The 72,089-nt window shown below is 40.1% G+C and overlaps 1 protein-coding gene across 1 annotated transcript; it reads right to left on the reverse strand.

The window, feature by feature from the left end:
* Positions 1-16,628: 16,628 nt before the first annotated feature.
* On the reverse strand, positions 16,629-47,501 carry GYPC (glycophorin C (Gerbich blood group)). Its single transcript, XM_082312478.1, has 3 exons — positions 47,404-47,501; positions 19,910-19,960; positions 16,629-17,354 (listed from the first exon to the last, which is right to left on the reverse strand). Exons 1-3 carry the CDS (start codon positions 47,435-47,437, stop codon positions 17,158-17,160), a joined length of 282 nt encoding a protein of 93 aa, XP_082168604.1. The 5' UTR covers positions 47,438-47,501; the 3' UTR covers positions 16,629-17,157.
* Positions 47,502-72,089: the final 24,588 nt, after the last annotated feature.

Here is a 72,089-nt window from a genome sequence, read left to right on the forward strand (position 1 = left end):
TTATGCCTTTCTCTGCAAGATTAAAGCACCATTTTGTATATGCTATTTACTCCCCAGGAAGGTTACTTATGCAGTAATCATGGCTGTCTCAAGTCTTTGAGATACGATCAGATTTGCTCCCTGTAAATATTTCTCTCCATCCCTTAAGCTATGTTTGTGTCTCCTCCCTGCACACCCTGTAGTTTTTCAACATCTTTTTTAAAATGTCAACACCAGAACTGGACATGTCATTCCAGTATGCGGGAAACATGCCAGCATCAGGTGAGCAGTGCCAGATGGGGAACTAAAATCATCACAGTGCTTGCCTGCTGGTGCACCTGAGGAATGAGTTTTTTCTCCAATTATATCACCCCTGCAAAGTATGTTGGGTTGTTTCTTTGTTAAGAACTATAAATATGACTCACTGGTTACTAGGGTTCAGTTCCTCACTTCTTATCTTTAGATCAGTAATATTGCATTTCACTTAGCTAATATGCACTTTGTTTGGATGGACAAAATTTTCAAAGCAAAATCTGTAACTGCCCTTATTGACCTTTATTCATCATGTCACCCTCTCTGATGAGGAGCAATTCTATATTTACCTCCAGCTCCCCATAGGAAGGTGGACCAGGAACTCTACAGCTCAGGCTTGGTAATTCCCTGGTTCTAATGCAGAGCTGTTTCATGTTTCCGGAGAAGACAAGAGAAGTCCTATTTAACCTTGATAAAGAATAGCACTATGATTGTGAAAAGAAACCAGAGAGTCACATGTAGGTGAAACATTCTGGTAATGTTCCCATGCTGTCAGCTAGTGTGAAATATGCCACCTCCATGACTAGAATTTATCCTGTCTCCAGTCTGCAGCTGCTTTGTTAGCAGAGATTCCTGCCACCAATTTATCTGGACTCCATAAGCAAGTCCATCCAAGATAAGACAAACTTTGGGCTTGAGTCTGTTCGGTATCCATCAGGACTTTGCCTTGCATATTATCCTAGTTCAGTCCAATGAGTTCTGACACAACAGTTCATTATCTGAGGAAGAGAACAACTTTTCACAAAGCGGAAGCCAAACATCTATTTTTTTAATATCAAGGGTACACATGAAGACAGTCCTGAAAACCCTCTAGTGGTCTATAATAACATGAAGATTAAAATGCTGTCTGTTGCACAGCAGCCACGAATTGCAGACTGTTATCTTCTTGAATAAAGCTGCTGCCACAAAGGCAGTGTCTTGCTGGCTGTATTATGCAGAGAATAGGCGTCAAGCTTTAAAAGAGTCATTTAACAGAAGTTGAGAACAATAAGAAAAATATCTAAAGAACACAACTTTCTAGGTAATTTACTCTCACATTATTTGAAAGTACTGCTGTAGTTTCCCTCATACAGGACAGGTCATGTTACTGTAGCTGTCTTACGTAGCCACTCAGAAGGGCTTCCTAGTGGCATGAGGACCGCTGAGGAAGTAAATGGAAATAACTGTTGGTCATCTGTTCTGATGCAAAGACTATCAATCAGGGCTGTGTTAAGAAACCATCAGGGACAGGTTCAGAACAAAGAAAAGGAAGTACTGCTTTATTAAATGCGCTGTTGAACTGCATAGCTTCTTGCTTCAGCGTGTCTGAAACAAAAAAAATTATGTGAATTCAAAACATTACACTGTAAGTTAATGGAAGAAAAATCCTTAGAATCTGAGAACACAACGACCTTTCTTTGATATAGGAAATTGCTAAATCATAAATGTTCAGAGTATTTTCTAACATAAGCTTCCTCTGTTCTTGTATTGTTCCCTTATGTATCTGCAATCGGCAAAGAGTTGGAAATGAGGTACTAGGTTACATGGGCCTTTTTTCTGACCCAGTAAAGCTCTTTTATGTTATGCTTACCTTCTTACAGAGCTACACACATTCCCTATGATACCAGAGTCAGCCTCTAACTGCTTCTGCAGTTTACTGGCATATCAGTATGAGGAAGATGAGAGAGATTTGTTGCCCTGAATCAACTAGAGACAAAATAAACTGAAAGAAAAGCTCACTACACAGGGAACCAGACTTAGTATTCACTGGCGGGAGGCAGCTGCTCTAGTAGCAAATAAGGGCTGGACGCAGTCAAGAGGTCGATAGCAGGGTGGCAACAGGAGAGCAGGGTAGAGAGGTGCTGCCCAGCAGTGTACTTACTTGTCCCTACAACAGACCAGAGCACACGATCTGTACCAGGTGTAGCTCCTGTCTCAATGGGAATGGCGCAATGCTGAGATCTGACTGAGAAACCCACACCACACTGCCTGAGATGTGCAGGGAGAGAGAAGGATGGTGGAAGAAATTGCACCCCCTCTAAGTATCCTGCTTTGCCAGAAAATCAGCCGTACATAGAATAGCCATATAGAATTATACAGAAATATGGACCTGCTCTTCTAGTTCAGAGTATCCTGTTCTCCAAGAAGAGCTATTTTTAGGTGCTCTTCACTAAACATCACTGCATTTTCACTCTGCTTTTTTTCCTCCTTCAAACTTTGCTCCATACTTCATCTTTGCCTACAAATGCATTCAGAAATCCAAACAAAAACCACTCTATTTTTCACCCCTCTAGCCAAATCAGAGGGTTGACTGAAAAACTTCCTTATAAAAGCTTTTCCCCAGCTGTGGCTATTTACTAAATAGGAGAGGATTAGCTTCTTAGGGGAAGCCAGCACAGAAAGTTAACTACACCTAGTTGCTGTGTTAGATTGCTAAACCCTAGGTGACTGGTAAGATTCATGATTCTTGGATAATAGCAGTATTTTGGGGAATGAAATCCAGGTGTGCAGAGATTGAGTTAGTGTCAAGAAGAAAGGTATGCTGGGAGTTCAGAGTCATTGATAAAAAGCTTCTGGTCATTGAAGCCTAAAATAGGTTTGGTAGAATATGGGTTTAGGCTGAAATGAGTTTGAGGTTCTTAATGATGAAGTGCTATTGTAAGTGCTATTATCAGTCTTAGTAGCAATGCATAAATAAAGTCTTTGTTATTGACCCTACTAGGGATCAAATATAGGCTTTCTGAGATACCTCAAATGCATAGGTCTACCTCTTGAAGGCATCTCTGTTCAATTTTCTGTTAGGTCTAAAGGATCTGACTGTGTATCTCTTATTTCTTACTATGGAGCAGTTACTGATAGGAAGGCTGCTTCAGAAGATAGGTTTCAACTCTGACTTAAAAACTCTAATCGAACCAGGGGTCTTTGGGCAGATTCTATTCTCAGTTATCTCTGTGGAAACTGAGTAGCTTTATCAAAACCAGCTGATAGTATAAGAGCAGAGCGGTAGGCAGCATATGCTCTATGTAACTTTGTCTTCTAAATAACCTTCCTTGTACTGCTACTAAATCACAATATTCCTTTTCAAAGAGTATCTGAAATCACTTTGCCGCAGAACTGAAGGAGCAGCAACAGTATTCTTCTGTTTTCTATTTTACTCAGTCCTGTACTTAATTAAAAAAGTGGGAAAAATAGCCTAAGTATTCAAAAATAAATTAAACTAATTTTGTGATCATTGAACCTTCACTCGCAGTTCACAGGCTGAAGGAGTAGGAGAAGAAAGTTGTTATTCCTCTTGTTTTATGCTTTAGATTTAAGGGTGATGTCTTTACTTTGCAAAGTGCTTGGGTTATGGACAATGGTTGAACAAATTCTATTTTTTTTTCCTAATCTTCTTGTCTGTGACTAACTCCAAATTTTACCCTCCTTACCTGCCTGTGATAATTTCTGGCTGCCATATGAACAGGGTTACCCATTCTAAGCATTATAGATCCATCACTCAATTCCCAGATGTCTGGGAATTCTGAGTCAGTGAACTATATTGTATGTGGCCTTTTAACATTAATAGGCAACTTACTTAAATTTTGTTGGGTTTTTAATATACATTTTTAAAAAATCAATTACTTTCCAGGGATTTTGATCCAAAGTAATTACATTTATCAAATCCATATTTTTTCGTCTGTTTCAAGTTCTTGCCATTACCTTAAGCTGTTGCTGTCGCAGAAAATGTAAGCAAAACTCTGTGCCTTCCTAAGAGAGAATCTCCAGCTTACACCCAATGCAAGATCTTGTTCAAGAGGTGAAAATCAATTAAAAGTTATTTTTTTAGTCCTCTGAGACATTATCTGCTTGCGATGTAGAACTTTCAAACTTTTTCCCTTGATCTGAATATTCCTGTGAGGTAACTAACTTTAGACAGGCCCATAATAGTAAAACATTGTCAGTAGGTCTTCCTTTTCAAATGAGCAGAAAAACTTGTTTAAAGCACCTTCCATCTTTGAAAGCATTTTCCCCTTCATAAACCTTGAAGTGCTACAGCAAAGCTGGAGCTGTCTGCATACAGAAGCCTGCCTGTCACTTATGGAAAACTCAAATTTCATATATCAAGGGCTTGTGTGAAAATTGCTTTGAGTGTTAATTGCCCAAATGATTCAGCTTTATAAGAGCCTCTCTTATGTGCTCAAGTATGTCTCATAGCATGCTGAGTGCCAAGCTCCAATAGAGAGCCAGCTGTGCTCTGCTCCCAGATGTTTGAAGAAGATAATTTTTGCCCATCATTTCAATCCTCCCCCCAAAAAATCCTGAGAAATTTATTTAATGAAGTCATTAATGCACAATAGCGTATTTCTTCTTTTTTTCTGTTAAAAGAATACTCTCCCTAGAATGTATGCAAGTTTGCCTTGGCTTATAATTACAGTAGCACATTGTCAGATTAACTGTGCTGAGGAGACAAAACAAAAGCCATCAGTTCAGCAAAATTAAGACTCTGCCAATGTAATTTAGAAAGGATCAGAATCCTCTGTTTTCAAAGATGCTGTTTGTTTGCTGTGCTTGAGGTCATTTTAATTCTCTGATTCACCTATTGCAACATGAATTGCTGTTGGAAACCTAACAAAAATATACTCAGTCTTAAGTCTTGGATTCAAGCCTTTTCGTAACTTTTCTTCATCCAGATCTCAATTTTCAACATATTCATGTATTAGATCCTTGACCAATTTACATTGCTCAGGTTTTTTTAAGTCAAAGTAGCTACCCTGAAGTCAAGGGATCTGTGTTAATTTATACCAGCTGCCTGTGGGCTGAGCTGAAACCCTGGATCCAAACAACAGAAAAACAGCCTTTTACAGAGAGATCCTGCCTGGACTTTGCCTATCAGTGTGGAGGTGCAGGGAATTTCAAGGAGAGGTTTTCTGTGCTGTATGGTGATAAAATATTTGTGAGATCCACAGCTTGATCTTCATAGTTAGTGACTACCATCAATTCCTACTCCTATCTGACTCAGCTGTCAGAAGAGATTTCTCTCAGATGATGTTGTAACTGAGTTTGAACAACCACAGATAGGCGCTGGGTTAATTCAGCCTGTCTTTGTGGCCAGGCTGCTCTTGAATCACAAGTATATAGCTGTATTTATACAGCACAGGTGCTAGGCGATATGAGTTCACTTTCCACGATTCCCAGAGTACCACGGTAAAGCTCATCTGTCTTCCCAGGTCCATGCATTTGTGTGTTCATCCACCAACACAGCATTTCTAGCCCACAGGTTGCTCTGGCTTTACAGCGTCTGATCCAGCTGCTGTTGTGAGTTACGGACTCTGCCCAGCATCTGTAGCCTCTTTCAGCTGTTGTTAAAGTTATTGCAAAGTCCATTTTCAGTGGTTAAATCAGAGGTGATAAGACCCTCTGGAAAGCATTTTGTCTGTAGCTGATGGCCCTCACAAGCTGGCGGCAGATGTTGATGTGGAGATTATTGAGATTGCACACAGATCTGAGAGACATGAGACAGCGGAGCTCCTTGTGGTAACGGGGATGAAGCAGCTGCTCTGAAACAGAGCCACAGCCACAAAAAGCTGTGCAAGTCTGGGGCAGCCAGAGTGACTCTAGATGATGCTTCTCTTTATGAAGCTGAGTCATTTGCTTGTATCTCTATCAAGTGATCCATCCAAAATTAGGACATACACACCTGGGGATACAAATCATTTGCTGATTTTGTCACACTGGTGTTAATGGGTACAGTGGTGCAAAGCTTAACTTTCTCTTATACGGGATTAGCAAAAGACCTTAAGAAGTATGATTTGTATTGTTATCTTGTCCTGTTAGCTGGAATACAAAATTCTGTATTCTTGCAAGGTTGTTTCAGCGAGGTGCTGTGCCGCCAGGGTATGTCGTTCTGAGTAAACATGTGAGATGTATTGCTGTTTCACTCGCCAACTGCAAGAGCCTAGAAAACACAGGCAGAAACATACAGGCAGAGACTGCATATCTCCCAAGGTATGGAGATCTTTTTATTTCTGTTTTTTTTACATTCAGGTGTTGCCTGTAGTTAGAAGTACTCTTTGGATTAGACTAGTTTAGCAGCCACAGCAGCCACTGACATGACAACTGAATGTGCATGTAAATGTTCTGCATCCCAGCAGCTGTGTATACCCTTCTGGAGCAGGCGGCTAACTCTGTCTTTGGAGGGATTATTTTGTTTTACTCCTATCAGGAATTTCACCAGCTAAGCTATATGGTGTTAAAAAACAAACAAACAAACAAACAAACAAACAAACCAAAAAACAAATAAAACCCCGCCACTTTATTAAAATTCCAGTGCAAATCTGAGCATGCTTAGAGGTCTTGCTGTAGAACTAATGGAGTCCCTCATTCCTGCTTCCCAGTTTATTGTAGACTCAGTTGCCTGTTTGGCTGGGAATGCCAACTTGGCCAAGTCACCCTGGATACCTCACCTCATAGACTTCTTGGGCTGGCTGATTGCTTATGTCTTTGATTTCTTTACAGACTTTCCCCATTCCAGTGTCCTTAACTGAAGGACATGGGAAATCACAACAATCCCAATTTGCTTGGAAGTCAGCAGATCTTATGGCCCCAAGTGTTTACTAGCTGATACCTTTAGAAAGTTGTTCACCTTGGCAAAGGGCCTTATCTCCTGAGCTCTGCAGTACTGACAATGCATGTTAACTGCTTTTAACTAATAGTGGATTTTTCATGTGGGAAATACTTTTAATAGGAGTGCTGGCTCCTTCATACTCCAGAAACCACTAGAAAAATAAGCCAATACTTAACTATTTCATTGTTAATTTGCTGCAAATGGATATTTCAAATACTCTTTCTGTTCTCTATAATTCTCAGGAAATGCATCATTTTTATTCTGACGGTCTTTGCTAAGCAAATAAACTGTAATGGGCAAATGCAACTGCTCTTTTGAGGAAGTAATTTTTCTGTTCTTTACCTCATAGAAGGCTTGTGGTGCCCCTATATTATCTATAAGATATTGTACAGCTGAAGAGAGCCTCCTAAAAAATTATTTTCTAGCTGCAATGGGACAAAATATTCATGCCAATTTGTTGTTGGGGCAAAGAGAACTAAAATTTGTGTTTTATTGAAAAGGGATACTCGCTGAGTATATATCATGATCTAGTGGACGAAGACGTGCAGGAAGTCAATTGTATTTTTTATAAGCTATCCTACTGCATGCTTATAGCAATACACCTCTTGTGTATTAAGTGTTCCTGACCAACTACGGATGTGAGAGAGGCAGCAGTCTCAGCTGGAAGCGTTTAGTTGCTTAGCTAAATCTGGAGAAGCTTCTGCTTTTAGCTCTAACAGTCAGTTTCAGTTCTTTTTATGACCAATGGCTTTTAAGGTACCAGCATGTATAACTGCAGCAGAAGTCTTCACCTTTGTGGAAGACAATAAAGCACCAAACTTCTTATTGTTAGGAATCATTGAGCTTTACCTGAGACACAGGAGACTTTTGGTTTACTTGCAGAATCCAAAGGGTTTTCTTGTTTTCTTCAGAATCGACTTTAGTTAGAAAACCAAAGTCAGCTTTGATGATGCCAACTAAAATGAAATGAACATCCCACAAACCTACCACTAGCAACAGAATGTACTGTAACTCACCTGCATCCTTATGCAGACTTGCACTGATAGATGATGCTGTAATTTTCTCAGCCTTTCTAGAAGAATATTGGCTGAGAGTTAAGAATGAAGAAATACAGTCTTAAACTTGCACCCACAGCAACAAGGTGGAGAAGACAATGTTGGAAAATGTTCAAAGATTGTTACCAAATAAAAAACAAGGATATGTTCTTGCAGATACTCTGGATAGTGACTGCAGAGATACATATGGTAAATATACAATTTTAAGGAACTGCATAGCATTTTCTCAGGGGTTTAATTTTCCATAATACTACTAATAAAACAAAACAGAGCCCTTGGAAGGTGTGAACTCCTGCCTGGACTCAGAGCTAGGCAATGAATGATTATATATATTTTCCCAGCTCCGCCTTAACCCGATGCATGTAGAGAGAGAGGGCAAGACCTGGGAAGACACTGCACAAGAAAAATGATTATTTGATAAAATGACACAAACACATTCCACAAATGTTACTGCAGAGGGAAGATGAAACAAAAATATTGCTTTGCCTTTGTGCAATGTTAACAAATTTTACTGTACAGCACAGAACTGTTGGAAAATAGTTTTAGTGAACAATGACCTCTTATTCATCTGTTTGATTAAAAGTGCTTTTTCATCATACTGATTATTTACTCTTTATTGCAGAAAGGAGACAATTATAAGGAGTTAAGAGGTGACTTTTTTTTCAAAACCAATTCAACTTTGGCCAAGAAATTGGTTTATAGAAAAGGTATTGTTTGGTCCATGTCAGAACAATATTCTGGTAATGTTTTCTTTCAAATCTTCTATGTCTCCCTGCTTTGTGTAGGAAGGCTGACCTTCTTTGGGAATGTGACCTTCATTCATGACTATGCCATTAGCTTCCTTATCGAAATGCCAAAAACTGTTACCGAAATTACAAAACTGTTTTGTCAAGTTTTAAGTTTTTTTGTATGGGGGAAAAAAAAAACCTACAACCAAACCAACAACAATCCCCTCCCTCCCCTGAAGACTGGATCTATGAAAAGTTCAGCCAGAACCTTATAAGAAACTTCCTGATTCTGCAGCGGGAGAGAACAAAAACTGGACTGGAGGGCTGGGGCAAAATGAAAAAATTGGGACAGGCTTTCAAAATCCATGTAACTTACACCTCCAAGTGGCACAGCGAGTAAGCCGACTTGGTAGGTCAGATAAGGTTTAAAGTAATCTGATCCTGAACTATTTCCTCTTCTCCTTGGGCCTGTAATGCATTTTTCATTGCAGCCAGTGAAGCTGCAGAGATGAGAGATCTGGTTAAACTTAAACACAGCTGCCAGATGTTTTTGGGAGGAAGAAGGGGAGGTATTGAATGTGAAGACTAAGAAAAATAATTCTTTGGGGGCTCGGCAGAAGTCTCTATGACTAATTCTTGTGGTTTAACTTTCAGCAAGTGTTCAGCACCTTGCTGTTCAGGGGAATCAGCTTGTTCCTGATTCTGTGCTTGTGCCTTTCATTTTTCATTCTGTTTTCTTACATCCTGGTGTCAGAAGCATCACTCATGTCATGCAAGAAGAAAGACGGAGAGAGTCCTGAGCTCTCTTCATGGAACAATGGTCTTTATCCCTTTACCAGAAAACTGAGAGATATAATAATCTCTCTGATTCTTCCACTTCTGTTCTGGTAGGCAAGTTGTGCTGCTGCTGAACAGAAGGGAAGGGAGATATTTCAGCTCTATAGAAGAATTTCTGAGCACAAGGCTGTATTTATGCATAACATTACAGGAATATTAGAAAAGGTATGGAGAGCCCTGAGGGTCACACATGCATTTGTGAAACAAAAATTTATGAATGGAGAGGAAAGCAAAAATTGACAGTAAAGAATGGCAGAAAGTGTAATTTAATTGAAATACAATATAAAATCTTATTTGAGTTAAATATGACTTACAGTGGGCTTTATTAAAACGATATTGATCACTCCATTAGGTGTTAAAATGAATAAAGATGATTGTTCCCAGTAACCAAGAATGTGGTGTTGAGTTGCATTTTAGCAGCATATCCATATGTCACACTGAGAAGGGCTTTCAAGTGAATCTGCTAGCAATCCCTCTGGGAGATTAAATACTTCCTTTCCAAGATACTGGGAATGGAATGACCACTTGGGTCTTCCTGGTCATTAGCCAAACATCAGAAATCAGGAAACCTCTCTATATGCAGTACCAGCAAGGCCGGCTGCAAAAGGTTTTTCTTTTTTTTTTTAAGCTGAAATAGAAATGTTAATCAAAATCTTTGCTGGGAAGCAGGTTCATTACCGCAAGGTCTGGACCCTTTTCTTTCTCAGTGTAGTCAAAATATCTTGTACTGAGGCTTTAGTTCCAGCACCAATGATACGAGAGGTGTGAAGTGAATCATACATATGTGTGAGATGTTGCTATGTGATGGCACATATTGCTGAAAACTCTTATTTTCAGGTACTTCCCTTTTTTTAGTATTTTTTTCCCTTTTTCCTCTTTGTTTCTGCTGTAAGCTGGTCATCCGTAAAGGATGAATTTGGTGCCAACAGACTTTCATTATTTCTTGGCAAAGAGCCTATGGCCAATCTCCATGGAACTATATGCCATGCAGTGCCACTGGTAAGTACACACCGTCACAGATTTGGGCTGCTGAAGCACCTCCAAGAACATTGAATCCCGTTGTCAAATGTGGTATGAAGTCAAGGTAAAATTTCCATAATGTGCTGGCTAATAATGGAGGATCCAGTGCCTAGTCTTCAGTAGTCTTACCTCTCTGCTTGTCATCCCAACAAGAACATTGCCAATGAACCATTTGGCTATTGCTGGCGCCCTAACAGCATCAACGTTCCATGTGACATGAAAGGCCCATTGGAAGAGCTGTTCTTACCACAACTTCTCCACTTACGAATATTAAAACTTAGATGATCCACTGTCTTTCTGGTACCCTCCAGGTTTTCACCATTTTGAGGCATCATTTTGACCCAATAACATATCATTTAAAGGCCTACTGTTGTTTTTTTTTTTTCCACTGACAGCAATGATCTTCAAAAAAATATGTGGCAGAGGTGAGATTACAATACCTATTACACTAGGCATAACTCTGATTATTCTTTAACTAGGGATATATTAAGATAAAAGAGAAATTGTTTGGAAAGCATGAAGAACAAAGCAGAAGTATTCAAATTTGGTAGCAGTGGGGTGGAAGGCAGGCCATCCATCAGTAAATACCCATTAGATATTTATAAGCCTGCCTAGAATTTTTAAGAATACTCTGCAGTAGATAACAGACCAGTGTACAGGTCCACACTGGCATCCACAGGGTAATGTTCCTTCAGAGAGAATTATTGTTTGATTTCTTATTTGAAGTTTGACTCCTTCTTAGATCTATCAAAAGCTTCTCTGGCTTTTTTAATGCAAACACCAGCAGTATATCTTTTAGGGTTTGCATGTTCTATTAAGAAAAATTCTAGCCTACTATTCCTTTTTGATCTATGTTCTTATGAAAACAACGTAATTGGCAATTCTCAAAGTTCATGGTATTTTAAAAGAGAACAAAAATATGAGAACAGTCTTTTAAATGCTGAAAATGACAACTTTAATTATAAAGTTATTTGGTTCTTCATAGTTTAGTTTTTTTTTTTTTTTCTCAATTCAAAATATAGTAGATTTATACCAGCAGTGTATTAATAGCTTTGGTAAATATGAACATTATAGTCAGCTTTAACATACAATCAGCAGTAAGCTTTGAATGCTCTGTGTTCTCTATTCTTGTCATAGCAATGCTGCAATTCTAATAGACTTTAATACAACATATCAGATACTTTCCATCATACATACAGTTTGAAACAACAGAAAAATGGTATGAAGACATGAGGTTATGCTGAAAGGTCAGTCCTTATAAAGATTTCTACTTTAATTTAGTGTGTTTCTTTCTGACATGGGTGGGAATACAATGTTTTGGAGAAAGGATAAATATAGTCAGTGAAATTCTTGTCCCACTGAACTCAGTGGGATTTTATCCCACCACACAGGGAACAGTTGTGTAGAATAAGGATTCCTTCTTTCCAGTCACTGACGATATTACTTTCTTGAACTAGAGAAGGACCTCTACTACTACAAATGTTTCATTACTTTGTAATATGGTTGAAATTTTTACTCACCATATATGTTTTTCTTTGATATCATTAGCTTCCTTTATTAACTACCTGAATTACCAGACATCAGATATGTGTTCATTGCTTGTTCAGGGCTTCTTTACTTTTCTGTCTTATATGAACTGCTGCTGTGAAGCTTCTGCATTTTCTAAACACACAAAGCTTTCCTATGTGAAGAACTGAGAGATTTTAGAAAATGCAATAAACAGCTCTTAATATATTTAACGTGAGTACTCTTTTGGTGTGTATTTACCAGCACTTTTTGATTGGACTGGCACATGCAAGGAATTCAAACACCTCATATAATTCAAAGAAATTTGTTGTCAGCAGTTAGCTTCAGCAAATGCACTTTGATTTCTCCAAATGGCGATATCTATTTTATTTGATGAAAAACTGCTCCCCATCTATATTGGCATCTAATTACTTTCTCCCCCTCTGTATCTTTTTACCGATTTACACCTTGTCTCAGCGTTTCCTGTGTTCTGTGAGGAATCCTCACAGGCTGTAGCTAGTGGTGCCATCCTACTTATCTTGCAGCTATAAATGTTTCAGCACCTTGTCTGCTTTCCTTGCTGAAAGGGAACAGTCTTTTTTATTTTCTTGTCCTGGTGTTCCCTCAATGATCCTTAGATTTGATTTAAGAGAAAAATCGATGTTGATGTTCTGAGGGATCCTATGGTACTATTTTTAATAGCCCCCCAAAGTGATTTGGTCCTGTTGTTTTAAAAATAAAAAAAAAAAAAAAATCTAGACTAGTGGCTGATTAAATACTCCTTGGGACTGCATTAATGTGCAATGGCACATTGGACCTCAGGAAAACCTGGAATGATAGAGGCCAAGCCCCCGAAAAAAATGTGTATGAAGTCCAGTAATGGGTGGCCAGATACACATTTGGAAGTGTCTGCTTTTGGACAGAATTACTCTGCTGAGCTGTAATGCTGCTACAGGGGCTGACACTGGCATGCAGCCATTTTTGTGCAGGGGAGGACCGTACAGGTGTCCTCCAAAAATTAGAAGAAATTGAGTTCCAGATGTTAAGGCAGAATGGTAGAATACTGAATCTGTGAAGCCTGTTTTCAAAGCTTGACAAGAAGAGATGGTTTAAAAGGAGATTTTTTTTTCCTTTTGTAAACAATGATTTTTTTTCAGGGAGGGAATTTGAAAGCTCCATGGACCCACTCCTAAAGCTTACCAGTGTAATCAGAAATATTATGTTTAACTCTTGTCATTTCCTCATATCCTTAAAACATGTCTTGTGTTCCTACAAGATCATATTTATCCTCTCTCTTCCAACTCCAGCAAATATTCGTAATTCTGAGGAACAGCTTTCCTGTTGATCATTGAAAATGACTTATGCTTCTAAACATGGGCCAGTGGCTTTCTGTGCAAAGTGGGATTCAACAAGCTTTCACAGGTCATTAAGTCATCAGGACAAAATTGAGTTGCTTGAGGAGTTGTCATTCTGCTCCCTTGTTTAGTGAACACTAGAGATTTATAGCACTAAATTTAACTAACTAGAGAGCTTGCAATATTATTTTTAGAGTTGTTTTCTGTGAAAAAGTGGCATATGTGATCCCTTTGTAAATCAATCTCAGGCCAGGTTGGTCAGGTTTGATCAAATTTGACACAGGATTGGAAGTTCAAAGCTAATACCCTTGTGAAAATTGGTTCTTGGCTGGCAGAGAGGGACAGAGTATATTCACTGATAAAAATAAATAAATAAATACGTAAGTAAACGGCCAGTTCTTTGCCATAGGGAAGGCAGTAGGGATCCAGATGGGAGCCTGGGGGAATGCAAGCAAGAATGACAGTCACAGTTGGGGAGATGGGGCACCGGAGAGCTGCGGGACAACAGGCCGCAGCAATGGAGGAACCTGGGATAAAAGTATGTGGGGGAAAAAGAAACTGCTTCCTTGATTCTCCTATTCAGGAAACAAATTGTAAAAATCATTTAATCATCAGTGATGAAAAGCTATGGCTGCCAACCGAGACATCTCAGCATTGTACATAATGTTTGTTTTAGCACAGCATGTTGCTTGCAGAAGGATGTTTTGCTAATTAGTCCTAAAAGTTATAGGACGTTTGTAATGCATTCTTTTTACAACTAAATGGAATGACTCAAGACAGTAGAGTTATTGTATGATTAAAAAATAGCAGGATCAGGCTGTTAAGAGTCTGTCAGTCATCAGATGTCATAAGCTTTCTTCATTACAAAGCAAAATTTGCCCTGAAAAAAACAAATAAACAGAAAATTTCCACAAACCATCTCTTCTCTCTGTTCAGCATGCTTGAGTCATTTCTAAATACACAAAGCCCTGGAACCCAAAAGGACACTGTAAAAAAAAAAGAACTAACTGAAACTGTAGCTCTTGCCAGAGTCACTGCTCTGCAAATATTCAAAAAGTGGCTCATTACCAATAGAGAAACTGTTGCTATACGCTTGGGCTGTCAGCCTAGATGAATAGGGAAAATAGGATAAAGAGATTTAATTAAGCTACTAAGAAGGGATATAGTCAAAGACCAGTAGTTGCATTTGGTTCAGATTTATAGGAAGCAATGACACAAAGTCTGGTGTTGACTGAACCGGTAAGAATTGGCTGAGGTCTGCTGAACTCATGTTGTAGCACCAGAAAATCTGGCCTCTAGTTCCAATGTGGACAGTTAGTCTGTCTCAGTCCACCTCATAATTAAAAAACTCACACACCCCCCAAAAGAGACACTAATTCAGGTTCTCCTGTGTATCAGATATGACACAGTTGTCTAATTATAATTAGCAGGCTCAAGTTGCAAAAACCAGAATTGCATGACTGGGCAGGGAGACAGGAATTTATTCCCCATGTCCCTCACAACTTCCTCTAAAGTCAATTTTCTTTAAGAGCCAAACTTATGTTACATGGTTCTGAGTATATGAAAAGGGACAAAAGGCTGGTAGTCCTTTATAGGTCCTGCTAGCACTGGAGGAAAGTTTTCTGATGTTCCCACGCCTTGTGTGGGAGATGCAGCAGAGCTCAAGTCACCCTGTTTACCCTCTCCTCGGGGGAAATATTTACATTTTTATTGAACTGGGGGGCCAGAGGTCTTCAGTTTTACAAACTCAGTCTTACAGCTAAGATTAGTGAATTTCTCCAACACTTGTCCTAGAAAAACAAAACCAGATTCCTTTTTCAAAAGTAGTAAAAACATTAAAATAGTAATGTTATCTTAGAAGGAAAGAGTCAGGTGCATAATACCAAAATATTTGAGCTCTGCTAGTGCTGGGTTTTGTGCATTTTATACTGCACTAGCCACAGAATACAATGTGGTTGTGCAATGATATGTTATAAAAAATATCTTAAGCATTTAGTAAATTTGCCACAATTCTGATATTCTTTGGTTAAAATGCAAACATGTGAGGATTTAAGATTCAAAATCAAAGCTATCGGGATTCTAAGAATAACTGAAAGTCCCTCTCCTTCAGGTGCTGAGAAAAGACTGAGATTGTGATTGAAAAGACAAAAATATCCCCTTTCTTCACTTGGGTCCTCAGAGTCTTGTCTTGTTCAGATCTGTCTTCTCTTGCAGCATTTTTGTGGCCAATGTCGATAATGAATACTGGAGTCCAGGAGCTTTCCAAGCTTTGGTGCCAAGAAGTGAGCACAAGTGATCAGCAACAATGATGTCTTGAAAGCACAGTTGTAGATGACTTTATATATATGTACACATACATATAGATCAAAATACAGGAAAAAACATATTGAGTTGAGCAGAGCTCATCAGTGTCTTATTTGTTATCGTGTATTTCTCTCCCTCTATTTTCAGTAGTCCACAGCACCATCACAGCTGGGGATGAGCAGGTGCAGAGAACAATTATTTCCGGAGCTAATTCTGAGCTTCAATTAGGAAGCCAGCTTACTGGGTAAAGAAACTCCTCACCATTGATTCTTAGGCGAGGAATAAGATCTTTTCATGTGACCCACCATGACTAATCTATTTATTTATTTATAATAAAGCATCAATGGTCGGTGTAATTCTCTTACCTAGCACAATATGAAGGCCATACAGAGGCCATACAGAGGGAGACATCAATAGAACCCAGTGGGATGCAGATGAGCAAGCTTCTTTATAGTGTCAGTCTTATGGTTGCATTTGTAAAAGATTTATCAGTATCTGCACCAGAACTTAATTCCTCTCCCTGCAAAAATCCAAAATCCTGCTGGTGGGCATTCAAGAGAATTTTCCAATGTAAAATAAATAAAAAAATACCCAGGCAAAAATATCTTACATGAAAAAATCTAGCTGAGCTCCATTGTTTCAAAAGGCCTGCTCAAACCAAGATGCTTTACCTTTTAATATCTATTTATGCATGCATGCAGGGAACCTACCAACTAATTGGAATCATATTTGTAAGTTTACTGACTACTACATTGTAAATTCCAACATTTTGCAGTTCTCAAGCTGCCATGCAGAGCAAGTTAGAAATAAATCCTTCATTCTTACATTTCCCATGTTTTCCAACAGTTTTATTTCTTTGAAGTGTCTTTGACTTTTATATATATAAAAATCAAAAAACTAAAAAAAATCCCAATCTAAATCCCCAAACAAACAAAACAAACTAACTCCCCTGTGCCAGCAAAATTGCACATTTAAGGAGAGGGGGATATATCTGGGCTACAAAGCTATTTTTGTTCCAGCTACATCAGCTTTATCTAGTTTAATGTTTGTTCTGTGACCATTTGAAATGCAATTTCAGGTAGTTCTGTATCATATCAGCATAGGATGCATCATTAACTCTAGGAGGATATTTTGCATTGGCATCTGCTATTTTCACCAAATGTCAAGGCTTGACATTTGCTATCTTTATCTGGTTTTGGTGTATCACTCATGCTGAGATTTTGTTTCTTCTTATCTGATATTGATTTCAACTGTGACCAGCTGTGTTGCTAATAAAATCAACAAGCAAGTACCTGGCATTTAGTTCTTCACCAGTAGAGGAACAGAAACAGCCCAGTGACAAAAAAAAGTAAAGAGATAGATACTTTTCAATTAGGATGCTTGCCTGTATCCTCATATTATCCATCTCTTAGCACTTCTGTTGATGTAGCATTTCTTATTGATTCCCTTGGGGAAGTCTCCATGGAAATCCTTGCCTCTCAGATGAAATATTCCTTTTTGCTCTCATCCACTGCTTCCTGGAGAGCGGGGTCATTTTTCAAAGCAGCATCTGCGCTTTCGGCAAACTCAGTTCCTTTTGCCTCGTTGGTGTGGTAGGTGCCCTTATGCCTGTACATGTACCGGACCATCACCACCAGCAGGCAAATGAGGACAAATACCACTGCAGCAATCACACCTAGAGGAAAGAGACCAGTTAAATGTATTGTCAGTAATAAAACACAAGCAGTATCTCACAGCCAGGCATCACAACTTCAATTACTTGATAGGGAAAAGCCCATATATCATAAGATGTTTGCATGTTGCAGTGGCTGGCATCAGAACAGAGTGTGACATGGTAAAAAACAAGACGGGATATAGATACTGCAGGAATGCAGGTCAAAGTCTCACTAGCTTTCTTTCAAATCAATGTCTTGATTTTGTTGAACTCATTGGAGCTAAAAGTTCATTACAAAATGAGGAGAAATAAGAGAAGATAAAGGAAAACCAACAGGTTTCTTTCATCCTTCTGGTAACATATACCCAGGGGAATTTGCAGGCAACCCGACCCTGCCTCCATGAGTGTACCTCAATTTACGGAGTACAGGGCACTGAATATTTCTTAGGAGACATTCAACAAATAGCAGGAGCCGTGTGACTGCAGTACTGCTCTGTATTTGCAAGCTGCCATTTCATGCTGTGTTCTAATTAAGAAAGTCTGATTGCAATGAATGTGGAAGTGACACCAGGGAGGAGGAAGGGATTCTGGGTAGATCTTTCCTGTCTCCTGGACTAAGGCTAATTACTAGCAAGGTGTTGACTGGACAAAAATTTCCATAGGTAACCCAAATGTGCATAGGACTAATGGAAGCACTCCTAGTGAAGGAAAGTAAATCCAGGTTCCAGGGGTGATTGTGCAGAGAACACTGTGTGTCCTTGCTTCCCAGAGTCCCTTAGTTTTTTTCCTTTTCTACCGTGAAAGGTACAATTCCATAAAAGAGAGGCACCCCTAAGTCCGTTGTTAAAAAAATTACAAGCTGTATCCCCTTCCCTCCAGATGAAATTGTTCACTTAAGAATCCTGAAAATAAATGAAGTATTTTGAAGTTTATTCAACTTGTGTGATTTTTACTTTTTTTAACACTTTTTGGATACAACTGGGATGTGCTTATAAACTCTTTAGCTGTGATTCTGCACAAGTACATGATACTGAGCTGATTCTATATTCACATGACTCCAGGAGTAAATCAAACATTAAAAAAATACACAATAAAAAGCACCAGAACCGGACATTCCTAGGAAAATCCCATATGTGGAGTGTGAAGCTGCTGTGAGGATGCAATAGGTAGGAATTAATCTGACTCATTGTAGGCATCTACAGTTCAAGAGGCTCCATCTGAGTTACTCCCCTTGGGCTTTCCCCAACATTGGACACTTTTAAGATTCAGCTGGACAGGGCGCTGGGCCATCTTGTCTCGACTGTGCTTTTGCCAAGAAAGGTTGGACCAGATGATCCTTGAGGTCCCTTCCAACCTGGTATTCTATGATTCTATGATTCCTCTGTCATCAGTGGATGGTGGGGTGTGTGTGTGATTTCTCTTCTAGAACGGAATTACTATGTTTGGTCAGATGAATTGCTCCCTGGAAATGTCTCTTCTGCAGAGAAAATGAGGAGTATGTAGACAGTATCTCTCTTCTGTTCCCTGTGTTCAAGATATGTGGCAGGGTATATCCAAAGCTTTGGATTTATCAGCATCAGTAGACTGAGTGGGGATACCCTATTGGCATGAAAACAGGGGAATGGACAGAACATTAGCGGGGTAAATAAAAATGATAACTCTGTCTTAAAAATATGCCTGCAATGTTATTGTGCAGATTTTATGGTGCCTGGTTCTGGAAAGTGAAGTTACTCCTTAGCAGAAATGAAATTGCTTATACAAAGAACTTTAGGTTTACAATAATATCATAGTTGCAGTGGGGGCTTCATCAGTTTTTAGGACCTCACTGGTATCCCTTGACACAAGAGACTTTAATAGGCTTTGGATGTAGCACAATATTAATAAGCCTAAGGGACTAAGTACAAATCAATTTACCTTCTATTTGTTCATAGAAAGCTGAAATTAAAGTTACAGGAGATGGGACCTGAGGGAAATATAGCAGAACCTCACCAATTTGCACTAATGATTGGTATAGCCCCTTGTGAATGACTGAAATTAGTGCGTTAGCATGGAAGTGAACAAACACAATAAAAATAAAAAGACAGGTTCTCTCCGTGAACATAGCTTTGCTCATTTATTCTGACAACTGTATTTAGTTTAAATGCATGAGAGAGCTTTAATGGAACACCAAGAAATGCACTGTGGTATATTCTGTAAAAACAAAGGGTCAGCTGGTATGAGCTAGCATGGCTCAAATCAAAGGTGCTACACCAGTTTTGTATTAAATGAAAATCTTGGCCCAGTGAATAATGAAGAAAATCAGAGGTTAGCTTTGCTGCTGGACTCTTAGGTATTTTGTCTTAAAATGAGGAAATGGATGGGGGTGGTGCTGCTCACTATACAGTTTATGCTCATTATCTCATCTCATTATCTTGCCAGTAGCCCCTCTGGGAGCAGATTTCCCACTGGCCTAATTAACTCTAATTGTGCCACTCCTGTTGTCTTGTCAGCAAAGTAGGGGTTTTGCAAAATGCAAGACATCAACCAACCTGCTGTTTTAATTCTAATGGTGCTGCTTAGTACGGTCTGTTACTTACCTCCAATAACAGCCACATCTGCTCCAGCTGTGGGGCTCTCGATGTCTCCATCTATAAATAGATTAGAACATACAAAACTTAATTAAAGAAAAAAGAATTGGATCATATGTAACAGCAGTGACTGTACTGGTGGTGCTGTATTATTTTAACCTTTGAAACTCAGAACTTAAACAAGATCTCTCGTTAGCAAAAGACATTTATGAAATATCTCATTAGAATTAGCTGTACTGTAACAGTTTTCTGTCACCATAACACTGGAAAATAAATAGCTAGCACATTATGCAAACTATCATGGCCCTCAGGGAAACACCTACTGTTTATTATGAGCACTTACCTGTAACACCCTCCAGCGAATGATTAAATTAAGAGCGTTCAGGTACTGTGATTACTCTCAGAAAGGCAGTTTTGGGGAAAAAATGTTGGTGCCTATTCATTTTCCCATTTATGGCTCTTCAGACTATGGTCTGGATCTTGATTTGATGCAAATTAATCTGGCTCTATTAATTTCAGTTAGTATTTATTTATCTGCAATATCCTGTTTTTAATCTTAGCATTTGTTTTCTTTTAAACCTGCATTTGAAATCAAGGCAAGCCTGTTATGTGTGTGGTATAAAACACAGTTGTCACTTAGAGTAAGTCTGAATTTGGTGCTGATAAATCAAATTATGTTCTTTACTGGATTATAATTTATAAAAAAATATAACTTTGCAATTTAAATGCAAAAGAGAAGTACCTGACTATGCCCTTTGAAAAAGTAAGAAATTGGTCTGAAAAGTTGTAAGCTGCTGAAAGAGCAGTTAGAATTTGAATTATGTTTTGATCTTAGTTATAGCACTTACTAATTATAGCACTTCTGCTCCTTATTTCATGCCATTGGTATCAGCCCTTAGTCCTGAATTACGTGGATGTCTGAGAAGGTGATGAACTCCTGGAGTTCTTCCATGCTAGGTTTATGACAGGACACTCCTTTCTTTGTTTATTATTGTACTATTTATACAATTCTAAATGATATTGGTTTCTGAATAAGGCAAATAGCTTTATGTGAGGTATTGTTTTATTTCCCTTTGGTAAATACAGTGGATAGAAAAGTTTTCTGGAAAAGGTAAAAATGCTAATTCCAAATCCTTCTATAAATTCTACAGTAGCACTATGGCTGATATCTGACTCTCCTTTTGCTAAATCTGTGATAGATGATGCAAGGATACGACACTATCAGCAGCTTTCTCCTTACTCATGTCCAGTGTCTTATATCAAATTGCAATAAACAGCGGAGAACTGAGATTTAAAGGATACCTCTCTCCCCAAACATGGGAGATGCTTTTTCTGGAAAGTAGGAGTCCTTTCCTCTCGCCCAGAGATCCTTCCCACATTTTCTTCCAGCTATACACTGATGGAAAGATTGAGCATGCCTTGTGTAATTTAAAAACTCTAATTATGTCTACGTCCATTCAAAACCCGTGTGCCTCAGAAGAGATTAATTGCTTCAAGGTCAAACTGTTCTGTATTTCTTTATACACCAAATATATGCTGCATGCCAAAAAAGCAGGCTCCTCTACAGCAATCAAATACTTGAAGGTGTGAATTTTAAAGTGCTTCCCTAGCCACACAGCTTGCTTCCAAACATTAATTCCAGATCAAATCATTATCCCTTTAATTATAAAAAGGTATGTGAGTAACTCTCTGCTCTTTCCTGTTGTTCCCAGGTGCCTCTCAGATTCAGATAACAAGCAGGTGCCTTATCTCTAGTACTTGCCACCAAAGTGCTTTTTGATAATGGATTACAGTATCATCACTTTGCAGAAAAGTTTTCATTTCCATACTGTACTTTTTAAGTTTTCAGAAGAATGCTGGACCCATCTTGAGCTACCATGTAGTTGGCACTGATCTGTTAAGCTGATGATGCTGTGCCGTTCAGCAACCTGCTAACACTGTGACGTGGCTTCACTCACCACAGTTCCCATTTTACTGCAAGGACGAGAGTTTAACTTCTCCTTTGTCTGTCGACTTTTTACCAGAGAAAGTGCTTGCTGTCCTCTCAGCTGGCCTTTTGCTGCATCATCCAGAGTGCCAGGATACCACAGCTACCACCAATGACCAGAAGTTTCCAGGGTCTGCTCCCTAGATCATTATCAGAGCAGGGATGATGGAGTGGAGAGAGGGACCCTCAATGCCTGTCTCACAGTTCCTGAAATTCCACTTTGTCCAAAAATAGCTATGTGATTCATGGCAATATCACAATATTGCTAGGCGGGGGGTGGGGGGGGGTGGGGGTGGGGAGACATCAGTGTCATTCAAAATTCAAGCACTATTGCCCTTCACGAAGCATGACTAAGGAAAATGCAAGGCATGTGCTCATGAAATGAAGCCGTCTTCCCAGAGCAGGGGTCTCAGCCACTATCCAGACAGGAATCCATGCTTGGCCAGGAACTTCAGCATGTCCTCTTTAACTTCAGCTCAGTCTATGTGAGAAATAACACTGTATTACTGGAGGACTGAATCTTCACTTTCCGAGGCAGAAAAGATATCCAAAGTACTGGAGGAATTTTTAGCTCAGCAATGGCTGTAGGCTTTGGCCTTCTTGTACCTTTTTTATTCTGCTCTTCTTCGTGTGCAGAGCACTCAGAGGTCTGTGTTTCAGTAACTGCTGTTGCACCTGTTTTTGTTATTTTCCTTTGTTTCAAGGACGTCTTTTGTGTTATCTGCTGCTAAATTGTCCTTGCAAAACTTCCTCTCACTGTTATACTGGCCCTTGTCCATAGCTACAATTTGATCCCAAAAGTATTTAGACAGTGTTGTTATTTAGTGTCATTGGTTACCATGACATGCAGAAATCAAAAGATTGTGGGAAAACTTGTTTGTCATAAAATCTCTGGCCATCAGAATGACTTGGCTAAATCAAGAATAGAACATACAAATCAAATTGCCTGTTGTTGGAAAGTGAGTTTCTAAAAGCCAGAATGAAGGGAAAGAAATGCCTTTGTGCCATGACCTGAAATTCATCAAATTCCAGTTCTGCCCATAAACTTACAGATAAAGAATTTTGCAATAGAACGACAATTGCTGCCTGTCTCGTTCTCATCAATCAAATCATGCTGAGAAGGCAACAGCTTCTGAAAGCCCCAGGAATATTCCTGACTTAAATACTGCAAGCAGATCTCTGGCTTTGTGCTTCAAAGGTGAAAAGCCAGTACAACTAACTTTTATGTTAATGTAGCCAGTGGTGAATTTTTCCTGCTAAATTTGTCAGTAAATTTGTTAAACCATCTCCTCCCGGTGTGATTTTCCAATAAAACTTGACTTTTATTAATTTCGATATTTTTTTTCTAGTTTAAACTGATCCCATTCCATTTTGGCTGAGAGAGACTTGTTTGAAGGAGGTATGTCCAGCAGTGAAAATGTTTGTTTGACGTTCAGCACTCTCCTTGCTTTGCTATGCACTTCTGACAGTTGTAATGGTTTCTTTTGTTCTTTAAATTACAAATCCAAACCACTAAAACCCATAAGTCACTTCCTGCTGAAAAATCATGACATTGGCTTTAAAATAATTTAAAACTTGTATATTTGCCTTTTTTTTCATACCTGAGCTTCATTCAAGTCTTATTTTCCAGCCCTTCTCTACAACACCAAAGACAAAATGCACTTTGTAGATGAAAACTGAGGTTTTGGCATGATTTTGTGACACCAGGAAAACAGGTCTTTAAGGAAAACACAAAGCATTATTAGAATCCTGATAAAGATGCAAGACATCAGTGAGCTACTTCAGAAGCGTAAACATGTTAAGACATCCCAACTGACAAGCCATTCAACTTAGATGGTCATGGGAAGAGGCATATTCATTCCCAAAGTACTTTATCCCATCCAGCATAGAAAGCACAGATTTTAGATCCTGCTACTTGCAGAAACCAATACCTTAATGTGCTTCTATGGTTACTGTCAGTGACACATAGGATAAACTTGCAGAGAGGTTCAAGCTTTCTAATTTTTTAGGCATCATTTTCACCTGCTAAAGGAGTTTCCAGAAAAAAATCCGGTACTTGCACTCTTACTGGTTTTGCAGTCAACACTGTAGTTAGCAATTTAAGTACCTACATGTTTCCTTGTTATGGATTTACACACGGAAAAGGCATGAAAGGAAAACTGTATCTGCAAAGGGATCCCCATTTGGCACATTTGATATGAATGCATGGGAATCATCCTACAGGATAGACCTAATCTACTGGTGTGAACTACCAAATTTCTGCTCTGTAATCCAGAAGGGCAATTTGATGGGATAACGTAGACCTTACCCCAAACTTAGCGTTTCTCTCACTTCCTAAGATAAAGCTCCAAACTAAAGCTGGACAAGTGCTTACTGCTAAGTAGTGTTGAATATAGAAAGAAAAGCCTGAGATTACAGCTCATGTAGTCACGATTTCCTTGCAGCTGTGGGTGATACTGCTGTTTTGGAGTGGGTGAGTCAAGCTGAGTGAGTATACAGATATCTATGTGTGATAATCAGCTTTTACAACCCAGGTTCCAAAGCCACTCAACACCAGTCAGGCAGCACTGCTCCTGCTCCTGCCTTTCAGGATTTTCCTACCCACAAGCTTGTGCGTTCGATTCTTAGCAACCTAAGCCATCCCTTGTCATGATGCTCCATTGCTGCCTGCTTGTGGTTACAATCTCAAATGAAGCCTTGGCTGCTAAATTACACTCAAGTAGGTCTCTAAGTGCTTTCATGGGCAACCCATTTTCTCTCTTGATGTGCCTGTTCATTGCATAAGAAGTGCTTGAAATTCATTCAGTCCCTGTGAATGATGAGCTGAGCTCCTTAGGGCAGTCATTTCCTTCTTAGGGCTTTTCTAGATGTGCAGACTAGGAAACACACTTTAAGATTTCATCTCTAATCAGCTCACCGAAGCACCTTATGAAAAACACTGCTGCTAGTGGGACTTTTCCAGGTGAGGAACAACCCAACCTTATCTTGGTGTATCCATGGATGTGCTTTGCAGAACCACCACAAATATTGACTGCAGTGTTGCAGCAAGTGGTGTGTAAGCAGTCTGTAGGCTGAAATGTGTCTTTAGAATTCAACTATTAAATGTTTAATGGTTTTGTCTTAAGTATTAGTACTATCTATCTGTGGACTTCCAGTAAACAAGGAAGATGTTCAAACTGAAGAACATCCAGTTCATGATTCAGGCCAGACATAAATGTAATTCAGAGAAGGATATTGCCTCTTTATTGATTGTTCTTTCATACATTCATATATTTGAAAGAGACCTTTAAGTATAACTGGAGACTAGTGACATACAGTTTACTCAGTAATACCAAGTCTAGTAAATTATTGTCTATTTTTTGGGTTGTATCAATTGACCTAGCACAACATATCATACAAATTTTGCCTTATTTTAAAAAAGTTGTAATTTTAAAGGAAGACTGCCTTTTTATGTAAAGAATTTAGGCGGGGTTTCAAAACATTCATCACTGATCTAGTTACTTCCACTGAAGATGATAGGAAGGTATTTGATTGGGTTCAGTAAAACATTATAAACTTCTGAAAGTATTGAAGAATATACAGATTCCACCAGGAAGCTTTTGCAATTGTTAAAAACCTTTACTATAATTTTTGAAATTTATTATTTTTTAATATTATGTATCTGTTGTGGTTTTGGCTGGGATAGAGTTAATTTTTCTTCCTAGTAGCTGGTGTAGTGCTGTGTTTTGGATTTAGTATCAGAATAATGTTGATAACACACCGATGTTTTAGTTGTTGCTAAGTAGTGTTTATACCAGTCAAGGACTTCCCGGCTTCCCCTGCTCTGCCCGGTGCACAAGAAGCTGGGAGGGGGCACAGCCAGGACAGCTGACCCAGGCTGGCCAAAGGGCCATGCCATCCCATAGGGCGTCATGCTCAGTATATAAACTGGGGGGGTAGGCTGGGGGGGGCAGCGATGGCTGCTCAGGGATGGGGTGGGCATTGGTCAGTGGGTGGTGAGCAATTGCATCGTGCATCACTTGTTTTGTATATTCTTTATTAATTATTATTATTATTATTATTATTAATTATTATCTCTTCCTCTTCTGTCCTATTAAACTGTCTTTACCTCAACCCATGGGTTTTACTTTTTTTTTCCGATTCTCCCCGCCATCCCACTGATGGGGGGGAGGGTGAACGAGTGGCTGTGTGGTGCTTAATTGCTGACTGGGGTTAAACCATGACAGTATATAGCAAAGTACTTATTATAACTGTTCCTTTCCCAAGGGCTCTTTTTGGTCTTTGTATGCTCTTCTGCAGTCATCATTCCTCTCAACTGTAAAAGCAGGTCTTAATGTGTCCCTATTGTCATCACTGATGCAAGACTTTTCTTACCACACATTTAGTATGGAAGAACTAATGAAGTCTTAACATCTCCATTGTTTATGCAACTGTGCTATGTCCTCCTTGCCCTTTGGTTTATGTTTGTGCCTTGCCAACACATTGCATTCATGAGAAAATCATTAATCTATTAACCTTACCATACTGATTTAATTTACAAGCTATAGTTAGAACTGGTTCACTGCAGCTGCATGCGTAAAGAGTTGAACCAACTTCTGAAAACTTCATGTTAAAAATATGTTAATTGCTCAAGCTGCTCTCTGGTCTGTGTTATGATATCAGATGAATTGCACTGAGGCCTTTCCGGATTAAAAAAAAAATGTCATTACCTATTTTAATATTTGCCAGTAAGCGTGCTGTGCCCTGCCAGAGCTGGCATCTCTTATCCCAAAGGGTCATCAGCCTGAACCCATCAATTTGACACATTCTGCTGAAAAAGCCATCACCAGCTCCCATTAGATAATGAAACACATCAAGGCTGTTCTTTCAAAATTAAGGAACAGTTTCTCATCTGTCAATCTGGACAAGAGACAGAATAATTTGGCTTCCATTTATATACTAAATTATTATAAGGACAATAATGGTGACATACAACAACAAGCACATGATCTTTTGGGTAAGTAAATGGACTGTGCTCCAAATGTAAGGTAAATCATGCAGATTAAAAGTATCTACAAAATTTAAATGCACTAGGCCCAATCCTCTTGCTATCCTAGCTAGCAAGTACTTTGTCATTAATTCTGAGACGACAAAATCCAGTCTCATTCAATTAAAATAAAGGCCTGTTCAAGACTTTTCATACTTTGTAATACAGTGAGGATAAAAGGGCATTATCAAATTAGTTTAATTAGATTAAGATTGCCACATAATTTTAGCCGTTCACATTTGATTCTGGTGTACTGGGTTAGCAAAATATTTTTGTACCATTCTAGAATGTTATAAAGTAAATAAGAGAAAATATGCTTTCCAACGTTTGAGGGAGTAATGGCTTCACTCACACAGTTTCTCCTTCTTTTGTGAAGTTGAATTGCACTTGGGTCTTGGGGAAAATCTGAGATGGAGAGACACACTAAAATTCAGCTTGCCAAAAAATAATCCTATGATATCCCTTAATGACAAGAGGGACAAGGAGAAAATGTTAATGAAATTTGGGAAATTATTTTAGGTGAAAAATAGTAAGGATCTTTTAAAACTGAACAGATATTCTATATTTTGAAATAAAAAATTTAAATAACAAATTAAAAAAAGAGAAGAAAATTGTGTTTTAAAGGGTTACATAATCTGAAAAAAACCCCCACAGATCTTTTTTTAGTTAAATCAAACTTTTCTGTTTATCCCCCAAAAGACACCCCCCCACCAAATTCCCCTTTCAGTTTGAACCACATACTCTTTTTTTTTTTTTTTTTATTTGCACTTACTAGAGACATACATTAAAGTATTTTAGCTCCTTAGCTCAGGGTAGCTGAATGCCAGCCACCAATTCTGACGGCAATTAAGCAAAGCGCATCAGTAAGAGCATTAAAATGGCCATCCCCCCCTTAGAAGTACTATAAATGTTACAACCTTAAAGTTCCCATACAGCACAGTACTTGAGACAGAGCTTATTGTAGGCCCATGTCCCCTCTGGTAACAGATATTTAATGTGTCCCATGTATTCACACTGATGTATATATACAGTAAAAAATTGACAGAGAAATTCCAATGGATCTGCCTGCTGCTTATAGCATCAGGAAGGACGAGAAGGCTTCAGGGTCGGCAGAAGAAACCCAGAGCAGAGGAGAAGTTGGAGAAAGGAGGTGCCTCCACTAACACTGGAGCTCCTTAGCAAGTGGGCAATGAAGATCACAAAAGGATGCTGTAGAAATCTTCTTTTTAGAGATGGGATGTGGGAAGCCACCAAAGTCCATCCAGGGGTGGTCTTGCTGCTCATGTATAGCGGCTTGTATTTGCTGTGCTTCTATGGGAAAGCTGGTTGATATCACTGCAAAAAGCTCCTTAGTTTTCCATGGAAATATGTTAATGTAACCAGGCCATCATTTACAGTTTGCCTCCACAACCATCAAAGTTGGCTCATGCTCCAAATGTACAACATCTTGCTGGAGAAGATAAATTGACCTGGTATTGCTTCATTAAAGAAGGAGTGACAAATGGGGTATGAATCAATCCATAAGATACAGTCCACAATCAGGACTTTTTCCTGCATGTGTTCCTCCTCCTCCTCCCACCTCCCCGCTCTTCATTGGAATAGTGTACTCCTTTTGAGGGCTTTTTAATTGGGAAGGTTTTGAAAGGAACACTAAATATCCAGCAAATCTGCCAAATAATTTCTGCCTGACTTTCCTCCAAAGTCAACAATTTCAAGCTCTAGTCATTCTTGCTGAATCAAAATGGGAACAAAACAGCCGTTTGCTCATTCACCGAGATCAAACCTGAATGGAAAGGCGTTGCTGGCTTAATTGATTAACCATTGCAAATGCTGCAAATTGTCATACGTAATCAAAGGAGCTGGCTATGGATATAGTGAAAGCCCATCTGACAACCTGTTAACAGATACTTAACTTGTAATTCTTGACAAGCAGTGCATGAAAGCAGCATACCTTGCTCACCTAAACTTTTCATGTTAGAAACATAAGCATAAAAATTTGAGCCAGAACCTTTCAGTGGAAAGTCAGAGGCCAAGAGGTCTTGGAGGACATTATAATTCCTGCCAACCCCTTGCGTAAATGGTTATATGATGCAGTAAGACAATTTAACTGCTAAACTGCTTGCAATTATTTACCAAGATGTGCTTTTAATTTGTACCTAACAGGTCTGCTAGCCTCAGTCCTGACTCTCAGGCCTTTTGACCGTGTCATCAGAGGATAAGGTGATCTCTGTGTTTCTTAATGTTGCTGTGCTTGATTTTATGACCTTAATAACTTCTTAAGATTAGGTTTTAGTTTACATTTGAAGCATACCCTTTTTATGGCTGTAGCACTATTCAAGACAAACATTAGTTAAAATTAGTCTCCCTAACTAAGACAGACTGAACTGTTGTTAGTATTTGAAATATTTCCATTGAATATATTCAGCAGAGTTTTTGCACTGATTTTCTGTTCCTGCTGTGTGCCTGACTGTCCTTGTAACCGTTACCAGTTTTGACTCTATTATTCAACTCCAACTGTTTTTAAAGGAAGAGCAGGCAAAGATAAGCGCTTTGCCTCAATTTTCATGAAAACTGTAGGCTGGAGAGAAAAGGTAGACTAGAGTAGTCCAGCAGTGAAGGAAAGGCAGTGAGGATTCAGCAATTTTAAGCTCTGTTTAACAGCAGACAGTTCCCCGGTCACCATGTGCTTTCCAGTCATCATGCATGGAGATCCAGAGGAGCTGCAGCAAGGTGCTTCTCCTTCACATGGGGAGCCGCTGTGGGAGGGAGCCAGTGTATGCTGGGGGTGGGACTTAGGGGGCAGAAATACAAATCCAAAAGCAAGAGTGTTTCCCTGGTTCTGTTGCTGGCAGAAAACTTGTTTTAATGAACACTGACGTACAAGGAAAGAAACATGGCCATTATTCTATTAAGGCTGATAAATGTCTATTTTTTGTTTTGGGATGAAAAAGATCGACCTTGTGCTTAAATCACAGGTGATATGATCAAATTACAGGCGATGTCATCTAGAAATCACCTGGAACCTGGCAAAAGCCTGCAGTTATGCACAATGATATTATCCTGACTATTCAAAGAGCATAGTGCAAGGCTACTATGCTTAGAAAAGTATACTTTTCCGCAACATAGGCAGGTTTCTTCCTTTATGTCTCATTCCCACCATCAATATTTTGTAGCAAAGCAGTCCGACAGGTGACAATTCTTGGAAACAGGAGCTCTCTGTGCTCTGTCCCCTAGCTTATTTGATATGAATTGTATTCAGCTACATCCAGCTCATATACCAGTGCTTGCCTAAGGCACTGTCTACTAAGTATTGCAAGTGGAAATGCCAGGATGTTTAGCATATGCTCTTTAGGGACACAGAGATCTTTCCTGGAGCACTGACGAGGTTAATATTATTAATGTAGATATCTGTAGTGGAAACAATCTTCCAAATGCTTTAAATATTGAGCATATTAAACAAAGAAAATAAAACATATTGAAACACCTTAGAAACTTGCAAGGCAAATAATAGCTCAGGGCAACAACATTTCTCATTTTCCAAGGATTCTTCAGTGAATATGCAGATCTCTTTTGCATAACTGCTCCATTTAAAAAGACAAAGACCATTTTATTATCTGAAAAGCATTTACATATCAGTCCAAGCTGTCTGAATTGAGTTGAGCAATTTTAGCAAAACTTTACCATCTATCATTCATCTGAGCAATTCTAGACAGATTGTGCAATAATTGTTAAAAAGAGGAAAAAATAAAGAAAAAAGTCTTGCTTGTCTATTATTTTTGGACAGTTGTCTGGCATTATTTGACAAATAGCATATTGAATGCATTAACAGAGCTGAGCATGAAAAAAACTTCATTGAAGCCATATACTGAATGTTTTTCAGCATGGGACTTATATTATTGTGAGATTCATTAACAACTCATTACTAATGTTCCTCTCTCCTAATGAAACCTGAATGGTAAGTACCGTGTAGGTGGAGAGCTAATAACCAACCCGGCAAGATGTTTGACTACTGGAAAGGAGTCTATGATGTGATTTAAACTGTCTCCACAGGTGCTGCAGAGAGAAAGCTAGTTGGCAGCTGGACTAGATGATCATTGTAGGTCCCTTCCAACTGGAACTATTCTATTCTATCCTATTCTGACATGCCTTCTTGCAAGGAGATCCACTCAGCTCCAACGGAGATGTCATGAATCCTGGGGATGGGGTGGGAATTTCTCTTCCTATCAACCAAGCAGCAAATCTAGAAGACTAGCTTAGATTAGAAGCCTGGCTTTCTGGAGCCTATAATTAGGGAAAACAAATGCCAGCCATTACTGTTAGCATTGCTCAACCATCCCTTTCAAAAGCCTGTGCTCAGGGCTTAACCTTTCTACAAGGTAGTCAAAGCCTTTTTTGCAGAGCTTTCAACATGCACTGGTCAGAAGGGATAGATCTCTCCTACAGGTGTTTCGTGTCTTACACTCTGCTTTTGCCTGTTAAGTTGCAGTCATGTTTATGCAAGAAACCATATTGCGCCAAAAATTGATGCTATTACATTCCTAGCTAGACAAGAACTTCATTTTGTTTAGTGTCCTAATAAGGAGTCCTTTTTGTGTTACTGGTCACTTGAATGGCTCTCTGTAGACAAATGTTGACTTTCACACAACTTGGAGAACGATAATAATTTCTGAGCCTTCTGCTTCCCTTTCAAATCTGGTTGAAACTGGTCAGTAGATCCAAAAGTTCTTGATGGGAAGTGACAGGTGGATGAACAGATGATTACGCAGACAGATAGACAGCAGGAACACAAAAGACTCATTTCATTAGGAAACTGGACTGAAAACAGAAGTAGCAGTGGGTACTTGGATAATATTCATATTTTGGTCACCAATTTAAAAAATGCCATTTTTTTTGCAACCATTTCAAAGCTTGTGGACCATGTCCTTAGTGGTTTTAATAGCAAACGAAAAACCAAAGGGACATTGCTGAGATTTGTTTCAGCTCCTTTTTTGGTCAAAATGCTACATTTTTATAGTTTGGGCTATATTTTAAACCTTTAAAGCCAGATTCAGCTTGGACAACACTGCAATTTCAATGGAGGATTAATGTGTGTCATTAAGCAAAGAAATATGGTCTAGTACTTTTCAATAGCAACAAATGCTTGCTATGGCACTTCTCTGATCAACATATTTTTGAGTTACTGTAAAGCCTTTGGGCTGCTCCTTTCCTAAATGTATGAAATATATATGCAGGAAAGCTGAGAGTGAATTGTTGTGATTTGAGCTGACTGCTACATTCCAGCAGAAAAGGGCATTCTCATTCCTAACCCTTTTCCTTTCAAGCTGATCCAGCAGAACACCAGCCCACCAAAAGGAAAGAGGTGGGGGGTATTTACTTATTGGCAAACTGATCCAAGTCACCATGTGGTCTGACTGTCTGTCGATCTGTTAACAGGAAGGGGTTTGCTAGGTGCAGACAGAGAGGGCAAAAAGCAGGAATGCTCTTTCAGGCGGGTGAAGTACATTATAAATCTGCACTTAGAAAAAACAGGTCCCACAAAAGAGAAGCATAAGGAGAAAAGCAGCTGGATAAAGCTGGAGATTTCCTTGCTAGATTGGTCTGAACAGAACAGAAAACTCCAGATTTTCATAGCCAAATGACTCCTTCAAAAAAAAACAGCTCTAGAAGGCCATGGAAAAAGCTGAGCTTGGTATTCCCTGTGTAAGAATTTATTGGAATGCATTAAGAAGTAAGGACCCTCTCTCAGCTGTCAAAATAGGGACCCTAGGGCAGAACTGTTACTCTGTACCTCCCTCCCTGCCCGGAGGTATGCTGCTCTTCCATAGCTGAATCAGCAGCAATCACGCTTTGCAGCTGAGCAGCACTAGCAGTCACTGAGGTCCCATTTACACTTGTATCAAAGCAAGGCGCTGTTCCAACACACAAAGTGAAATACCATGTGGTATATTTATAAGGTGGGATTTGCAAAAGCTCTCTCTGTTAAACTGCTTCTGCTCCCTTTGAAGCTAGTGGCAGATCTCCCACGCATTCCAACCGCTCAGTTGGGCCAATGGTGAAAGCTTTTAAAAACTCTACTTTATGAATATTAGAAACATGACAGAACCAAAGATTCATCATCAAGATCATCATATATAGCCTCTGTCCATCCTCTCTGTTTTCCAGCTTCCCAGTTTAATTCACCAGTTCATGCTGCCTAACAGGCTGCAAAAATCTGCCTTCTCAAGCAGTCATGAGAGAACCTGCAAATTTCTCAAAGCCCTTTCATAACATACACAAATCATTTACCATTGCCTTCAGAGAAGTCTGCTTTGGAACAGTATCATAAGGTCAAGTCATCCCACTGAAACACCTATTAGTATAAAGGGAATGGAAAAAAAAAAAAAAAAGAAAAATGAACAAACCAACAGCACTAGCACAGCCCTGGAAAATATGAAGTCATAAGTAGAGTTCAGCCAGAACAGACTCCCATTAAACTTTGTTTAAGAGCCAAGTTCCACCCTGAGATATGTGTGATTCGCAGTTTATTTCAGGGGGAGCCGTGCTGTACTTCATGTCAGGGCAAGGCTTGGACACAAGTATGTATCTGTTACAAGTCAGAGAGGAGTAAAGCCCGCACCCCTTTTGCATTTTTTTGGTTCCATCTACATAGACAGAATAGAAAACTGAAAGAAGTGGATAAAACAGCCCACACTTTTACAGAGTGTGTCTGTCAAATTTAATTCCTTCTTCCACAAGACCCAAGTGCTTGTGTTTCTAAATTCACTAAGCTACTTTCATGAGACATGGTAGCCTTTCCCTGTGCCACTGCCACCCCGATGAGAGTTAAACCCACAGGCAGAAGCTCTAAGGCTTGTCTTTCTAGCATCTTTGCTCTTGGGAGTCCCTTTAGAAGTCAGTCAGCAAGAAGCATTCCCTAGAATATGCACATGCTTTATAAAGGGACGTACACAGCAGTCTGGCTTTACTTCCTTAAAGCCTTCCACTGAATATTTTTGCCTGACAAGTAGGAGCTCAGCTGAAGAAGGAGGGAAGAAGGAGTGGCAGAGACTTTCCTATCCTGCTTGCATTCCCAGACAGGGGCTAGGCATGACGGCACCCTTGTGCTGTGCTGAGTTGCATGGATAGCTTCAGGCAACAGCCTTTATCATTGCTGGGGCTGGCTCCTGCTGCACAGCTGGCTGTTAGAGGGCACAAAAAGATGAAGTCATGGCCACATGCACTTCTATGTGGCTTCTGGGGGCACTGTTGTTACCTGGGGGAACAAGGCAGAGGGGTGCCTTGCTCCCTGACACAAGCTGTACCTTCAGTAATGCTGAGCTCCCAAGGCTGAATTCCTTCAACTGCAAGTTAGAAGAGCTTATTCAAGAAGAGGGAAGAGGGGGAGGTAAGTCTCAGTCCTGCCAAGCACTGAGGTTGGATGTGAGCAGGAGGTTAAAGTATTTCATATGAGAAACTCTGGTAAATGAGAAAGATTTTACACCCCAAGACAACCTTTTAAATGCTGAAATACTGACTCTGGCTCAATAGTTTCCCATGCCTCAGACTTCCAGATGGTTGCCTTGTGCTTTAACTCTCCATTAGGCATCCACTATTGGCTCTAATGGGGAAGACAAACCATCAGCTCCATGCTCACTACAGCACTTTCATGGGCAGAGGTGAAAAAGCGTTTAAGTCTTGGTTAAGCAAGAACACCCAGCACCATCAGGATCAAACCTATCTTGGCAATCACTTGTCATGGACACTGTAGCAGATGGGAAGAGGCAGCAGTGTCCCTGGGAAAGAAAGTCTCTTTTTCTTGATATTGGTGTGTCCAAACAGCTGGTGAGGGCCAAGGGAAAATCACCGGCAGCTCTGGTAATGCCACATTGTGCAATGGCAGTGAAACAAAGGACGGGAAAAATTGGTACCAAATCCCATTAGCTAGAAGATGGACTGGAAGTATCCCAGCAAGGATAGGGAATGGGAAAGACAGGTACTTGGTGAGTCTGGAGAGATGATATGGCCCTCAGCCACAGCTGGCATGCCATGGCTTTGCGCCTGTCAAGGGACTGATTTTGCATTTCTTGCTACATCTCCCCTCACCCAGGATTATGTTCAGTGTGGGGGAGAAATATCCTCTTAGGGATGTGGATGCTCATGCCCACAGAACGCAAGCTGTTACCTTAATGCGCCAAACAGCAGCAAACAAAATCAATTGCTAAGCTGGACACCCACATTTATCAGTATCTCCCTGGCAGACTTCCCTCAGCCACCCACAAGTCCTGGACCTTGTTGTGTGCTGCAGGTGGAAGGGCATGACCTGGGGTGATTGATCCCTTAGGGTTTGAGAGACTCTTCTCAGGTGTGAGCTGTGAAGCAAATCACTTGGGTGGAAAAAGGCATGTGCTAGATGTTTCTGTTTCCAAGCCTGTTTCTCCTCTTTCAGTGAGGAAAATACACCCCTCTCCTCTGAAATGAATCACAGGCACAATCTTTAATTACAGGACATGTGCTCCCCCTGTCCCCACCCCCAATCACTGCTGCAATTTCATATCTGACAAAAATAGGCACCCAGACCTCTAAAGGGAGTAGCTTGCATTTCCCCCCCTGGCCACCTCCAGCAGCTGCCAGATTCTGCAAGGTCCTGGGGCTGGGCTGCACCACGTTTGAAAGGGAGGGAGATTCAGTACTCAGGTCACTTAAAAACGGGACAGTGGAAGCAGCGACATGGAAGTTATGCTCCCATGTGCTCTGCTACCAGCCTCTGGAGAAAACAGGACACAGGATATGCTTCCTGCTTGGGGAAGGCTCATGGCAGCCCGTGAGAGAAGGCATGACCTTTTCCTTAAAGGAAATGCAAGTCATGGAGCGGAGTAGGGGGAAAAAGTCCAGGCTGCATTTTATCTTAAAAAGTGTCATGCAGTCGTACCTCCTCTTGCTTTCTCCCCCTGTGTTTAAAGCTCATCCTTACTTACTTAGCAATGACACATTTTAAACCGTTTCATCCATCTCCGCCAACCCATTGGTGCCCCAGTCAGTCATGAACCTTCTGACACAAGTCAGATGTTGTTGAAATGAAAAGTTTCATTCACCACAAGCAAAGGAAATCAGAGGAGGTACCCCAAGAGGAGAAGGGCTTGGCTCATGCTCTGTTTCCAGCTCACAAATGGTTATGTCCCCAGGATGCAGATCACACAGAATGTGGGAGGAGGAAGAAGAGTCTTTCTCTAACAGATTTTAATGGATTCCAGAAGGGGAAATCTTTCACCGAGGAGCAACAGCAAAGTTCAGAGAAATGCAAAAGCATTTATCTCCCCAGTCACATTCCTGCCTGCCAAAAGCGGGAGGGGTGATTTACTCCTCCTTGGTACACGGAGTCCCTTACAGATCATTAATCCACAGGGAGAATGAGCTCAGGAGCTATAGACATCTTTTCTTAACGTGCAAGAACCTTGAATTAGCAGGAAGTATTCTTATTTGGGAGTGTACAGATTCAGTCGATCTTTATTTGCTCCCCACTACCCCCTGCCTTCAATAGCGGTTCCTACAGGAGCTCTAGTTACCACTGATAAATCACTTTGCTTTCATTAAAATCTGCAGTGATAGTAGATGAGGCTGCCATGAGCTAAATCAAAGCATTTGAAGCAGAGTAATATTAAAAAAGTGCAGATCTGAAATCAGCAAATTCTGATCCAAAGTCCAATGAAATCAATATAAGCAATCTCAAGTTCCAGGGTGTGAGTATCTCAACACCAGTGACTTCAGCAATGCAATGATAACTTGCACTGAGTAAGGCATTTCCTGAGAAGCTCTGCAGAAACTTGAAGGAGACAGAAATGGTCAACTATTTGTTTATGTGCCAGGACCTCCGGTGATGAAGCTGTGTGTTTACAGCTAGAGCTGATCAGAAAACATGCACCAAAAGTTAGTAGGAAAGGCAACAGATCTGGTGGACACCTCTTGTTATTATGTTCTCATTTCTTTAGGGGTAATAAAAAGAAAAATAGTCTCATTTTGTCTCAGTTAGACTCTCTGAAACCACCTGAAAATATTTCCACAATGCCTCAGTTGCTAAGTGAGGAACATTAAAGACTGGTTATCTCTATTTACAATACGCAGACATTTACAAAATGCCACTAGTCTGTAGTGGATGGCATTTTGTACTCTTCACCTTGGTGAAAAAGTGTGCAGCAGAGAACTGTATTTCTGTATTCAGATCTCCCAAGAAGCACTCACTCTATGTCCAGATTTGCCAGTTTCCACATAAGTCTGGTAAATCCACATCCTTATTGCTGTAAATGACTTACAAGATCTGAAATGTGGCTGAAAGAGAAAATCCAAAGCTGTCTGGTGTCCTTGGGTTTTATGCTCTCTTGTGCGTATGTGTGTGCACGCAGCATCCCTTACTTTTGCTCTGTCAAACGTTGTGTCACAGAGTTAGGCTTTGACAAGTTGAAAAGTATGAAGATTAGAACAATCATGTTTACATGTATTACCACCTGCTACTTCATTTCTTCCATGGTGCTTAAATGTTCAGGCATGTGGCTTTGAAACATGCTACCTTTAATGCACTTAAAAACTCTGCTGGATTTCCAGCTTGCTTTGATCTCCACAGTCTAGAGACTATCTCAGAGAATGCAAATGAATATGTTTAGGGGAAAAATATTTTCAAGGAGAAAACCCTAAAGTCCTTCCAACTTGATATGCTTTGCCAGTTGATGTCGTACATAAGGTTGTTTTTTGCATTTTATCTTTATGCTTCAGGAGGCCTAGATCTCTGCCCAGAATGAGCAACTCGATGAGGTAACTTGGGATGACGGATGTGGTCAGTGCCCCTTATCATGAGCACTGAAGTGGCAAATAATTTTTTGGTGATTTTTGTTTAGAAAGGCGATGGAAGGAGACATGATTTCTGTCCTGAGGAATTTACAGACTAAACAAAGCAAAAAGGATACATTTATGCAATGGAGAAGACTGTATTTTGTTAAGAAGGAATGGGAAGGATGTGAGAGGAAAGATGGTAAGAGCTTGCTATTCATCATGAGTAGCAAGGAGTCATTGACTGGAGAGCTGGAAACAGTAGAAAGACTTGGCTAGCCCAGGCTACAAGCAAACCAGCCTCTTTCTGCGGCTGTACAACACCACCTTTTCCATCTCTCACCACACAAAGCCACCATGCATCACTGTCTTTGTGGTAATGGCTTGGGCTTGAAGTAATCTCAAAATCTACCCTGTACAGCAAGTAAGTAGAAATGAGATCTGCGCTCTTGGGTCAGGGTGTGGGATGGTTAACTTGAGAAGAGGGAGCATAAACTGGGGAGATAGGGTGATGTGAGTGTGCAAGTAAGCAGCATGGGAGAGATGTTGGAGGTATCATCGGATTCATCTAGCTCTGCAAAAGGTGAGATACAAGGTGGTTTTTCCTTTTTCTAAGAATAATCGAGGGTCTTGACATCAACTGTTGCTTAAGCTCTAAGTACAGAGGAGCAGACAACTCTCAGTGGGAGCTGGGAAAGTGCCAAAGGCAATCAACAAGGTTTTGCAAGAATTGGTCCTTTTCCATTAGGTAGACACAGCCTGCACAAGAAGGACCTACAAAGCACCCTTCTCCTCCCTGACCTGGTGCTACTCTTCTTGGCCATGCTGATGTTAGCAGAAGCCATTAACTTCACTCTTCTTCATGACTGGAGCAAAGATGGGATGAGTAATAGGAAAAGCGACAGGGTAGGCAGAGCACACTGAGTGGTTTTGAAAAAGAGCAAGAAAACCATCACTTCCCCTTTTCCCAAAGCGAAGGGGAAGCTGGAACGGAAGCACGGCTCTCAACGGCAGTTTTGTTTCCTGGTCTGCTATGCTCAACACCTTATGCAGGATTTTCTGGAGAGATGCAGCCTAATCCTGTGTATATCCCCCTGTTTCCACTTAATTGACGTTAGAAACTGGTAGTATAGGCTTCTTTAAAACAAAAAAATCCTGATGAATTCAGTGAAGGGAAAACTGGATTTGTATGCAACAGACTCCAAAAATGAAACTGATGTAATTATAGAAATTCAAGGGAGACAGACAATAATAAACTCTCCCAATTGTGGGATTTGGCATGTTCCAGGTTGTAAATAAAAATTCCTATGTGATGACAGGAAAGATCTGGAGGGGGAAGGTGCTGTTTCATGGCAAGCTGTGAAGATGAGAGATCAAAGAGAAATCAATGGAGAAGAGGGAGGGAGATGGAAGAGGGGTTGACACCCAAAGGAAACAAGGCCTTAGCCCAGAGGATGACAAGGGAAGATTTATGACTTCCTTGCCTGTGCTCTTCTTCCTTCCCACTGCCAGGACTGTGGAAGGTCCTTGAAAGAAGGGAGGAAATGGCATTTAACAACTAGGACCTGTGTGTCTCTCCTATGTTGAGATATGAGCACTTACCTGTGGGCTGAGAAAAGGACAGGCAGGCAGCATTAGGAGGTGCAGAGAATATCTGAACTAGACAACCTGAGGGGTCAGGTGTGAGACAGAGGTAATGATAGAGACTGGTCCACTCTCTGAGAGCATCACTGCATCATGGATATATCAAGAATTTAATTGTCCGCTCCCTGTATTGGATAGGACAGGGACTGTGCGCATGATACTTGAATGAACCATCACATAGTTAGAATAACAGCCTCTGCTAGCTCGTGAGTGCTGGTTATTAAAGCCTCAGGAAATAAGAGACTCTACTGAAAATGTGATTTCATAATAAATTGGTAAATTTCTAGCTCTAATAAATGCTAAAAAACCCTGGAAAATGGTATTTAGCAATATATCCATATAGGTCCCAGAAGACAGAAATAAAATATATAAATTCAGAGTGTAATTTTAAAGATGCTTCAGAATTTTTGAAAACATACACAGGTTTCCTGAATCCTTGGATGACCATATTCCACAAGAATCCACTAGAAATATTGTTTTCTCTCTACTCATTCATATATGTAACTTTTTAATCACCTGTAGTTAAGTGATTTGTGGGCTATTTGTTTCACCTAAGGATTATTTAGTTTAGCTTAAGTTGGTCATCAGGAGCTGCTTTTTCATCCCTTGTGACGTGACTGAAATTTTTGAAATATCCAATCAGAAGTTTAGAGGCAGCTTGCTTTTGTCTTAGTAAGAAAGCTTTTTCATAGAAAACAGACTTATTTTTCTTATGTACAGAGGGCAAATTTGCCTACACAAAAGGATCAAGTTAACTCGGAGTAACAATTCTGTGAAAGCCAATCCAGCATAAATTCATTTTCCCCTAACTGTTTGAAGTGGACACAGAATTACAGAATACAATTGAATTGATTCTTGAATAAGTATTCTGTTTCCAAGGGAGGGTAGTTACTCTTTAAAGAATGACTTTTATTTCAGCATGAATATGCTAAAATGATCAGTTTTTCTAGAAAACTGTCCTGAAGATGCAACTACCAAATTCTCCCAGCACAGATGAGCTACTCATGGAACACAACCCTGACCAAGTCTCCTGCTTGCTTAAGGTTTAAACTTGCACCATTCACTGCCTGAAGAAGAGTGCAGACTTGGCCTTTCCTAATCTGGGTTCTCCCCTTTTAAATAGCTTCATCCATATGGAATATCAGTTCCCCCTTGTTTCTGAAGTCATTATTATTGCTTTTCTCTGGGTCTTTGCTTATGCAGACATGGGTCCTGTAATAGTCTCCAAGATGGGTTCAGGCAAATACTGTGATGCCCAAATTCAAAACATGGAGTGATTCAGTGTCTATACCATCATGAGCTGCTAGGCTCTGACTGTATACACAGTCAGTAGAGAGACACCTGAATCTGGCATCTGCAAGAGATAGATAGTTTGCATAAGGCCACTTTGCTGATGTTTTACTATGTCATATAAAAAGGATATTTTGTAATATTTTCCAACTTCTTATATATAGCCTTGTGCTTTCTTTCTTGTTGCTGAGTCTATGCCTCTGCGAAACCTTCAAAAATCTAGTCTTTTTTTTCTGCTACTTTTGAAGGTATCTGCCGTATAAAAAGGGAAACATGAGCTTGTGGGTATTGGTCTGTGAATAGAGATGTGGTCAGGGAAATAAAACTCTCCATACTCAAAAGTCTGACTAGTGAAAAGCCATATAAGTGGTCAAAAGGGTGGTGTGTATATATATATGTATGTCTGTGTATATGTATACATATAGATATACAGTATATTATATATACACACACTGTGTGTGTATATATGTACACATATAAAGAATTCGAATCCAATTTCTAGGTTTGATGTTACAAAAATAGTCTCTGTTTGCAAATCTAAGCACTGACACATATGTAAAGGCTTGATGTCTGATTCTGCATTGCTGTGACCTTGTCACACATGCTTTTTATAATGTGGACCGCCTCATAAAACTAGACATTTTAAACATGCAGTCCCCAGTAAAATAGGCATTTATCACTCACGATAACATGGAGCTGTCTCAGGGTGTGTTCAAAAGCCCCCCTGCAACTTACTGATAAAAAGCTTAACTCCATTTCAGGGCTTATCTGAAGAAGAAAGAGGTAGGCCCTCATGAAATAACTGAATTTATTTTTTTTTCTAAGATGAAAAAGAGAGGGATAAGGAAGAAAAAAAAAATCACTTTAAAACTTCAATGCAGCAGAACAAATTTAACCCGTTGAGACTTTAAGTGAAGTTTTCTGCTTCATCAGGAAGAACCCTGTGGTGAAACATATGTCAGAAGAGAAGAAGATATGAGAAACTGGCCTCCTTTGCAGATGAGAACATTAATTAAGAGGAAAATCACTTAGCCAGATGTCTCATCGGTGAAACTACACATGCAAGGTACATCTGCAATAGGGGAGCAGCACAGCACAGACAGTGCATTTGATTTCCATGCTAACATTGGAGAGAGAGGAATCTGGTGTGAATTAGATCATGCTGACTCTTGGAGAAATGGAGTACAGATCTTATTTCAGCTACAAATTATGAGCTGCATGTCTGTTGTTATAACGTTGCAGTATTGTTACTTGATGTAGTTGAGTTATGGGTAACAAATAAATTATCCAGAGAAGACAGTCCTATTCTCCATTCGTGTTCATAAATTGTTGGCAAACCAAACCTGATTTCTCCAAGTGCCACTTTTCTTCATTCGCTAAGTAGTTTTTTCAGAATGCTTAGCAGCTGGTGAATTTTTCATCAGCTCATTACTGGGGTAACACTGTCAAATTCATTTGACTTAGGAACTTAAGTCTTTCAGAAGTAAGTAAAACACACTCTGCTATTCAAATACTTGCCCAGCTGAGATGTTCATGTATTCTTGTCAGTGCAGCATCTGGATGTCCCCCAATTTTTCATGCATCTCTTATCACAACTTGGACGTGAAGCAAAAAAAAAAAGGTAAACAATGATCCTACAAGTGCTAAACACCATGTTTAAAAGTTTTCTGATCTTTCTGTGGGAAACAAATAGGCCAGTTGCTAAATGACCTTGGAGCTACATTTTTTTCCTAAGCATGTATTACAAAATTAGTGAGTGGGAAGCAAAGAGCTGTTGCCCCAGTGGATCGACTGGAATCAATACTAACTCCTACCCCTTGGTTGCTATAAATGCCTTCCCATAGCCAAAAGCTGCCTCTCCAGCAGTGCCCCTGGAAAGCAGTCATTCCTCTCCTACCTGTAATCTATCCTCTCTATGTAGTCTACCAGTCTTTTGAAGAACGGATGCCTGTACAGCACCTAGCACAATCAGATCCCTCTGTTGGCTTGAATTTCTCTGTGCTACAGGAATACTAATCCCTCCCCAACAATAGAGACAGGCACTCCACAGAGCAGACACACAAACAGACTTTCATTAGAGAATGCAGTCCTGAAAGCCTGTTTTACAAAAGGCTTTGCTGATTGGACTCAGTCATTTGAACAGTGATGGATACAGGGTATATTCCACAAGAGCCTAGAAAGAAAGGTGCAGCAGTATCAGCAATGAGATGCAGACACCGCACAATTCTGTAATACTAATAGGCTTAAGCACATAACCAGCCATAACCTGAATCTTTAACATCTACTGTGTAAATCATTGGGTTTTTTTTTTCTTTCTTCCCCCTCCCCCCCCCCCCCCCCCCTTTTTTTTTTTTTGGTGAAAAGCAGTGCCCAGAAATGCTGAGAACTCTATATTTTAAAAAAGCAGACTCCTATTTGGGTGGACATCCCCCCCATTTCCTCCAGCTTAGCAGTTTGCCAACATTTCTGCTGTTAATTACTGAAATTTCAGGTGCGTTCTGAGCCTTCCAATTTGCAGACTTTCACATCAACATCTCAGGCAATAAGGGTGTCAGGGAGAGCCCTGGGGTATAAAGCCAAATTTTCCAATTCATATGCAGAGTGGAGGAGACAAATATAAAAGCAGAGGCATTCAATTTACATAAATGTTTGTGGGACACGTTTTGAGACTTCTATGCTAAAAATGAGAGGTTATTATAATCTATAGGTTTCCTTGCTTATAAATGCTCACTGGTTTACCAGTGAAGACCAAAATTTTCATAATCAATAGCCTCCATTTTTGTTTATTAGTTACTGTCACAGACAAGTGCTTCTGTTGATTAAGGGCAATGAAATCAAATCTATTGCCAAGGCAGTGAATAACATGATTAAAAGTCTACAGGGATCGTCTATGGTTTTTCACAGGCCCTGTGTGAAAGGTAAGTGGTATTGCTCCAGGAACATTTAAAGGACCAGTGTGCAGCCCCAAAATGTGTCTCATAATGACTTAAAGATAGGGCAAGGCTGTTCTCAGAACCAGACTCGCCATTCACAGCTCTAAGTGACTTTGCTTTTATCAAGGGCTACCTGTACCAAGCTCTCAGCCTCTCTGGAGGGGACAGCCCACACATACTTGACTCTTTTTGCCAGAAGCCCTAGCTGTCATTGCGGCAGCTGGAGAAGCTGGACGATGGAGCCAAGACCTCCTGCTTGCAGGACAGAGGCAGCACCAGGATCTGCTCCCCCTGAGCAGGGCAGGGCTTGCACCTGGGCTACTGCTGAACTACAGCTGGCAATGCAGATGGAAAGCATGCAGCTCACAAAGCTTGCTTTGCTTCACCCTGTTCCTGACCCTCTTTCTCTCTCTGCAGCTGAGGCATGGCCTGAGGTCCAGTCTTGCCTCCTGGTTTCCTTTTGGGCCGATTCTTGTACATGGTACAGACCTCACTGCTTCCCTACCCACTTATCTGCTGGTAGGTGATGAGGAAGAGAAGCCTCCACAAACTGCTCTCCTTAACCACTAATTCCTTTGGCAGCTGGCATTTGGAGTATAAGAGGCCCCAGATAAAACATTTCCACCATGCCAAGTACAGATTAAATCCTGTAAGGTGCAGAGCACCTTCTCCAAGGGGATGAACACCATTGACCCCCAAAGATGGCTTTGCATAGATCACTGCTTCCCCAGACTGAACCTTTGAACCAGTGAGGTTTATTCGTGTGAGTCCTTCACCTCATTTGACTTGTCCATTGCCTTGGAACTGGGTCACTGCAGTCTAAAAGGAAGGGGGCAAAAGCTATAGTCTGAACAGAGAGTGCCAAACCTGTGGAATTCCTCAGATTTTGTAATAAGTCAGGCAGCTACTGCCTGTACATCTTGAGCAGAGGTGGGAGGAAGCAAATGCATCACCAGAAGGTGATGCATTTAAAAGTGATGCGTTTAAAAATCAGGAAGTTTACATTCCTGCTATCAGGCTACATCTCTTCTATGTCAGAAGAAGAGAAGAAGAAGAAGAAGAAGAAGAAACTGGAGATATATTCACAGCACAATATTGTACTGAATCTCAGCCAATGAAACTGAAGCTCAACTCCATTTTTGGCTTTGGTAGCAGACTTCTTTACTTAGGTATTCCATTTTATTCCAGCCACACACAAATGTCCCTTAACTATGAATGATGGAGTAAATATACACACACTGCCTAACATCAGCAGGCTGAATTACTGGCTCGTCTGTCTCTCCATTGAGTATACAGAGAACTCACTCGCAGCGATGGGATATCTGAGCCAGGCATGGAAAGTGCCTGAGGTTAGATGGTGTGGCATCTCTGTATAGAGGCAGAACACATTTGCAGGGTTCACAGAGTTGAATATTTTAAATCTGAAACAGTAGTGTACTCCCACCTGGATTGCCAGGATCATACTGTATTTATAGAATGAATAAAAATTCCTTATCAGCTGCGAGTGAATACAAGGAGATAAGCAAAGAACATGAGCAATTAGGTAACTTAACATTGTTCAGTTTACATCAGTAGGCAGCTGCTCTGTGGTCTCACCTGCAGGTACTCAGCAAAGAATTAATATGTTCAGTATAGTCAAAGGTTTTTGCTGATTCTTTATGGATTTTCACACCCATTTCAAAGATTTTCACATGGTTATGAAGCAAATTTGTCCTCCCAATTACTCTGACTCTCTGGCAAACATCTGCTGTCCATGCTGTGCACTGCCTGTCAATACACTGATCTTTCAATATCTTGTTTCTTGCAAAAATTTCTGGAATTTTACTAAGAAATAAGACCCTTTTCCCCAAGACCTACCCCTAAAACCTCAACCATTATAAAATAACACACCAAGCTTGCATTATAGAGGAATATTGTACCATCAGACTTCCCTATAATTTAATTTTGTTCTTAATCTGTAAATTTGATCCATGTAATTTAAAAAAAAAAAAACCACAGACAGACTGAAACAAAATACAGGAACATCCTGTCTGAATCAGTAAGGGGAATTATAAGGGCAAATAAAGAATAGATAGTGACTATTTTTCAGTCAGAATACTTCCTTTAGCTAGATTGTAAGCCATTTATTTTCACTGGCAATCATATGATCTTAAAATGATTCAAGCTGAGAATTCCTGCCTAGATTTTGGAAAAAACAAGACGACCTGATGCATCAGCCTTTTTTTATTATGAACAGACAAAAGGCCCCACGGGGTACTAACTCCTCATCCAGATCCACCCTAGGGCCTTCTGTGGGGTCCTCTGACAACCTGGGTCTGTCAGATAAGTGATTCATAATGTATTCAGGACTGTAGAGCTGGTCTTGCGCTTGTTACCTGGCCAAGCCTGTCACTAAAGATACAAGACTGGGTCTGGACCCTTGTTGATATTGCACAATGAACAAAATGCACCTCAGTGAGTCACAACCACCCTCCTGCATGCGCTTGGAGAGCACCAATGCCAGTAATTTACTCAAGCTTTTCCAAAATCAAACTCTCAGAATCCTGAATTAGCCTGCATGTTTCTTTCCTATCAATAATAGAAAACAAGCTGTAATAGAAACAATAGAAACCAAGCTATAACATTCTAAACTGCTGAATAAAATAGAATAACATTTAATATACAGTTAGCATCTAATCTTTCTTGTTGGTTAGAACTTGCGAGAAGGACTAAAGGGTAAATAGAAATTTCTGGTCGGTATTCCAGAGATGCTGCTCACTGTGTCATTTCTGCTGGATCAGCCTGCCTCATTCAGAGCTTGGGAAACATCATCAGTGTCAGCCTCTGTACAGATGAAATATTCTTACAGCAATCTCTGGATCAAACCCTGAATCACAGGCAGCTCCCAGCAATGCTGTCTGTATTTTCTGCCTTTGTTACTGATAACCATGGTATGATAAACAATTCTGCTATAAGCAGTTTGTTTATTAAAAATAATACAAAACTACTGTCTTGAATTAAAGCAGGAAAGATTATACTAAAGATAGAAAAGAGATATGGAGCTGCTATTGCAGTGCCGAAAACTCAAGAGTTTTCCCATTGACTTTTCTCAGCTTACCAAATCAGAATCCACCCTCTTTCTCTCCGCTTTCTTTTTAATACTGTCCCAAAATGAAGGCTACTGTGCTGCAGCTATGCCTCTGTGCTCGCTTGACTGTTTGGGCCAAATTCTCGCGTTTCAAATTTACTGAAATATGCAGAGTTACGCCAGCAGAGGACTTGCCCTCCTGTACTTTCTCTTGCTGAGAAACTAATTTGCTTGTCCTTAAGCCCACGTTTCTAAATTTCCAGGAGCAGAAACGTATTGTGGCTTTAAATATAGACTGTCAGTTTGTGGCTTGCGTCTCATATTACACACAGACAGCTTGAGACTCTAAACACAAGTTGGGCAACACCATTAATATCTTAGAAAAGTGTCAGTATACTTTCGAAATGCTCTATATTTTCATTCCTGAAGGTGGGGGGAGGGAAAAACATTCAAACAAAACTTTTCTAAAAGTCAGGGTTTAGGCAGAAACATTACTAACTTTGCTCGGTCCTATTCAGGAGCCAGTTTGCAGAGCCTGTTTCAGTTCTTCACACACACGCGCGCGCACAAACACAAAGAATAAAAAAGGAAAACAGTTTCAGCACAACTTTTTTTCTTCAGGATTAGTCTCAGGCGTTCTTTTTTTCTTTTCTTTTTTTTTTTTTCCCCAATATGAAACGCATTAGACAATCTTTTCCTTAAGCGACAGACTGATAAATCCACTCTTATTGTAAGGAGGGGGGGGATAAGGGTACTCACGTGGTTGAGATGTCGTATTGTTTTGGTAACTCATAATTTACGCCTTTGAAAAATGCCTTATTTGTGTTGACAGTCTCTCTTCCCTGCTCAGAACCGACGGCAGGATTGAACAGAACAGCTGGAAGAGCCCAGGAAAATGCTCTTCTTGTTCGGGCTCTCCTTGCCTGGCTCCTGACCCCTTTACAACTGGAAAAGGAAACAGCACATGTGTCATTCTCTTTTGCCTGTGTAGCTCACATGAGCGGGGAGGGGCACCCATTTGCAGATAGCAGTAACTGTATTCAAGTTTTGCGAGTTGGATGTATTCCACCCCTTTGCTTTTACTAGCCAGCAACCAGTGGAAAGAAAATGCTCTTTTCATTCTTAGCCAAATCTAGATGCACCTATTAGATTTGCTTCCCAAACCCTTACCCACCACTGTTGATATTATTTCTTTAAGTGCAAAACTTGCTGCTGACTCCCTTCTCAAAATGCCTGTCATCAGTGGGTGAGACTGAAAGCAGGGCTTTCAATTTTTATTGCCCAGCAGCATCCTTAACGCTCACAGTCTAACTGATTCTGTCCTTTTAATGGGTAAAAATTGAGAATGACGTTTACTGGGTCAGAGTAGTTACGCCAGCTTATAGCATGAATCTACGCTGTGCTCAGAACAAGGAGGAACCTGTGGCTGCAGCACAGGCTGAGGCACAGGTAACTCCAGTCCTGGCTGCGACACAGGCTTCTTATGGCACCTTGGGCAAAGCATTATCTCTGCCTCAGTTTGCCATCTGTAGAATAAAAATGATACAACTGATTTTCTCCCAGTCTTGGTATTTTAATCTGCAGACAGATGTTGTATATAAATAGGATATATTTATTGGACTGCATGAGTTAATTTACTCATACTCTACAGCAATTTTTTCAGCCTGGACTAGGCTACCAGCTCCCTCATTTATATTGCTACCATTTAAAGCTATCTGTTTGGCTATCTGCATGCTATATTGCAATCAGTGGTATGTAGTTCCTGTAAGTGTGCATACACAGTCAGTCTGCATTTGACATGGGCTAGGACTTCTAGGTCATACCAAAATACAAGTAATTTATAATGCATGTGTCTTAAACAGTAGGAAGAGTGGACAAAGTTTCCACTTTCCTGGTCTCTGTGAATCAGGATGAATTAACCGCCTGCCCGTGACAGCAAAAACACAGTAACCGTTGGAATGGAAGTGGAAAAAAACAGAGTCATGAAATTCAGGCTGAGACTCATCCTGTTTTGCAAAACTGTCACAGGATATTTCTGTGAAATCATCTCAGTGACCTCCTACAAGAAATCAATGTTGCGAACTTGGTTCACAGTATTTATTTAACAGCTATAGGATGGAGAGACCAGTGACTTATTTACATGCCAATGACAAATAACAGCTTGTTTGTGAGCATGGATACAGTAAACGACTTTGGTCAGCATTTTCCACACTCTGGGCTTGTGGTAGAGAGCCCTGGAACATTTAGTGACAGAGCAAAGCAAGCCACAAAACAGAGAGGGAAAAATAATAGCAAAAACTCCTGACGTTGCTCCACTGGCTTCAACTCTATAGCACAACATTGATTTACACCAGATAGCTTCTCTATGAAAATACTGATGGGCATGTTATCTATTACTTCTTCTTCTATATTTGAAGCACAATGTGCACAAGTAAAATTGCGGCTTTCTGTCCTGGGGCATGAGAATTGTTGTCATGCAAAGTTATTACATTTAAATCTTTCATCATCCTCATCCCTGAGAAATTTCAGAACTGCTGTCGAGAAAAGACTTCTCAGCTGAAGCAGCTGAACTGAAGGACGGAAGGTATTGATGCCTTCATTATGTTAGTGCCAGTGGTCTAGACCCTTCCTAGGAGATTTGCGGTGGACTGCTCGAAATGGCATACACGCACCCAAGTGGGCTGCCTGAAACTGAGCCCTGTTAGCTCCTAGTGCTTAATCCCTTTGCATCTGTGCAACACTTCCTGCATCTGTTTTCTTTGTTCTTATTAAGGCCACTCTCCTACCACCAAAATCACTGGGACAGTTATACCCAAGTTTACATAAGAGTATTCTGGCAGAACCAAGCCCACATGGGAAAGTCCTCTTTAACACCTTGATATGTTCACTTTTCTTAGGACTTCTTTCTTTGATTATCGAATAGACTAGGATTCCCAGGAAATCAGAGAGCCATTTCCCAAGGCTGTTGCTTGCCCTCAAGCAGGCCATTAAAGAGACCCTCTCTGACCTTTCCCACTCATCATTAATGGGAAATATGTGAGGTTGAAAAGGGAAGCGAGCACAACAGCTCCACGCAGCCCAGCAGGCTTCCGGAGAAGCCTGAGACTGGGGTGCAAAACAAAGAGCAGCCCAGTGCTCTCTGCCTGCCCCGACCCTCAGCTGGCTGCCCCTGGGGGACAGGAGGCACCAAAGGAACCCAGAGCAAAAGGTGGGAGTGCAGTGGTGGTGGGGAAAATATGTGATTAATAATTTGCAGCTTGTCTGAACTCTCTCCTAAACTTTAAATACATTGCTTTTGGAAAAAAAGCCCCCCAAAAAGGAGAAAGGGTGAAGATAACGGAAGGGTAGCTGAAAGCATTTTTTTATCTATGGGCTGTGGCATTCATACAGGATCCACTGGATCTTTGGGTTAACAAAGGTATGCTGGGAAGTGTGTGTGTCAGCCATGTGGCTTTCATCAGCCAACTACTTGATCTTCTGGGGCCACCATGTTCCCATTAACCTCCAGAAGAATTATTGGTTTCCTGCCCTGGTGAATACTTTTGTATCGCCAGTCTTTGAAAGCTCAGAGTGTTTTTCTGAGCAAGGAAACCGAAATTCCCTTTTTGTCTCAGTAGTGCTTTCAGATGTGACAGTCCTTTCAGGTCCAACAGTGTTAGCTCAGAAGTGGGACCTCTTTTGTCTCTGATACTGCAACTTATCCTACTCCTCCTAAACACAGCTATATAATGAATTCATAGTCAGGCCCACACAGTTGTTCTCTTTTATACTATCTTGCTCCAAGATAAATGATATTTCACAGTCCTTCAGGCTTGGCAAGCCAATGCCGCGTGCTGCAGCTGTTGTTCACAACAGGAAGGGAGGGTTTAGGCTGCACTCGAAGGAAAATAAATAAATAAGCCAAGGGAAAAAGTCTCTCTTCAGGAAGTTATGCCTGACAACAATAGGGCATCAAACTAAAAATGCCTGTCTTCGATGGATTTTTATGACAAAACATACTGCAAAATCTGTAATCTCAGCCTGTAAAAACTGTGGCAAGATTGAAGGAGGCTGAATGGAAAGCTCTCAGTAATATCCTTTGTTGTCCACCTTACGCAGTCTCCCAGCCTCGGAGAGGGTGTTTGGATCCACCACCTGGATCTTTGAGGAGAGGATGTAGCAGCAGCTGAAGCGGTTCTTGCCTGGTTGTGAGTTCAAGATGGGCCTCATGCCTGTACTGATGGCCACATTTGCGTGAGCCAGCGGTGTGTCCCACCAGGCTGTGTGCTGTGGTCACCTGGTCAGCTGGCGTGAGAAATGGTGTTGGCTTTCTTCTCTCCTCTGCTGGCTACACACTTCAGGCTGTCTTAAACATGCCAGGCTGGTGACCTATGTGTGGTTGAGATGGATCCCAAACTTTGAAGACTTTCTGCAGGTCAAGGAGAGATTCGGCTGTGTTGCAGCAGAAGTTCGGCTGAATCCTGAAGGAGAGATACTTCGTATGAGAGATGCTTCAGGAAAGTATTTGGCTCTGGACACCCTGTGAAATACCATTTTCTACTGATTACCTTCCTCTCCATCTCTGGAAGGAATAATAGTCTATTTATTTGTTACCGTGTGCAGTAGGGTCTCCCCCTTGACTTCAGTCCTCTTGTTTCCTTCCTGTTTCCCATTTATTTTTTTGCTAAGCGGGTGGGAACTACTGGCCATAGACTACCTATGCCCTGTGTGGGGCAACTCATGTCTAGAGAATGTCATGGAGAATAAAACCTTTGTGACCATTCAAAAGGGATCAAAGTAGACTTATTACCTAGGATGGACTATGAGGCTAGTATAACTCCTGTTTTATGTGGTGCCTATGCTGCCAGTGACTAAGTGCAACTAGCTTGTGAAATCCTTGGGGCACAGAGCAGGAATTTTCTGTCTGCAGTCATAACAGTAATTGTTACTGAACAAGTTCTTGACCCTCAAAAGGCCAAAAGAGAAGGATTTACTCTGGAGATAAGAGATCAACTCTCCTTCTTACTTTGTATCTCAGGCATACGTCTTTATTTTTACCACCCCTCTGACTTCTACTTGAACATTTGGGATATATTCCTATCCCTGGAACACAGCATACCCCCTGCTTTGCCTTATCTCACAACTATTTGCAGTTAAGGGATGTAGTGTGCCTATTTGTGTTTAAGGCATCTCCACTTAGGCTGTTAGTTTATTTGGGGCAAGTTCTTTTCCATTTGTGTCTGTAAAGTATCTGTGTTCTCAGGGGAACCTCCATTGTCACTACAATACAAATCCTTCTCAAAACATGCCATCACTCTGTGAAATGGAAATATAAGGAGACTCTACATCTTCTTTACAGCACTGTACTTGGCTTTCCATGAACTGTAGTTCACTTAATGACACCATGGAGGGAAAATGGGTAAGGTCAAGAGCTCAGTGGACAAAGTGTTGCAGATTCTCTGTGATTATCATCTATAATGTTGTCATGTCCAAAGATCAGACAGGATGCCTTAGAGCCACTGATTCCTGCCTTGTCTCCAATCTAATACCTGATACCACTGAAAAGCATGTCATCTGCTTGTACTCTAGACCAGTCAACAGGATGTTGACATGCTGTTTGATAGTGCACGTTTTGGACAGTGGTAACATAAGCTGGGCAGACATGGATGGGGTGAATCATACTATCAGCTCTTGCTGAGTTCAAGAAATTTGAGAGTAGACTTTGGTACATGGATTTCTCATAACAAAAGAACTAAAAGATAAAGTTAATCATGCTGAACTTTAAAACAAACAAAAAGGAAGACTTGCTTGCACAAAACAGAACTGAACACTGTAAGTCATTGTTCCTAGGGGATCTGGTGTAGTTAGACCCTGTTTGACTGAAAATTGTCATTCTAGTTTACATAGTTGGAACTGTATTATCTGTAGCGTAATTTCAATAAGTTGTTTTTTTCTAGGTCGTTGCATAACTCCAAAATGGCCGAAAAATTGAAAGTCAAGAGTCCTGACGCCTGTGGAGCCTGGCGTGTCTTGTTACCCAAGTGTTAAATTATGCTTTCACTGCTAGTTAAGTGCGGGTCAAAATCCTCTCAAAGGTTGCTTGTCTGTCACCTAGCCTGTCCTTGTGTAACATGAACTATGGGCTTGTCTCACCCTGAGCTCTCTGGGAGGCTGGATCCTAAGCTCTCTTGTACTTTAGCAAGGGCTTCATCCTCTTTTTTTACCCTTTCTAGTCTAGATGGATGAGGTTTGTGTGGGACACATCCAAAGTTGAGATCTTTCTAGTCACAGTGTGAATGCTTTGATCAAAGCAGTAGCTGGGGTACGTCCAGCAAAGGTGTTGGATAAGTGTGTGTGCTTTAAATCCATTCCTTCTTAGTCTGCTTCCCACGTTGCAGCAACACAGAGCCAAACAAACAGACATAGTCAGATTGGCAGATGATATTTCATGAAATATAACAACACTGAGGTATTTGCTCTCATTTTTAGCTTGCATGTACTGTCCTTTCTGGAGAAAAAGGCATCAGATTAAGACTACTTTCTCCTATAAGTGCAAGAGCAGAAAGCTCTTGCTTCTCTTCTCTTCTGTACCTCTGGTCAATCCACAACTGGCAGTCTCTATGCAGGACTGAAGGCTAAATTTACTCAAAGGTACTTATCCTAACAAATTGATGCTATCCCGGTAATTTTTACAAGCATACTTTATAATAACTGTGCTAGATATCTTCCTTATCATATTGATGTTGTAACAGTCTTCACTTTGGTTATCAGACTGCTTTCCATAGCCTTGGATTAATTATAAAAGCAGAGATACTTCACTGCAGAGTTTAGTGTTTCAAGCCACTATCTGAGCACAAAGCTGGCATGTGATAAAGGCATAGTCACACTGAATGAAACTAGGGAACCATGAGGACATGTGTGATGACCCTGAGACCCTGTTGCTTAACACTGCTCCTATCACTGCTTTAAAAATAACTCCACAAAATTCCTATCCCAAGGGTGGCTTGAACTTCATTTTTCTCCAGTCATGTGATTTTAGTTGTTTTTATTTTAAAACAACCTTAAACTCACATAGTTTTTTCTTTCATTCTGCAACTTGCCTAGGCAATCATAAAGATGTTTGTGTTTACTGACTTAGTCAAGTTGCTTCCTTTGTTAAGTAATTAATTAAATAACTAGAAGACATAGTCAGCAATCCTAATGGAGTTCATTAGAATCGCACCAATAAATCAGCACTGCAGTGGGAAGAAAGGGCTTACAAGCAGTTAGCACAGATCTGGGTCCTCCCGAGCTCCCTCAGTGTGTGTTCTCCTCTTATCCCTGCCTGTAGTTTTCACAAATCCTTAGGCTCTTGGAGTGCATTCCCAAAGTGGCAAGTGGTTACCACATCCTGCAGGCAGGGCATCCCTTAGGACTACAAAGATGAATTTGGAAGCTCCCAAAGCAATGAACACTTTTATCCTGGTAATGTTGGTTTTGGTTTGGGTTTGTTTTGTTTTGTTTTGTTTTTTTATTAAATCTTATTCTAAACAATTCCTAAATCAATAGACATAGGATCTGGGGAGCCTTGGCTAAAATCCTGGTGTAAACTTGCAGCTACAGTGTAGAAATAAATTTTTCTTATCTGCTCACTGGTGTGAGGGAAAAAACCCATGTTTTTCTGACCTCTGCCATGTCAACATGTGTGTCTTCCCAGTGCAGTCATGTGACTGGATTTACTAACATCCTGCAGACAGTTCCTCCCATTGCTTTCAAAAGGCTATTCACAGGAATTAAGCAGATGATAGAAAGTGACTGTAAAACCAGAGCTCCAGGGAGGACTTTCAAAGCCAAAACCAAGCATTAGACACATGATTCCCCACTGTCCTTTAGCAAGACACAAGTGGTGCCTTATTTTTCCTTTTAATTTTAAAGGAAATTCACCCACCCTCGCTTAATGGGTAGTTTGTAGTTCTCTCAAACAGTAAAATATTCATCTCACTTAAGTGAGGTTCCTAAGCCACTGATAATAAATTTGTTTTACAAGCTTTGTACAGGGAGTGGGAGAGAAATTGTTCCCAAAGTGCAACTCAATGCACTGGATGTGGCTATCCTTGAGGTCCACTGCCCAGTGAGTCCAGCTAAAATAGGGTATGATCTTAAAGCCAGCTAAGCTGCTGTTCCTTTTATTTTTGCTAAGTAAGTTTTTATACAAAAATGGATATAGGTCTCTGCTGTGATGGGAGTAAAAATTTAGAATGGTCTATTCTAATAATAAATTGCATGCTGATCATTTTTTTTTTTACTGCAGCAAAGGCAATTCAGCTGTATCTGATTGGCACTACTTCAAGATTTTTGACGTTCAGCAGGAGAAGAATATACAGCTGTAAAAACCAAAACAAAGCAAAAAATTCTCAAACTGCACATGCTGGAATGGCAACAAGCCCAACTGCAACAGCTCACCAGACCCACTCTCAACTAATCAGGCACTGGGACACACAATGAGTGCTTTTGCTGACGAAAATATACAATGAGTTTTGTTTTGTTTTAATGCAGAGTCCAAATGCAGACTCTGGATACAGTGTCACAGACTTCCTTAAACCTTATTTAAATGACATGTATGAATGTGGTTGAAAATTTTAGCTGTCAATTCTGCAACACTCCTGCAGATCTGCTTTTTACCTTCCCTGTGTTCCTGTTGGACATGGTAGGCATTACACTGCAAGGAAAAGGCGAAATGCTGAAAGAGAATGTGTAGAGATTACTCCTTTCTTGTAATGAGCTGCAAGCAAAGTCTACTAATATATACATTCTTCACTGTGAAATCTGAAATGTTTTATTTAGAAGTAGTTTTCCTCCTTATTAAATCAAAGAGCTGCCCAGGAAGTTATATGTCAGGACAATAAACATAACTACAGGAAAAATATCTGAATAATCTAAACATATCTTTTCTCTACCAAGTAGATTAATATGAATTTTGGCTTGTGAAGTCAGGCTGAAAGGAGATCTAGATTTAACAAGGAGAGTTCAGGAATGGAACTGGTTTAGATCAGGAAGGTTTGGGAAAGATCTAAGTTCAGAAATCTGTAGGATCACTGGATCTTGTCATTTTTTTTCAAACACTGAAATAAGATCTAGAGAAATTCTGTGTAGCACCGGTGCTATGCTTCTGATTCGTCTAGGAGCTCAAACCCATATTACGAAAGCACTGACAAATGTCCTTATGGCTACCTTGACTTAAGAAAACACAAAGCATGCTCTTAATTTTAAGCACATGCTTAGGTCTCTTTCCAAGTTGAAAGCATACTTAAAGATTTTCCTGATTACTGAAGGCTTCCTATAAATATTTATATTTGGAAACTTTCTCTTACCACATCACCCAAATTAAATTTCCTAATTAGACTCTATGGCGAGGCAGTCTATTGAAGAAGCTTTTTAAAGACAAGGGGTTAGTGTCATTTTATGTAACTTCAGTGATTGAGATATTAGTCACATAATCTATTCTAGTCTTCTGCATTCCCTCTGGAGTCAAAGGAGGAGGCAGAGGTTTCCAGAAGGTGATTCATTCTATGGCTAAAATTAGGTGCGATGAACTACATCACATCGAATAATTTTGTTTCCCCTCTAAGGAAAAAACCAACACCCTTCTTTGCCAAGATTCAGACATAAAGGATGTTGCAGCATTTCTAGGAATATTTAAATTTGCTATTTGTATTCTGGTACCATTTCATGCTTCTCACAGAGGCCATCCCTTTTGTACTTAGCAAACACAAATGGACAGAGTCCCTGACTTTACCATGTAAAAGTTCTGGTATGCTTTGAAATACCGGACAATCAAATGCTCATTTAGTAAGTAAGTGTAACTAATTATATGAACCATGTAGCATGAATAAACACTCTGTTTTAATTAACACTCTGTATCAATATTCCATCATTTGAAATTTCACCTGCCATCATCTTCTGTTGTTTTCTTTTTTTAACTTCAAAAAACAATTGTCAGATATCCTCTGAAATGTCCTGCTTATAGTTTAAATAAATTTGAATAAAATGGTGTTATTGCATATTATGCATAATGACATAAAAGCTTTAATTGCTTGAAAAGTACAGTAATTACAGCCAAATAAATTTTGACTTATTTTGTTTCTTTTACTGTTGGCTAATTTTTTTTACATTAATTCAAATCCTGACCTTTCTCTGAAAACTTCTACTGTTTTCTAGTCACTGTAGTCCTTGTTAATATTCGCACCCGTGAGAATGCTTGCTCTCAGCTTTAATGCATTCAGAAATCTACTCAGCAATATTGTATTATTACTGTGTTAGCAGATACTTAGAATGCAACTTTGGATATGCTTTTTGATAGTGAGATGGAGGTATCCAAGCTCTAATAAAAGAGTAGAATTTTTTCAAATGAAGCAGGTAACTTCTACAAAAGAAGAGTAATTGAAAATACTTAATAAGTTCTCTCTCTGTTTATTATATATTGGTTATAAGACCATCTTCTTTCAAGTTTAGAACTGGGAATAACCCCTAGGACATTGAATTTCACTAGCTACCATTAAATAATATTTTTTTCTGTAGTACCTTCAAAGTTTCAGAATTTTGTTGTACCTAATAGCCTAAAATAATTAATCTTTGGGCTGCGAGATCACACATTTGATATCTTGTACAAATATTGCTGTGTACTTTTTGTAGGTGCAGAAATAAAGGAGAGAAAGAAGGCCCAATTCCCCTGTAAATGATCTAGCTTAGAGTATCTTGGCTAAAATATGAAATGAAAAATAAAATGGTAGTGTCTTGCTCGTATCAGATCTCACTGAGTAGAGTACCCAGATATTATCTATGTATAAAGCCATTGTGGTTCACAGTAGTTATGATGATGTTTTGTCCTCCTAAGGTATCCAAAATGTGCAATTCACCTGAAAAAAAACCAGAAACACCTCCACCAAATAACATTGTCATTTTTCTCTCATGTTACTGTATACTTCTTTTGCTGCTAGCCCTGTTAATCTTCCCACCTAACTTCTCCTAAACCACGGGTGATCCAGCACAACCACCCTGCTGTCAGTCCAGCCCAGACACAGAGTGTGTTCACAGCTGCATCCAGTTAGCTGCGCCTCATAACAAATTAACTGTGCATGTATATGAACAATCTAACCCTGTTGTAATCATATCAGTTAACATTTTTAGACTGTCCACTAAAGTCAGCATTGACTTAGTAGTCAATGCAATGCCAAATTGAATGGCCATGGGCAATACCTAGACATTAATTCTACACATAAACACACACAAAAAACATTTATGTTTATAGTCAGCTTTTTAACAGTGTCAGGTCAGTGCCTTTCAAGTTTTGGAAGGCATGTGGGGAGATTCAGTAATTCTATTCATGGGTTTATCCTAACAGCAGAAGGAAGACTAAATGTTTCTAGCAATTCTCCATACTTTGCTAGTGAGCTGATATCGCAAAATTGCAGTTTGCTGGCAGAGAGCTAAGAATTATTTGGATTCCTTAGAGGAACAGAAGATCACCTACAATGTACTGACAGAAAGGGCTGGAAATGCTGAGTTTTTTGATCACTGGGAAAAAAAGAGATGTAAAAGCATCCTGCACTGCAAATATTATCTAGAAAGAGAAACACACCTAGAAAATTGAGATATGAAGGGCTGTTCTCCATTTAGAAGTCACATTAGTTTAACCTAAATCAGGTAAAAATCTTACATCATTTACATTCTGAAAGTAAAAATGTGGAGAAATCTGTCAGACTAAAAATTATATCAACATGGTGTGTCCTTGTAAAATGTACACAAGCACAATGAGAAGTCACTGCATGCCCACTTTACTCTTAGCTGATGTCTTTGCCACAGATAGGCATTGATAACTCTTGACTTTACTTTACCTCTCAGCTTTGCCGAGAAGTTATCTTCCACTGGGGACATGGCATAGCGCTGTGGTTAGAGCTCATTTTGGACAACTGAGATCACTGATTTCATGCTCCCAGGGTGAAAAACGCAGAGCACTCTGGGTTTCTGGGTAGGCACTCTGGCCACTAAATGATTTAGGTTCTTCCTTGCTTTTTCACTATCAGGTGTCTGTTTTGAATAGTGCATTTTTCATTGTGAATGAAGAACGTTTGCTATACAGGACTTATTTTGGTTCATGTTTGGAATTCCCCTGTGCCCCACCATTTCTATGATGTGAGGTCCATGCGGGAACCAGTGTGAGAGGGTCTGACCACCCCACAGAGAAATGGAGGTTACCTGTTGAAGCAGAGAAGGAGGAGTACCTCTCTTAGGCATGTTAAGTTACCTTTTGGTGTCATTTAATTTTCCCTCACTGACTATACAGGGACTTTTGCCCCCTTACACAGACTGTCTGAATTCCCTGGGAAGGCCATTTGACTGCTTGAAATTAAATGTGTCCTTTCACTTCAAAAAAAATCTCATCAGCTGCAGACCTTTGTAAAAAGTCTGAGATGAACAACCAATGGCTGACCTCATGTCTTCTGGGAACCATGGTGGCTTGAGCTAACTTCTGTGGTCTTGTCAACATTTTGGAAAGCAAGAAGAAGCATCATGGAGGAGCTTTTTTTTTCCATTTTGAAAGCATGGAAGATAGATATCTTTAAGTATTTTGGGTTTATGATTCATACAAGGCTAAGGCCTTGTTGCAGAAATATATCTGTTTAGCTTATCAAAAAGAAAGTCAAGAGGTAATATGATTATTGCTCACAAGTATCTCCATGGGAAGGAAAAAGCAGGTACTAAAAAGGGTTTTGAATCTAGCGGAGTAAAGTTTAATGAGAGTTAACAATTGTGCATTTACTCAAGAAAAAAAAAAAAAGACACAATTATTTAACAATCAAGATTTGGAAGAAAGTACTGAGAAAAAGTATGACTTTTTCTATTTCTCGAAATCTTACAGACACCTTGCTGGAAGATTTATGAGTCAAACAGAAGTTATTAGTTCAATATCATTCTGTGTCCTGAGTGGCCTTGAAGATATTAATCTGTGAATCAGCCAGTGAAAAATCTATGGCCTGTAAAGGGCAGAGTATCCGACGACATGATCGTGATGTCTCTTCTGTCCCTACAGGCCACAGGCCAATGAAACCATCTGTATTAGCTCACTGCAGCGTTTGCTGTTGTAGCACTGCTCAAGAAATTCACTGTAAACCACCTCTTTGATTCTGCCTTTATGTGTATATAAGTAGATTTGCGACATACAAATTAAGTCATGAGCACGGAGAGTGGGGAGTGTCACCAAGCGAGCTATCAGTGTGACATTTTAAAGCTGCTGGCTGACTGCAGAGCGATATGCAAGCATGTACATGAAGCATATGGGGAGGCAGGAGACATATATCAGAGACAGCAGCTAGCATATCAGGTCCGGGACAGCTTCTACCAGGAGAAGAAAATAGATTGCAATTCCAGGCAGAGTGTCTGAACTCTTCCCTCCTTGCCTATGGAGATTTTTATTTCTTGTATTTGTACAATTCCAATAATTTATTTCCAAGATTAGTCCTTTTACTGTATGTTACTTCTGGTCTTAATGTCCCAAAGCACAGCTTATTTTCTGTTATCTCACTGTAAAAGTGGAATAAACCTATTGGATTTGCACTCAGTACTTTGAGCTCAAAAGAGCAGAGTAACTTCAGATTTATCACTATGTAACTGAGAGTAATATTAGGTGTTAAATTTAATATAACCCCTCCCTGTGCAAAAGAGAGAGGGCCAAATTCTCCGTCGATGTAAAACGATAGAGCTCAGTTGGAAATAAAAGAGATTCTGCCCTGGGGTTCAGAATACTTAAAAACTACCCAGAGAGAACAGGAGGATATATTGTTTTCTACTTTATTCCATGACTTCAGCACAACTGCTTTTCTCAGCATGAGCCCAAGTCATCAAAGTTTCCCACTATAGAGTCATTCACTACAGGCTTTCTCTGCTATCCTGCTGTGGACGTTAGTGCGATGCCACGAGCTCTCTTGCACCTGTAGTTACGGCTTCTAAACAGATTGGTGTCCCCTAGAAATCATGACACATTTGTCCTTGAAATGTAACCTCTTCTTTCCTGGTGTCACAAAATGTTCTCTACCAAAAATAACCTGCTTGTTGTTACTTTCCCAAAATGCTCTCAAAAGGATGTGGCATTACCAATAAACATTATGGTGACAAAACATGTGGCAAAAAAAGGGGTCAAGGATGGTTTGGTGCATGAGAGTGAGAAGTAAGAGGTAATCATATGATTTAGTAACAGGTAACAAGACAAAAAGTAATAGTAGTTGAAGTATTGTAGTAAACAATAGGAAATTAGGTAATATTGCAGAAAAAAGATAAAGTGGGGGAAGAGCTCCAAAAAAAAAGAGTGGGAAAGAAATTCTCCTTTGTTTTAGAAACAGGCAAAGGAGGAGCAGTGAGAGACGATGACTATTTTGTCCAGAGTAAGGGTGCAATAAATAAACCGAGCTACCTCTGAATGAGACGGTCTGTCTGTCTCTGTCATTCAGGGTGTCAGGAAGCAGAGTAGGTGTGGCAATACTGTGTGTAGCTCTTCTAGAAAGGAAAGCAGCCCTGGCAAAGCTCTGTATTTCCACAGCTGTATTGCTTCTGGACATAGCGCTACTAAATAAACTAGCTTTTCATGGCACACCCTCCTCACACAAAGTAGAAATTTTCTACATCCCCTGTAAAAGGTCACCCATGAGGTTCAAACTGGTCATCCTCCTGAGCATGGTTCAAGTCCGTGAACCACAAAGGCAGCCATTCTCTTGTTTAATGTAATCAGAAAGCCAGTTTGGTCTTGGAGCCAAACTTCATAGATAGTCATGGGCTGAGCCAACTCCCCACTATCTCAAATACCTCTCAGCAGTGATAACTGGGGTCCTTCTTCTCTGGTATGACTCCAAGGAATGCAAAATATACTTTTATCTTCCCTCCTCCTTTTTATTTATAACTTGTGCAGTTCATGCTCTGTGTCTGATCTGTCTTGCAAATTGTTGTCACCTCAAGTTTCAACACTGTCAGAAATGTTTATCTCATTAGAAGGGCTGGAAAAGCAGTGCAATAAAGTAAAATTAAATTACTACAGTAGCTTGGGTATTAGTGACAATGTAGGAAAATGATAGCAACAAGAATGACTGAGGAAGTTTTACAGCTCCCCAATGCCCAACACTGTAGCAACTATTCAAAACAACTGTTATTTTTTTTGATGTTTGCTTTTAATATCTGCTCTTCTTTTGGCACCAGATTCCTCCAAACCATGTATTAATGTTGCTTCTTTTTATGCTTTGTGAAGTCCTCAGGAGTCCTCGGGTTTTCTAACGTCTGGATGCTATTTATGAGGCATCTGTTTTCAAAGCTGAGGGCACCTGTTACTAAATTCGCTCAGTTTGAATTATACGGTGTGCAATTCTGCTGAAGCTTGTGGAAGGGGCTTGTATCAAGGCAGTGCCATGTGCCCCAGGGCAGGGCTGCAGACTCTGGAACCAGATGCCACCCTCTTGGAAAACTTTTTGTAAATGTAATACGGGTGATGATTTGCCAGTAGGCTTCAAAGGTCTAAGTTGTACATATGCATTTCACCAGAAGGAGAATATATCCTTGGGAGACAATGAAGAAAAAGATGGAGACCAATGCAGATGAACTATCACTGAGAGCATTTTGGCAGAAAGGAGGCTTTACATAGAGGAACCTGTTATAGTTTTTCATGTATAGTTATGCCATTGCTTATCTAATTGTACTAATAAAAACTGTCTTGGCAAAAAGCTTGAATCATAATTTGCCTTTTGAAATGCCTTTTATTCCTCCTTTTCCATGAATGATAAATATTTTTCATGTTTTTAAAACTCTTGGGTCTTGATAATTCTATACCAAACAGTTAGAAATTCTGTAATTCCTGTCTGTGCAGAAATATCTGAAGACGAAAGAAATAAATAACAAGACCCTAAACCACTGAAAACTTTGAGGGTAAGATTATGTCTGTAAATATGGCAAAAATTCATCATCTTATCTGTGAGGTTTGCTGATACAATAGTCAATTAGGTTATAACGTGCAAATGAAGTGAATGTAATTACACACTTTATGCATGCAAAATAACAGTTCTATATGCACATCAGTCACCCAACTATTTCTCCTACTTTTCTGCATATGGAGGTCCAACACACCACATTCACAGTGGGACCAAGTTCCAGTTCTGGGAGACTTGTTCTTGTGGTATCATAATCTAGAGGCCAGAAAAGCAGCCAGCATCTCTTAGCATGTATTATACAGTTCACCCCTCTAAGTGCTGAAGACTGACATGTAATCTGCTCACTCGTATCTCACCTGATTGGCTGCAAATCAATCATATCTGTAGTCATACATTTGCACTGTGGTAGCTTAGTACCGTGCTAATAGCCATTAAAATTTAAAAAAGCTGAAGGCTCTGCTTAACGCCCTTTAATACAGTAGAATATGCAGCCACTTGATATGGAACAATGTTAAACATCCAGTCAGAAAGATACACAAAGGAAATGTCTCAAAACAAAAGGAGTGCTGAAGCTTTTTTTTATGTTTCTTCTGGATTCTCTAATGTGTTGTCCATTTGGTGAAGTAAGACAAGTGATTGCTCCCTGCTTTCAGGATGTCCTTGGAAATGAGAGACCATCCCACTGTGTTTTCCTGTTGAAGTAGAAAAACTTTAAAACCAGCAGATCTTTGCTTCCCATACTTTTTTTTGGAGATGATCCATGAAAGGAAGTACCAATATTTAAGTGGATTCCCAGAGACAAACCAGCTGGGTCACTCTAAAGAGCTGCACTTTCCTTTAAGGTATCTGAAATGGTAGTGAAATCACCTAGCAGTTTCCTTTCTAAAATCAACATGTTTATTCTCCTGAGCTTTTTGGAGCCTTTCCCTGTTTCAGACCATAAGCCTGTTCTTCCTGTATCCGTTCATCTATCATTGTCTGTTAGTTATTGAGGCCTGGCTCTGTGTTGGATGCTATTAATGGTTCTGTATATACGTAACACGAAAATATTGAGTAGGATGTAGTTATTGTATTGCTTGTTCAGGTCTTCGCCAGTTTCTTTAAAAGAAACTGAGGGGTTTTGCTTAATTGAGGGCTTGTTTGTCTGCTTTCTTTTGATGTATTGCCTTCTGTATGCTTTCCAAAACCTTGGAAATCTGTCTCTTCATCAGCTTGTTGTTCCCCAGCTAGCAAGTACCATTTGCAATTATCTGATATTTTAATTGTTTCAACTAGTGCACTTATGGTTTGGCTTCTCCAAATTGAGAGTCTTATCCTGCATAAGATGACCAAATCCCGTTTTTTCCAAAGAGCTGCCATTAATTTTACTGATCCAGAATCAAGCCTAAGAAAAGCATGGATAAATAATGACAGACCCCTCGCTTTTTCTAGATCCTCATGCTGTGTTTAGCAGCAATGATTTCTGTGTACTTGCAACGCTTAAATGCTACATCTTTATACTTCTGCATACTAAGCCCCTGGTCTTTTTCCCTGTCTTCACTGATCTCGTTCTCCATCTGCCTATGCATAGTGATGTATTAAAGATCCTGCTGAAATCCATGTAAGTCATGTCCACTCCCCTGCACTTCCAAGGATGCTGTATTATGCCTTCAAAGCCATGCATTACGTTATTTTCAAGAGATGTACTGTTAAAGATCCTTGCCTGATAAATGCCTTCACTGTCCTGGTAACACATCACTTCAACTTAAGTTAGCAACTCAAAAGATTGCTTCTTAGAGAAAAGTTAGTCATATAACTTATAGTTAATGTTTGGTCCTCTGTAACCCAGTTTTGAAAGTTGGCATAGTCACATTATCCAGCTGGGTCTCACCCCTCTGCTGACATTTAGCATGAAGGGAGGGGGTTTGAGCCTGTAATACAGCCTCCAGGTCCCAGGCAATGGTAGCACTTCCAGAAGCCATGTTCATTCCCATCAAGTCAGCAAAGAAAAGTAGGACAAGATGTGACAATAACTTGGACACAACTTTTGTTTCTGTCTGTGAATTGTCTGGGATATGTTAGCTCCAAGCTTTCCACTGAGATTCTTCTTTTCCAAATTTGAATATGTGCAACATTGACAGATATATTGACTCCTTGTATGACTAAGGGAAAGCAATAGGTATTTCCAGGCCATGATTCATCTAATCCTTTCTAAAAATGTAATTTAGGCTGTGACAAATTGCAACTAAGAAACTCCTATTTCTGTCCGCTCTCCATAAAGGGAGTCTAGACTACCTACTTTAGATATAGATGCTAACCGTGAAGACTTTACAAGTTAGGTGACATGCATCCCACCATCTGTGACGTAACTCTCACCATCTGTGTCTATATTGCTCATTGCTTTTTGGCAATAGATACAATAATATAGACTAAATCTACATTAGATGCTGTGGTAGGTGGTCTGAACGTGGTCTGGAAAAGTTAGGTAGGATTCGCAAGTATATATACGCAAATGTATTAGGCACAATAAAACCACAGTGACTGGCACATTACAATAAAAAAAGGATTTTACTGGATTAGGTGTCTTTGAAAAGTCTAGACTTTGATTCTTTATTCTGCTCAGTTTTACTGATATATCTGGACTAGGTTTTTGTTTTGATTTGTTTTCCCTCCAAGTAGCATGTCCCCATAATCCGTGCATAACAAGAAAGGGGGAATCTGGCATGGCTGGACAAACATTTTTGTACATCCAGGAAGAAGGAAATGACTGGGTTCATCATTGGTGGGACAATACTAGGAAGTTATTTATGTTCTTTAATAGGAAGATGTATTTTCCCAGGCCCCAGGGAAAAATGAGGTGATGCGTTGTGCACTTTGTATCAGCCTAGCAGCAAAGTGAAGAAGCAGGAGAAATTGGGTCCAGCAGACTTGTGAGCAGGCTTTGAGGAACACTGAACAGTCAAACCTCATAGGCCATTTTCCTGTTCCTGTCTTCTGTCCTCAGTTGTGGAAAAAAACGTGCTGGTGGGGAAGGGATACACAGGGACTCTCTGAGACAGCAAAAGAAAATTGAGGGAGGGAAGCTGATATAACGAAACTGATATCCAATGGGTATCAACTGAGAGAAAAAGTAGTGATTCAGTGATGCCATCTTCAAACAGAATAATATTTTGCATGTAATTCTGCAGGCCTATAGCCCAAATCTTTTAACTTTTTCATTAATAACCTGCCTGATGCAATAGAAACCATGTTTGCTAAAACTGTAGAGTGTAACCTGGGAAGGACTTGCAAAGACACTGGAGAAGACGATAAGGATTCAAACTAATTCTGGTATGTTGGAGACATGGTTGGGAAAAATCTGGGATGACATAATATAATAATAGAAAGTAGGAGACACCAGAGTGAGAAAGGAAAAATCTAGTGCACAAACAGAAGATGGGGAATAGACAGCAGTTCTTCAGACAGTTGAAGAGTTGGAACAGTTGAACAAGTCATGTCATGTTCATGATGTCATGGGAAAAGCAAACATATAAGCAGGAAAAAGTATAGAAATATAGAAAGTTATCCGAACATTGACAAGGCTTTAGATGAACTACCATATATAGCTTTCTACACTACATTGCAGAAAAGATATGAAGCAATTGAAGAGTGTTCAGGGGAGACAGAGTGAATGATCGTTGTGCTAGTAAACATGACCTGTGATGAAATGTTGGGAGAAAAAAATGGTGATTTAAGCTCTTGGACTAAATAAAAGATGCCCAAGTGGAGAAATGATCACAAATATGTAAAGATGTATAAAGCTGCTGTTTTCCATGGTTGCAGAGCCAAGACAAGAATTAACAGGACCAAAATGCAGTTCCAGTCTAAAGGGCTATGTAGTCACTTGAGGATGACAATACTATGTGATGTGACATATTGCACCAGCCAATGTTAATGGAGAAGAAAAGGACTCCTTAGTCTGTTCCTAATTCCATACCTAGGTTCTGCTCTAAACAGTTTATTGCCTTGGCTTAACTTGGGCCTGAAATAATGTTTATATTCTACCCCAACATCTAGTAGAGAGAGGAAAAAGATAATAATAGGAAAAATTAGAATATGAGGAGGAAGCCTAAATAATTTTAGATCAAGACAGAAAAAATATTCTTCAGCATGAATATTTTTTCATTTGCATATTTGTTTCAAAGAAATAATTTCTCCCAGCTGCCAGTTTGAAGGTTTAAAAAAACCAAAACATTCAGTTCTCAAACTGGGTAGTATCAAAGGAATTAATTAATTCCACTTAGTTAATTAATTTGGTTTGATGGACTTCAACATTGCAAGGCAGGGTGGCCTATTAGATTAGATTCCCCAGATATGTATTAAGTGATAATAATGACAATAACACAAATCTTGTTTTTCTTTTTAAGTAATTGTAGAGCGTATTGTAAAGCCTTAATTGAGAAGTGGGCGTTTCTCTTTCCAGGCTGTAGCTTGCATTAGTTTATTCTGTGGTTTGGAGGGTGAAACTGGGAACCGTCACAAACTGTGTTCAAAATGAAGGCCTGTCTCTGGGAGGTGAGGTAGCTCATATTAGCATTTATTTTGAAGAATCTCTCCATGTCAGCAGGAGCTCTGAGTTTTGTATTTGCATTGAGAAGAAAAACAATGCAACCAAAGCAGAAAGATAGCAAAAAATCCCTGGGAAAAAGCCTGATTATCTTAGACCTTGGTATTTAAAAGCACATCAGAATACTTTCCTGTCCTTTTTTCATCTCCTGCTCTCTTATCTCTGACTCATTCTGCACCATATAATGTCTTCCAAATTATTATTATTATTATTATTATTATTATTATTATTATTATTATTATTATTGCTATTATTATTAGTATGACTATTTGTCCCTTCTTCTCTTTGTACTTGAACTGGAAGCCCTAACTTTTATCATGGTGAGGCCCAAATACAAGGAGCCTGAAACTAAAACAGGATAAGAACAGCAGCTGGAATCATCTCCATGGGAAAGGAAAGAAAGGGGTCAGGATGATGTCCTGGGATCCCTAACACTTGCACTGGCTTCTTCCTCTCCTCTTATACTCCACTAAGAGGAGCTTTGCAATTGCTGAGGCAGGAAGGAATCCTTGGCAGACACTGCTTGGCTCCTGATTTCCAGGAAGAGCAAGAGGAAGGAGACAGCAGTATCTGGATAACCAGCTAGACAGACAGCCAAAAATGTCCTTACTGTTTTGTCATCCCAATTTCTTCCCTGTGCAGCTCTGGAACCCCAGCCAGTATCAGGGCCAAAACGCCAGGGCGAGCAGATGGGCAGTCATCCCGTCTTCCTAGGGATGCACTGGGCTTCCTGCACAACCACATCCTTGCTTGCACAGGACAGCAGCCTGTTACTGGTGCAGCCCCATATGGCCTTCCACTGGAAGACATCCTGAGGGGGATATCACAGTGTCTTTGCTTTTTGTTTGCTGTTTAGATATTTTCCTTCAGAAAGAGATAATGGCTTGCAGAATTTAGACCTACGCTTTTTCTCTGGAAAACTATCTCCTTTTCCTTTTCTCCATTCCTATAATCTCTGGACTTGTTTCATTACCTCTCTCCATTGCCCATCATACCTGTTTACTCTTTTCCTTTTCACCCAGTTCCACTTCTTTCTGTTCCTGTTTTCTTACTCTCAAGAAAAAAGTGAGAACTCTTCGCATTCCCTCAAGCCTCCTTATTTCTTGTTTAAAGTCTCTCAGCCCCTCCCAGAGCCTGGATTTTTCTTCACAGGAGAAAACAAAAGGTCTAGCATCCTTCCCCTGTCTCTGAGCTAAGGCATCCTGAAAGAGGCAGGCTCAGATAAACATGTATTCATCTCCAGTGCTCCCAGATACATCTCAGTCAATCTTCTTTATGGGAGCAAGATAAGACAATTATTTTGTTGAAGAGATTAATATCTGTAAGCAGCATTAAGAACAAGAGGTCTGGCCACCAGCAGGGGAAAAGAGATTGCTTAAGCCCTCAGCTTCTGTTGCAAAGAATGTCCTCTCATGAATCAGAAGTGCACTGGGAGAAGTATGTCCCTCTGATGCTGTATTGTAGCACAAGATATCTTCCAACAGCCAAAAGGCCAGGAACAGAAAGATAAACTCGCCTCTATTACATGGGAGACTTTCAGGTAGCCTGCGATGCACATTTAAGCACTGGGTAGGTGGATGACTCACCACAAAGGCTTGCGAGGGGAGATTTTAGTTTTTATGTCTATGGGGCTGAGTGAGCCCTGCATAAACACAGAGGAGGAAGAGGATGCCACACGCTGCACACCCACAAGCCCTGCTCTCAAGGGATGGTGTTACAGGAAGGAACATACATTCCAGCAAAGGCCTGATCTTGGCACCCTCTCTTTTGCTCTTTCCCTTGTTTGGGAGCATTTGCTGTCACAACTAATCAAGGTGACAGCACTCCTGCTCTTACTAACCCTGACTGGGAAGAAGGGATATCCCTCGTGCCAGTGGCTGATGCTAGTGCTGCTTCAGCAAAAGGGCTGAAAATCCATACTTTGTGACAGAAGGTGGTGATTATGGCTAAAATGAGCCTGCAGACGTGCAGGAAAAGAAAGTCCGGGGAGGAGTGTGAGCATAAATGTCCCAGTGGGGGACTGAAGGAGAGGTCCTGGAGTCCGAGTGCTATTCACCTGCTTTGTGCTTTCTTTTCTTTCTTTTGCAAAACAAAAAGAAAAAAAAAAAAGAAAAAAAGAAGAAAGAAAAAAGGAAAAAAGGAAAAAGGAAAAAAGGAAAAAGGAAAAAACCCTGACCTTTGTGGAGGAATCCCTACAAAATCACCAGGGCACATGGGAAGGGTGAGGAGAATATTATTCTGACAGCAGACAGAGGTACATAAACTGGGTTTTGTGGTATGAACTTAACAGTGAAATTTCAGCAGTGAATTCCCTTTTCAGAAGGTTCAGGCTATTTACTTTCATGTAAGGCTGCCTCTCCTCTCATGTTATCAATGTCAGAGGTCAACTCTTGAGCAGTTAAAAAAAAAAAGTGTTATTTTAAAGCTATTTATATTTCTAGGCAGGATTGAAAGGCAGGACTGGCTAGCCCACAGAAGAGTCAGTGAAGTGCAAACTCTTTCATATCTAGGAAATGAGTTGGGTCAGGTAGGAATCAAGCATTGTTAGTGCCTGGCAGCTGATGGCTGGTCTATGTGCAATGACTTCCTTGCTCTGACTGCTCTCTGGTGTGAATTAATGTTGGCAGTTTCAGCCAGCAGAAAGAACGAATAGGTCAGGTTGGCTGAGTTGTGTTGTCCATGACTCTGGATCTCTGACACTTACCTGAGGGACTGGCCCCTGGTCCCAGTATGTTTGTGCTGCTGTTCCCCTGGTTCAAAAAAGATAACACAGGTATCGTAATAAGAGCAGATAGCAACCACTGCCAGCAAGCCTCTTTCTTAGCCTCTTTTTTGCTAGACTAAATAAGCACAGATCCTTTAACCCCTCTTTGGAGGTTGTGAGCTGTTCTGGTAGCCATGAGTGGCTTGGTTTTAGCTACCGCTTCATAAAATATAAGAATCACTTTTGATAGGTGATTGATGGTAAAATGCTTCGATTTTAAAGGTAAACCTCAGCCACAGAAGATACTGTAGAAAGTTATCACATCATTTCACTCCCTGGGCTCAGCAGGAGTATTAGCTGAGGATGGATTGACTTTATACTGAGTCAGTCTGCAAATTGTCTAAGCAAACAAAGATGCTGCAGCATTTATATTGTATGTCTGTTGTTCTCCAGGATATTCGGGGCTTTCACATACAAGAAGGAAAGAACTGAACCTAACATTTCTCCTTTAAACTGCGAAGGTCCTGTTGTTTACAATTCATTTTTTATGTAATTTAAAGGCAATTTACTTCACAGCTCACTTGTGAAACCATTATTCAGGACAAAACCATAACACAAAGCACTGAGGACAAGGCAACTGAAATGGTCCTCCTACTCTCTCCCTATTAGCAAGGATATTGGCTTCTGATCCACATTATAGGCTTGGATACCTTGCAGAGAGTGTTAGCATTCTGGCTTTTGCAGTGCAGAATTGATTTTTTAAGAAGACTTTTATTAAATTTCTTGAATTTTTCTGTTTTAAAAGCATGATGAATCAGTCTGCTCCACAATGTTGTTTTGTATGTATTTTTTTAAATCAAGGTTGAATCTTAGATTCCTGTCTGAATGCACGTGTCATGATTTGTTTGATTTTTTTAAAAAATATACTTCATAATTTTTCTCTTTTCCAAAATAACTGCCAAGTCATCCTATGAGCTTGTTACTTGACCATGTATTTGTTCATTTAGAGATGAGGAAACTGGGAGAAGGGAAAACAACATTCCCTTCTAACATCCACTCTCAAATATTTATTTGTCTATAAAGTAAATCAAGCCTGAAAAGAACAAATTGTTTAAAATTAATACCAAAAAAGTCAAAAGTCTTTTAAAACACGTTTTAACACCAGATACTTCCCATTGGAAACTGCAAACCCAGAAAAATGTCCAGCAGTGTGTCACAGTCTAGAGCAGTGGTTGCATCCATGGAATGAAAACAAAGCAAACCCTTCATCAACAGCAAACCAGACTGCAGAAAATTCCCTCTCCACAGAGGAGAATGCTATGCTAGTCTTTCTTTTGGCACTGTGGATACCCTGAGAGAAATTATTCAATGAATTAATATTTGAGGAAGCAAGAAAAAAGGCAAGATAGAGTAAAACAAGCAAATAACCTGCATGAGCAAACAAAAAAGTACCCTTGTGGGAAAACAAATGTTATTCGACTGACCAAATTTGGCTTCTATGTGAGGTGGCAGCTCTGGGCTCCTGCTGACTTCATGACTCAAATATCACCTTGTGTCATGGGAAGCAGCAGCTCTGCCTCCGGTGATGCCTTGGAACTATCCAGGATTTTGTGACTCTCCCAGAGGTGCGCACCCAGCCAGCTTGCAGGGTTTTGACTCTTCACAGAAGTGTTGTCATCAGGCAAAGTCAAGCAAAAAAAAAAAAAAAGTCTACAATTTTGACAGATGATAGGATTTCTTTCAAGGTGTTACATCACCTTCTACCTTCTCATTTTGAGCACTCTTTTAATGAAGATCTGATTCATGTCCATGTTAATGCTGCTTCTGATCAGAGCCCTTCTGTAACACAGGAGACCACTGGCAGCAGGGAAATAGTTAACAGGTAGGGGGGGTTCAGGAAATAAAAGAACGGCTTTGAATCCTGCTTTCAGGAATAGCCTGGACTTCCAGATGAAGCTGATATGCTTGTTCCTGATGATAACACTTTTCTGACCAGCTCTCCCTTATGCTTGTAGAGGAGGGGAAAAAAAAACACATAGGGAGTCACCACCTCTTGAAAAAAAGAAACACTTCAGGGCTAATTAAACTCACAAATCAGGGAGAAATGTTCAGATGTAGGCCTGTTCAGATCACATGCTCCAATGCCTGACAAGATCCAAGGAGGAACAGGATTGCTATGAGTCAGAAGAAGAGGTAAAAAAAACAACAAAAAAACCCCAATACCAAGACCCAT

Source organism: Platalea leucorodia (genome assembly GCF_965183815.1).
Source record: "Platalea leucorodia genome assembly, chromosome: 5".
Classification (NCBI taxonomy): domain Eukaryota; kingdom Metazoa; phylum Chordata; class Aves; order Pelecaniformes; family Threskiornithidae; genus Platalea; species Platalea leucorodia.

Coding starts and splice junctions, on each gene's coding strand:
- GYPC (XM_082312478.1), bottom strand. CDS start 47,437: ATGAGTTACCAAAACAATACGACATCTCAACCAC. Junction 19,961..47,403: donor CAATACGACATCTCAACCAC/GTGAGTACCCTT, acceptor ATCTATTTATAG/ATGGAGACATCGAGAGCCCC. Junction 17,355..19,909: donor AGATGTGGCTGTTATTGGAG/GTAAGTAACAGA, acceptor TCTTTCCTCTAG/GTGTGATTGCTGCAGTGGTA.